A 72,089-nucleotide genomic window follows, 5' to 3' on the forward strand; every position below is an offset into this window, starting at 1 on the left:
TGGAAGCATCTCACTATCTGATGAAACCCCAAGGTCACTTATGATTTCCTGCTGCTCTCAGAAGATCTGTGGCAGACAGACCAACAGACGGTGACTGTGCCTGGAAATGTCCAGAGAGGGCTTATGCCTGCTTGCCTTGTGAGTACAGAGAAAGGGCACTTAACCCAGCCGGCTTCCTGGAGGAGGTGGCCCCTGAGCCAAATCTCTGGAAGGTTCCCGCTGGCCCTGTCCCTGCCCACTGTGATGTCCCTCCTGTTCCCCAGGAGAGCAGCGTCTGTGCTGTGGGGAACAGCCTGTGAGTGGGAACAGAAGGTGAGCGAGGCCCTCCTGCAGCCAGCGCCGCAGCGTCCACGCTCGGCTGTACTCGATGACCCAGGGCAGGCTGCCTCCTCGCACTTCTGCAAGTTCCTTGTCTCTAGCTCCAACACTTGCCTGTGCTTCAGGAGGATGACACCGCACGTGATTGGTGCGTGCCCACGTACCAGGCACTGCACACCAGGCGCTGACAGGCGTCATTGCATTTACCCTTCATCATCCTAAAAGGCTGGACCCCAAGGGTGAGCGAGCAGAGGGCCGAGTAACTGGCCCGGAACGGCCCCGCAGCATGCAGTCCCCTCCCTGGGGCCCCCGTCCCCCAGAGCCAACATGTGGGGAGTTACCCCTAGTCTCTGCCCCTACTGGCCTCTCCTCCAGTGCCTTCCGTCCTTTTCCCATCCAGCCAGTCCCTGGCTGAGGAGCCCAACTTGTTGGTCTCCTTTCCCTTCGTCCCAACCTCCCCGCTGGGTCAGTTGCCAAAAACAACAGTTACTACTTACTGGTCTCCTCCGGGGAGTAGATGTGGTGTTAGGACGTACTGCTGTGCTTTGTCATCCTGAAAACAGCTCTGCCAGACCCGAGCCCTGGCGTGGGCGAGTGGTGTGCCCATGGGCTTCTCGCTAATGGGTGCTGGGGGCGGGCTGTGCGCCTCACCTGTTCGACTCCCAAATGCCTGCCCCTCACCGCCACGTTGGCATGGCCCCCTCCTTGCTGAACCTTGCTCAAGCCGGTTCACCGCCCTTTCCCACACAGGCTTCTGTGGAGTCTGTGTCCGAATTCCCCGGACCTGTGAATATGGTGATCACACAGCCAGCAGGGATGAAGGCTGCAGATGGAATTAAGGTTGCTAAGCGGCTGAGATGGGCCTGGATTACCCAGGTGGGCCTCATGTCATCACAAGGTCTCTTTAAACATGAAAGACACAGGAAGAGAGGCAGAGCCAGAGAGAGATTGAAAGATGCCTTCTTCTGGCTCCGAAGACAGAGGGCCAGGAGCCAGGAACGCAGGTGGCTTCTTGAAGCTGGAAAAGGCAAGGCAAGGGACTCCTTCCGGGAGCCTCCGGAGGGAGCACCGCCCTGCAGCAAGGATTTCCGCCTGGGGAGACCGTCTCGGACCGAGCCCTCTGGAGCTGTGGGATAACAAATGTGTGCTGCTTTAAGCACTAAGTTGGGTAGTTTGTCACTGCAGCCACGGGAAACGCGCCACCCTGCAGCCCCCAGCTCAGGACCTCATTACCTCTCTCTTCAACTGTGGCCTCCACCTGACCTCCAGTCTTCATTCTAAAGGGTCCACCCTTCATCTTTTTAAAGCAAACATTATCCCCTGTTGGCCCAGGGCCGAGCACGGCCTCCCACCACCAAATCTGCTAGGCTGCCAGCCTCTGCAGCCCCTGCACCTCGCACTCGACCTTCCTGCTCTCTAGTGTGGGGAGGGCCTGCCCCCCACGCAGCCGGCTCCCCGACCGCTGCTCCGTGTGGCTTCTTCCCGATGCTCAGGCTCTCTCTCCAGGCCCACGGTGCCAGGTTTAACCACGGTCTTCCTGTCGGGGCCTTGGCATCTGTGGTTCTTTGCCCAAAATGTTCCAGGTATCCACGTGGCTCGTTCCCACTTATTGTTCACGCCCCTGTCCCTCCAGTGATCGCAGCCCCCCTTTTTCTTTTCCTCTGTTCTCTTCATGGCTCTGCAGCCTGACACTGCAGCCTGATGTTTGGCTTGCTCGGCTCATTGCTAGAACTCCAGGGCCTGGAGCAGGACCTGGTGAACAGCTGGTGCTCAGAGAACATTTGCTGGAGGGGCACGTCATCTTTTCTCACTTTAAATACAAAGTGGATGCTGGTAGGTCCTTGTGTCTTTAGCACCGTCCTCTCCCTGAGCCCCAGGGCTCTATGTTCAAATGTTTATTTGAGGCCTCGATTTAGCTGTTCCCCAAGCATCTCCAACATTGGATTCCTGTCTCCGGTCTGTCCTCCGGCTGGTTCCTCCCAGTCGGTTAAGCCAATCACCGGTAGCTCCCCATGATCCCGCTTTCCCCCACTCTCCACCCCCAGTCTGTCAGCGAGTCCTGGCGCCGCTGCCTCCGGAACACAGCCGGCCACCTGTCTCCATCCTCACTGTCACCCCTGGCCCTCAGAACTGTCGTCCTGCTCCCCCACAGCTTCATCTGCACTCAACAGCACAGGAGCAGTTTAAGTGTTTTAAAAATGTGCAATTGGGGTTGCGTGGGTGGCTCAGTCGGTTAAGCATCTGCCTTCTGCTCAGGTTATGATCTCAGGGTCCTGGGATCGAGCCCCGATCAGCCTCCCCACTCATTCAGGAGTCTGCTTCTCCCTCTGCCTCTGCCCCTCCCCCCTGCTTGTGCACGCTCTCTCTCTCTCTCTCTCTGTCAATAAATAAATAAATACATACATACATAAATAAAATCTTTTAAAAAAATTAAAAATGTACAGTTGTTTTATGGAGAAGTTGCAGAGACAGCCCAGAGTTCCCATCACTGCCACCCAGTTTCCCCTATTGTCACCATCTTCTGTTACGTGGCATGTTTGTCACAACTAAGGAACCCATGTGGCCACCTTGCTATTAACTGAACTGCCTCCTTCACTCAGATATCACTAGTTTTTCCCTGGTGTCCTTTGTCTGTGCCCGGGTCCCATCCAGGGTCCCACAGGACCTGTAGTCCTCATGTCTCGTCAGTTCCTCTTAGCTGGGACGACGTTTCCTCGGACTTCGCTTGCTTGTGATGACCTTGACAGTCTGAGGAGTACCGGTTGGGTATTTTGTCGAAGGCCCCTCAGTTTGGGTTTATCTGATGTTTCTCTCATGCTGAGGTGGGAGTTAGGGTTTGGGGAGGATGGCCGCGGTGGCAAAGGGCCCATCTCAGCACTCCGCACCCAGGGCGCATTCTACCGGTGGGACAGCTCACGAGTGACACGGACCCGTCACCTGTCGGGGCAGCACTTCATCCATGTGGGCTCCTTCCCTCTCCTCTGTTTGGAAGCAAGTCACTGAGAGCAGCAGGCAGGCAGGGCGGAGGAGGGGATTGAACCTGTCTCCTGGAGGAGAGAGCGTCAACATACATTACTGGGAGTTCCATGTGAGAGATTTGTCTCTTCTTCCTCAATTATTCATTCATTTGCTGATTGAGTCATCATTTATAGGCTACTGTGGAATCTCAGGCATTTATTTTAATTCAATGCTGTGTTATTTATTTGCTGCTCAAATTGTTCCAGCTTTGGCCTTTGGGGGCTCCTTCAGGTGGGCTCCTGTGTCTATATGACTTGCTTGCCCCATGTCTGTTTCTTTGAGCACCTCTTTACCTCCTGCCGCTACTTCCTGCTGTGGGCTCCTTCAGTGCTTTCCCTGACCCAGCCCTGGAACCAGCCGTATCTCCAGGGGCCCTGGAGTCCTTGGAGTCCTTGGAGTGGAGAGCTGTTTTAGAAACTGAGGTGTGGGTGCTGGGTGTGTCCACTGGCACTAGGCCAAGGAACTATTAGAAACACAGAACGAGTCACATCTTTTTTTCACTTAGAATACAATATGCACAGTTCACCATGGTGGTCAGGCTCCCAGCCACCTATTCAGTCTTGTTTGGAACCACTGTGGTGCAGGTGCTCTTCTGACAGACCGATGCACTTGCTGGATCTTCTCACATCTTGCCTGGCCGGCTCTGGGCCTCCACGAAATGCTGCTGGACTCCAGCTCCATGAGAGGCACGGTGGCGGGGCCCTTCTTGGCATTGCCTGTATAGTCTTCTGGTAGTCTTCTCAAAAGGCCTAGCTCAAAGGTGCATGAAGCCCTTAGGATTTCCTGTGACCCACAAAACTGTTGCCCCCTCTTCTGCTCCTGGAGCTTTTTGCACAAAAAGCACCCAGCTCATGGAGCTCTATGTAGCTCGCAAACACCCCTTTCTTGCTCACGGGGTGAACTTCCCAAGGGTGCCAACCATGACTTGCCCATCTCGGCTCTGCAGTTCAAGGTCTCCCGTAAGTGTCTGTCAAGGAATTCTGAAACTCTCCATTTGGGTTCCCTGGCCATCTTCAGCAAAATCAAGGTGCCAGGGGAGCTATTTCCAGCCCTCAGAAAGAGCTTGGAAGACCATGGCAAAGGTGGCCTCCCATTTGCTTTCTCCTTTCCTCTTCCTTGGTAGAAAGAACTGGATGGGGGGAAAGTTCACTTCTAGCGAAGCTTGCTGGTGATTCAGTGGCTATAAGGCAGGTCCCGTCATCCCCAGTCTTATCTTAAAATCTCCTTGATGTCTGACTGTTTTTTTTCCCCCACCTCTGAAGATCAATAATATTGGAGAAGTGAGAGACCAAAGTTTTTCAAGTGGTGGGTGAGGAGGGGTGGGGCAGGGTGTGGGGGTGGTGAGAGAGTTCCCTTTAAACTCACGCCTAGATGATGCTTTCAGATGCACAAAAGCTTTTTACCTGCTCTCATCTCTCTCTCCTCTCCCCTCCCTCCACCCCTTTCCTCCATCCTTCCCACCCTTGTTGCTCTCTCTTCCACAAACAAAGCCACAGCCTCAAACAACATCTTGTAAAGCACATTATAAAATGCTTCTAATAAATCCCTAACAGCCTTGGCCATAACCAGCTGAGAGAAAGGTGATTATGACACGAAAGTGTCAGGTTAGAACAACAAATTGGGCCACGAGAGCAGGGATTTATTTGTCTTTGTAAGTGTGCTATAAAGGTCCACATAATTTCACAAATAAATACGAACATTGCTTAGTAAATGGCTCCTGGATTTAGAGCCCCAGGACCACAGGAAGGAACACATTAGCACCAAGGGTGCCATTTCAGATATGGGGCAGATCAGCCCAGGGGCCGCCAACCAGATGGCACTCAGCCTACCCCTGGCCCTTTTCAAATGCACAGGGCTTTCCAGGCTAGGGCAGCAGGAGGGTAGGCAGTTTCTGGGCTCCAGGACCAGAACTGGAGGCCAAAAGGGGAGTGGTGGGCCCTGGGGTCCTCGGTCCATGAGACCTGGGATGAGCAGGAAAGATGGAGGAGGAAGGCAGTCTCCTAGCTCTGGGTCGGTGGGTGGAGAGTTGTCGCAATTAGGCGAGCAGACAACCCTGGAAGTAAGGTAACCAGCCTCCAAGTTTGCTGGCACTCAGGGGTCTGCCAGGATACTGGACTTTCGGTTTTAAAACTGGAACAGTTGGTCACCATACCAATCTGAGAGCAGTGATCCTGGGGCTGCTTTATTGCATACACCCTTGTAGGAATGTGTGCCCTTGGAAGCTAGGTATGGGGAAGAAGGCAAAAGGAGGTGAGGACTTCAGAGAGAGTGGAATTGGATTTATATCAGCGTTTTCTAACTCTGGCTTCACTCAAAGTGCCTTTAAAAACTATTAAATTAGAGCCTCTAAGGGCAAGGTCCAGACATCGGTACTGTGCCAGGGCTCCCCAGGTGATCCTGAGGTGCACAGGGGCATGATTTAAGGACATGGAAGGTTGCCTCCTCCAGCCCATCTACACTGCAGCTTGGCTGCCCCTTCCTTGTGCTTGTAGGAGCTATCCTTTAATCCATCTATTCTTCTCTATGTCGCCATCACCACCTCCCCCCAACCCCATTTAAATACCAAATCAGATGGGCTCGAACAAACCATATTGGCTAATTCAGTCATGAATCCATCAGGAACACTGGCTGACCCTTTCCCATCTGGTGCTTTTCTTTTACAGACACAGCCTGGATAAGAAATGATGACCTGCATTTTCAAACCAAAGATGTTATAAATAAAAGTCCACCCTAATGGGCATTCTTCTTCGTAACTAAGAAAAGATGTTGTGATGAACTTTGGTAGGATGCCTGTGTCTTTACCCCTCTCCACACTGGCTGTAGTAACCTGATAACCTTACTTGTCATTTCACTCTGTTGGCCAGCAGGGCTTGGCTGGCAGGACACACAGACTCTAAATTTAAACCCAACGTATCCTCCTGTGCTCTTGAAATTTTGTTTTAGGACAGTTTGACTGTGTGGGATAGAAATTTTGATTGTGAGCCCTAGACCTAGTGGTAGTGGGAGCTTTCTGTTATGGCTTGTGCAAGAGGGTGGATCAGGGCTCCCAAGAGAGGGAGTTTGGTCTCCATGGAAACCTGATTGGGTGCATATAGATCTCAGCTCCTGTCCTGCTTCTGCCACGAGACCTCCTCTCACATGTTCTTTTAGCTACCATTCTCTGAACTCCAGCACCTGTTATCCACAGCCCAAATTCTGCCCTAAAACTGTAACAATAATGCCTTAATTACCTAGTGCTCTGTCCTGTCAAAAAGCAATATGTGTCCGGGGTCTCATTTGATGCTGGGTTGCATTATCCTCTCGTTATTTTAGGAGTGCGGAAAGTATATAGAGATTTAGAATCATAAGCTGGGTCCCAGTCCCATTTCACTCTCTGACCTTGGACAAATCACTGAACCCTTTGCTCTTTGCTGTCCTTCTCTGTATGACGGGATCATGGGATGACAGACCCACGGAGCGTACAGTGTGATGTAGAGTGCCTGGCGCATCTCTGGTACTCGTTGTGCTTGTGCTTCTTCCCTCTCTCCCCAACTTCTTCTTTTTCCTCCAGGGGCTGTTGAGATAGTCACATGAGCTAATGCATGTAAAGTCGTCATGCAAGGTGCCATATTCTTACTCAGAACTATTCTTGTTTGTACTCCGATACCTTTTTTCCTCCGGGGCTGTATCTAGAGACTGGAACCGTTTGCCTTACTGTACTGTGAAGACCGTGAAGCACGTGTCCTGCTTTGCCATCTCTCAGAACTCACCGTGGGAGTATCTCTTTGCTCTCTGCCCTTCCAAGGCTTTGCCTTCTTTAAGGGAACTCATTGAAGTCCAACCTTTCCAGGAAGGAAGGCTGGGATTTTGTGGGATTAGAGCTGGTGAAGGAAGAAAGACTTTTAGGTCCCTGCAGAGATTTATCATGGCTGCCCTGTCCCTGAGGACCAACCCATCTCCCCCTGGTTGACATTGTTCAGGCCATCTGCCCTTGACTCTGCTGTCCAAGTTGAAGCATCATTCTTCCTTGTCTCCCCAAAGCCCCCTCATCCTCCAGGACCCAGGCTTAGTCCTGCCTCCTCCAGAAAGCCCCCTTTTCCAACTATTCTGACTTCCTGCGTAGTTACCACTCATGAGGCCTGCATACTGGTCCCTGGGTTGGACGTTTTCTCTTGGTTCCTCTGCCTCCCCCTCAACCTGCTCTGTGCTCTGGGAGGCTGACCTACATGGACTCCCTTCCCTTTGACTTCAGGTTGGGTTTAGCCAATGGAATGAACCAACAGAAGATCAGAGGATGGGAGGAGGGTGAGCTGGGAGTATGCATTCCCTTCCCTCCTTCCCTGCAGGACTGCTTCTGGTTGCTACAGCTCTTGTTAATGGATCTTTCCATACAGCTGTGCTCTCCGGCTTTTCCACTGTCTCCTTCCACTGACCTCTTCAGGCCTAGGGCAGTGGTGCACATTATCCCCATGTTTTTCTGTAAACCTTTCCCACATATTTTAAAACAGCACTCTCATTAAACTTTCTTCAATTATCCAGCTTGTGTGCACCATCTGTTTCCTGCTGAGACCCCGACTGATACGACTTTTGATGGTGCGGTATCCAATTTAACATTTTAGTATATACTGTTCTATGTCATCCTTTGGTTGTTTAGCTTATGCACATCAGGGCTAGGGTCTTAGGGGAAGACACGACTATCCTCTAGCTATTTTGGTATCCCCAAGCTTGGCATAGTGCTGGCTTCCTGCTGGGCATGATGCAAATCCTCACAGAACTGCCCTAGTGAAGGACTGCCATGCATGTGGACTTCTAACTTCCTTTCTCTACTGTCTCTGCTCCAGGTTTGTAGGTCCAGTGGCTGCCTCAGAGGAGAAGTTCTGAGTTGGGTGGGCAGTGGGAAAGGCCAGATTTGGAAATGAAGCTCATACTTGGGGCTAAGAGAGGCACCAGGGCAAGACCCTCTGTGACTTGGAAGGAAGTCCGGGCAGGCCAAACCTCATATCCAGAGAGTACCAGGGTCAGCGCTGGGTGGGAAAGGGCAGTCTGGGGAGCTTGGCGGCCGGGAAGTGGCATTGCATCTCCAGGCGGGCAGGTGGGCAGAGCCTGGTGATGGACAGTCTGGGGCCAGGCAAGGTGTAGAGGCACAATGATGAAATGAGAAGCCATCTAAGTGAGAAGGAATGTTAAGATCATCTAGTTCTTCTGCATTGCCCGGTATGACAACTGCTTGACACATGTGGCTATTGGGCTGAACTGACATGTGCTGCACTTGTAAAACACATACCGGCTTTCAAACTTAGTATGAAAAAGAAGAATATAGAATGATCCCATCAAAAAATTTTATATTCATTATATGTTGAAATGATAATATACACATTACATTCAATGATACAAATTATTAATATTAGTTTCACACATTTCTTTTTACTTTTTCAATGTGGCTACTAGAAAGTTTAAAATTAGGTACATGGTTCATATCCTATTTCTAGGGGGCAATGTTGGTTTAGTCCAACCTTCTATTTTACAGATGAAGAAACTGAGGCTCAGAGAGGGGAAGAGGGTTTCTAAGGCCATATACCCAGTGAGGCTTAGGCAGGGAAAGTAGGGGGGGGGCCACAGGAGGTGTCACTTCATCAAATACTTTTTTTTTTTGAGAGAGAGATAGAGGGAGAGAGAGAAGGTGAGTTGGGGGAGGAGCAGAGGGAGAGGGAGAGAGAGAATCTTAAGCAGCCTCCGTCCCAGCGGGCAGCCCAACACGGGGCTCAACCCCATAAACCTGAGATCACTACCTGAGCAGAAATCAACAGTCTACACTTAACTGAGGGAGCCACCCAGGGGCCCTGTATCAAGTACTTTTGTATAAACTATGGTTGGGCAGAGAGAGAGAGAACAAGGTCCCAGGGGCCTGTCCCTCAAAGTAGAAGCAGTCCCATCTTGGCCTGTGTTTGGGACTTGCATACATTTGGAATGGGGGCCTAGGACTTAACTCTGAGGCACTGACATGCACCTGCCCAGGAAACCCATCTCCCTGGAAGAAAGACTCCGTACTGCGCTCTTGGTCCTTTGGCTGGGCTCAGGAGAATCCTCTCTGCACATAACCTTGGCCCAGGCAGCCTGGATGGGACATGGAAAATGAGGTGAAATGTGGTTCAGAGAATGCTGTCCCTAGCCACTGTATCTCATTGGTGTTAAACAGGGCTTGCCAGTCATCTGGGGGAGCCGTCTAAAACTATAGGACTCAGCCACATCTGAGCTGATTCTGCAAGTATTTCTTGAACATGTCCTCTATACCTGGGCCAAGGGAAGGAGAAGCTCCTGGGCTCCGTGACTTTATGGTCTGGGAAAAGAAACCCTGTGACGCATGAAACAACTCAAGAACAATGGCACACAACAAAGGTTAGGTTTCAAGTGTGTAGCCCAGACTGCAGTTGGGATGAGTTGGGAGTGGTTGACATGCAGAGGGCTTGGTTTAAGGAGAAACCTGGCACAGAGCCCCTGAAGCTAAGGAAGTCAGTGATTTGGGCGAGTCATACTCTGTCCGGTTTCATTGTCCTCACTTGCGCAACGGGATAACACCTGCCATCTGGGTCCCATTCTCCAGGCATGGCGGAGTGTCATGGGAGTGCCACACATGACCAGGAGGGGGCGCCACCCACGCCTGAGGTTTCAAGACCATCTTAGAAGTGAATGGGAGCAGCTGAGGAGTGCCCATGAGGAAGGCTGGCTGGCCATACAATTTATCTTCCAAAAAGGAATGCTTCTGAGTATGAAAGGGGATGCTATTAATATTAAAATTGGGACAAGAGATGGAGGGAAAGATTGGTCTGTGTAAATAGGACACATGGCACTCTACTGGGAAGAGGCCAAAGGCATAGCTAAGACAAAATCCCGTGTGGCTTGGGAGGCTTAGCAGCAGGGAAATGGCTTTGTGCTAGGGGTTGGAGGGCAGGAAGCGGATGGTTGGGGTTAGGTAGGGGTCGTCGAGGCAGAAAGGGGTTTGGGGAGGACACTGACTCAGACAGAAGCAGGAGCACAAATTGTGGCAGAGGACCAGGTTTGGAGCCCGGTGTGGGACGGCCCTGCAGCCCTGGATGCCTACTTCCCAGGGCACGGGGAATCTAGAATGAGAGCATGGCAGGAGACATGAAGTGTGGGGACACAGCAAGGCATTTCTGTTCTCATTACTGACACCATAGGTGAGCATTTTTGCGGGTGTCCCCTGGTTGCTGATGGAGGAAAGCCGGCTGTTCAGAAACCCACGAGGCAGTTCCAGAACACTGTCCCAGTGAGGCCGAAGTCACTAGCTGCGGGGTGAGAGGGATCAAACTGCCGGCCCTTGAGTGCTCCCCAGGGCCCCCGGCCCTGCCCCCACCCCAAACAATGAGCTCTGTTGAGCCAGCTTGTTCCTGAGTAGCAGGAAGTCCTTGGGTCAAGCCCCACACGTAAAGAGGGCCTTGGAAGAGGTGCCCCTGTGACCTCTAGCAGGAGAGCTCAAAGAGGCCCATTCTTGCTGGCTGTGGGGTTGGGTTGGGAGGGAACGGCGCCGTGGCTTTGACCCTAGAGAAACATGACTGGCTCAGTGTTCTGGCCTTTGCCCTGCGGCTCTCTTGGTTCCATCTGCTGACCTCATGCGATTGTCCTTCAAGTCTGTTTTGGCTGCTGTGCGAGGCTGGGAAGACGGGGCCTTTTCTTTCCTCATTGTAGCCCCTGTGGGTCAGGCCTGGCACAGCTGGTGCTGAATCCTCCCTGCGGCCTCTCTCCACATACCTAGCGCCCCCTTCCTCTGTCAGTCTTCCCCACAGCCTGTCACTGAGGCCCACAGGGATTTCACACGAAACACACCAGGCCTCCTGCCAGGTAGAGTGGTGAAACCCTCTCTTCACAGGCCCCAGGGATCGAGTCTGTGCTTTCCTATTCTGTGCACGCCCCGCTCCCCATGTGCTGGGATTCCCCTTCCCACGCTCCGTTAACAGACAGAGGCGGCTCCTGATGCGAGACCTCGTCATAGGCACCCTGGGACTAGCGCTTGCCCCGAGGGAGTGATGGCACGTCCTGCTGGGAAGATTCCAAGTGGAGCCCTTCAGCCTTCTGGGCCTCGTCTTTAGAGCTCTCTTACAAAGGTCCATAACCTTGGTGAAGTCCCGCAGCTTGAAGAGGTCTGGTAGATCTTCAGGGCGCTATCTGGTTCCATACTGAAATGTAGGCCGGTCTACGCCTGTCTTTCTTACAGTGTCCTCTTTATTCGTGCAGTTGGTCCCAGGAGAAAATCTCTGCATCTTTCCATTTATTCTTCCATTTATGGGGATAGAGCCCAGCCAGTCCGCCCTCCCCTATGTTTTCAGGGTACTTGGGATTTGTGTGACTCAGGTATGGTGAGACACACAGACACAGAAGTGACTTCACGAAGGAAGAAGTTTATGCTCAGAGAGCCCTAGACGCAGGAGGCAAGGTGCACCACGGCGTGGGGCCGCACAGGGAGCACCAGGCTCGCTCAGGAGGCAGAGGGAGTGAGGCGAAATGTGTGAACACATGCGTGGGCAGGGTGAACAGGCTTAAGACTGGCTGCTTTGAACAATTTCAGCAGGCTCTGGGGCAGAGGGCCATTCTGTCTTCTGGCGGCTGGCCCAGTGAGGTGAGGAGGGCAGGAGACCCAGGCTGGAGTAGAGCGTGAAGGCACAGTAAAGGAGGAGCTTGGGGGTATGGACCCTGGGCTGGTTGTTTGCTAGGATTGGGAGGGACAGTCCCTCCATTGTCAGCAAGGCCCTAGGATTTCAAAGCATCTAATCCAGAAATTGGAAAACGTGGCTATGACCTCATGTCTTTGCAAAACCCTATAGAGATTCTGGCCACTCTGTTGCAATACCTTCAGCAGCACGTGTTCTCCATCCTCGGGACTCTGGTTCAAACTTCAAGGCCCCCTCCAAGAAGTCTTCCCTCAACCCCGCGCCTGATGCCACCCCATGGAATCATTCCCTTCTCCCATGGAACCTGATGCCTCCGGGCAGTACCCTCTGTTCTGCACCCTGGCTTGGGGTCAGCCGTCTTTCTGTTTGCCTTCTCCCCAGGAGTCGTGAGATCCTTGGGGGTCCACCTCACCTCGTGTGCCCCCTGGTGCCTACCACAGGCCTGGCTCCGTAAGTGCTGGTAGGGCACTGAATGAACGAGGACTGTGGGCCACTTCCCCAACCGCAAGGGGGTCGTTTGCATCTCAGTGGAACTCTGGACAGTGTCTGCTGTCTTGGTGTCCCCCTTGAGAAAACAGCAGGAGGCACGAGGTGCGGGGACCCAGGAGACATTTCTGTTCTCATTACTGACACCACAGGTGAGCGTTTTTGTGAGTGTTCCCTGGCTGCCAATGGGCTGTGCCTGGAGAGCTTCTTAGCCCAGTGTTCATGCACTCACGAGAGTCCTTCCACCCCTATGCTTTCATCCAAAGTATACATGCTACCTTTCCCAAGGAGAGAAGATCCAGGCATTAATCAGATCTTGGAATTGCTCCAAACTGGTAATCAGGTTATGAGCCGAAGAACGGACGGTCATTGCCAAACCTGTCGTCCAGAGCTGGTGCCTGGAAGCCTATCACTGCCTGTCTTTAGGTTAAACCTTTGGAGCACCTGTTTTTCCCATGGAGGCCCTGCTCTAGGCCCTTCCTTCTCCCAGAGTTGGGCCGCCTTGGCTCTCCTGCAGGGCATTGTCTCCAGGCTCCAAGACTAATCCTAAGCATAGGGTGGAAGTGATTCAAGGTGTTCCAGATTGTCCCCTCCTGGCCAATCAGGCTCTGATCCCTGGTGACTGGGCTCTCATCTTGTTTCTTGTGCCAATGGACCAGTCCAGGTAACTTCTCTAGTGCTGTAAGCTCTCTGGAGTGAGGTGTTTGCCTACTCCCCTATCTCCCTCCTACGATCCTGCCCAAGGCTGCCCAGACCTGGTAGCTGTGGGGCAACTTTGCGGATATCAGCGGTTCCAGCAATGACAAGAGCAATGCCTACCGTGACGTTGTTCTTATGATTGTCGGCAATAGTACCGTTAACAGGAACAATGGTAGAACATTAACTGAGAGCTTACTCTGTGCCAGGTGCTTTTTTTTTGTATATCAATTTTCTCACTTGATTCTTACAAAAACCCTACGAGACAGGCAGTTTTCTTTTCCTCATCCCCATTTACAGAGGGAAACTGAGGCATAGAGAAGTTCAGTCACTCACCCAGGGTGACACAGCTAATAAATGTAGAGCCAGAATTCAGAGCCAGGTGTGTCCTACGTACAAGCCCACACCTATAGCCCCCCGTACTGTGTTGCTGAGGGCCTTACTGCCCCCTGGTCTGGAAGTATTGTCCCCGGAGCCCGCATTCCTCTGCCATCTCCCCATGGCTCCCACAGCACTCTGTCCTTCAGCATGGAAGCATTCATGACACAGAGTTGCCTGTTTCTATCGTGTGAGTTCCATGAAGGCAGGGCCTGGGTCACTCATTCTTCTCTGTAATCTCGGAGCCTGGCACAGCGCCCGACACACAGCCGATGCCCCCAGTTGATGAGATTAGTGGACCACCACTTGGGTCTTGTCTGGTTCTGTTGTGAGTTTCGGCCTTGGACTTGGCCCATGCCTGATAGCTGGTGTGCAGCTGACAGGCTTCCCTGCCCTGCTGGCTTCACACACTCCCCCGACCTGATGCCCTAGACGAGTCTTAAAGGGAAGGAGGCCATGGTGACAGAATTCAGTGAGTCCCAGGCAGCCCCTCTGCCTGCTTGTGGTGCTAGACCTCGATGGGAAGTGACATCTCCTCTTGTGTCTTGACCTCTCCCTCTCTCCTTCCCTGGGGACTCATGCGCCAGAAGCTGATCGGGGAGGACAGGCCTAGTTTTACTGGAACAAACGTGTCAATGAAACGGTACAGGCAGCCCCTCCCTGCCAGGATGCAGGCCGGTCCACGCCATTTGGGCCTGTTTCTGACAAAGAGGGCTGAGGCCAGCGGGCCATGTTGTTACTCATGGGGGCTTGCAGGGGCCTCTCCATTTGGGCCTGGGCTGCCTCTTCAATTTACCAATTCTGCAGAACCTTTATCCTGGTGGTCTTCTCTCTTTCTCCCCCTGAAGCCATAGGAGCTGGGGGCTCTGGGGTTCGAGCTGGACTAGTCCTAGATTCCAAGACCAGGAGGCATTGATGCTCTTGCCCCAAGTATAAGCTTTTGGAGCCATGAGAGCAACCAGTGGGAGCAACCTCATCACCATGGATTCCCATGTTTGAGCAAGGCGCACCGTCTGGGGCCAGGTTCAGACAGAGTTTTGTGAGCAGAGAAGTGGGGTGAGGGAGCATACAGCCAGGCAGAGAAGTGTCAGAGATGGTAGATGTATGTGGAGAAAGTGAGCCGGGGGACCTCCTGAGCCGAAGCAGAAATGACTGTGAGGGCTTTAAAACCATGCTGCTGATCTGGATGGGCCCGTGGCTGTTCCAGGCATCAAAGCGGACGTCCACTGTGGAACCAGGGCTGGTGTTCCCTTGAGCCCCTGGGGTCTGGCTCCTGTCCTTCAGAAAACCCACCCAGTGTTTGCCAACGACCTTGGCTGCACACAGCTCCACCCCAGGCATACGCTTGCATCTTGCTGGAGGGACGATATGTACGGGTGCAGTGCACACCAACAAGCCGTGAACCTGCTGTCTGCAGTGAGGGGTCCGTGTGTGGGACAGAGGGCGGGAGGCGCTGGGGAAGGAGGGCTGCACGTGGCTGGGGCGCTGGCGGAGGCTCACACAGAGGGTTCTGTGACCGGGGCGGGGCTGGGGGAAGCAAAGAGCCCCCAGATTGGATGGAATTGCACCACATGGCTCTGATGCCACCAAGACTACCCTTCCGGCTCCAATCTGAGCACAACCTTGTTGCCATCACAGCGCCTGGCACAGCGCGGCCACATCCTAGCGCCCACCGCAGTGAAAACTTGAGGTGATTAGATGGGATGGTGGACAGGGAGACAGAATGCCTTTCCCTCCCTCCTGCCTTCCTTATGCGCGGAGCGCTGTTTACAACAGTAGGCTGAGACGAGATTGCTGCCCTCATGGAGTTTACCTTACTTAGTCTCTGCCACCCATTCCAGCCTTCAGTTTTTCATCTGTAAAACGTGACTTCTGCCTCCAAAGCTTTTCAGTTCGGGCGAACTTACCGTCGCAAGCTGGGCTGGTTGTAGCCTTGGAAGGAAAGCAGAGGACGTGTCCTTTCCTAGGGGCTCAGGAAAACAGGAGAGCAGCCCCCGTTGCCTGTGACCCGCACATCCCGGGCCCTGCTTTGCTGATCAGGTCAGGCGGGGCGTCCTTGGTGCTCCCATCGCACACATCCCTGCATCCTGCTGTCCTGCACCCTCTCTTGCCTTGGCCATGGACATGACAATAAGGCCTGCGCCTGCCTGCGTTGATGGGAGCTATTCATGGGTGATTTCCAACCCAGGGGCTCTAGTCCTTCGCTAGAGACTAAACACGGAAACAATTATTGTTTAATTTCAAGTGAAAGGGGCAGCGAAGGAGACATGGTGTGACCTTTTCTGTGTATGTATCTATAGATAGAGATATACAGACATTGGAATTTATTTCCCTGGGGAGAGAAGTGCCCCCGCGCTGCCAGCTGGGTTTGTGTACAGTGCTATGTGTAATTTATTTCCCCAGGGAAGATTGGCTAAGACGGTGCATCTGATTCCTAGTAGAGGTTTCTTTTTCTTTTTTCTTAAATAAACCAATCCACCCCCCACACTGAAAGACCAATGTTCTCCTCCCGCCAGCCGCCTGATTTGACCAGTGCCTCTTATTTTACTGCCTCTGCAGAGGGCTTCGGCTCTGGTCTGTGCATCCCCTGGGACTCCACGTCACCCAGGCTCTTTCCGTTGTACTCCTGGCTGGGGGTGGGTGGCAGGGCACCCCAGAATGACTGAGGCCAAGGACACACTGCTGGGCTGGCCCTGCCTTTTGTTGTCCTTCTGGAAGGCTCCGAGGGAGAGCCCCAGGCCTTTCCTGCGCTCTGCAGCAGCTGGTTTTGACCTGTTGGAAGGGAGGTCCTCATGCTGCCTCCACCCCGCTCCCCTGGACCCTCCCTGTCCTCAGCCAGAGCCACCTACTGAGGCAGTTCTTTGGACTGGCGGTAAATAAACAGGAGCTCCGGCTCTCTGCATTCCTTGTCCTCCTCTGTTCCTGATGGCTGGGAGATTAGAAACAGTTAGAAAGCATTATTTAATTAGTTAGCAAATGCAACGCTTACTTTAATTTTGTAAATTCAGTAGGCACAAGTGCCCACCCCCCTGTTCCAGTTGCCATAACAACTTTAAATTTCATTTGTGGTCTCTGCTGATGTTTCTCTTTGTTTGTGTGTATATGTGTGTTTTGTTTGTCTGGGAGTGAGTGTGTGGCTTCTCTCCCATTCTCTGCTTTCCCTGAGCCCCACTGGGGTGCTTCCTACTTCATCTCATTCTCTTTGATGCCTCTCTTCCGTCCTCCACTTCCTTCAGGGTCTCAGTTGATCCCCTTCCCTCGATGTCGGGTTTAGGGTAGAATTCTCTTCTTCCATTGCTGGAACCCATGGGCCACAGTTCTCAAAGATTCTCTCACGTACTGTAGGCATAGGGGAATCAATGGCTGTCTCCACGGTGTGATCTCAGGGACACTGAGAAGGTCCGCTGAGCTCAGAATACCACCCCAACTGTGTCATGGGGCCTAAAATTTCCCAATTGCATTTTGTGACCTTGGTCCTTCCCTTAAAGGAATGGTGAGTGCTTTTGAAGGGATAGGCTGTCAGGAGGCTCTCGTGAGGAAATAGGCTAGCCTGATGGGTGCAGCTGGTCTTTGAGGGTGAGCAGGAGACCGCTGGGATACCGGTGGGGGAGAGAGTTGCGGGAGGAGAGCATGGACAAGAGGGCATCTCTGAGGATATGCTCTCCCCTATGCACGCTTTTGTCCAGGGAATTCACAGACCTGGACTCAAGCACCATGTGGGCCTGGGTGCAGGATGTTGGCCACCCCCGGCTCCCTGGGCCTCCTGAGCAAGATTGGCCTGACACTTCAGTGATGCAGAAAGCTCCCCTGCTGAGGAGCAGGGAGACCTGATTGCAGTGGGGTCTGGAAAGCAACCTAAAGGACAGAAACCCAGAAGCTGCCACCACTAGAGGCAGAAGAGGTAGTCCATGAGGGAGCTTGGAACTTGAGTTAAGCATGTGGCGTCCCGAGAGGAAGAGTCTAGGAAGGAAACTGAAATTGGATTCACCTGGGAATGTTTCAGGTTGGGTTTCCCCAAAAACAAACTCTGAGCCAAAAATTTGAGTGCAAGTAATTTATTTAGGAGGTGATCCCAGCAGTGGGGAAATGAGGCAGGGCAGGGAAGAAAGTCAATAAAGGGTTTACTGTGGGCAGGGAACCCCTGTGGGAAGCTGGGACTCATTCCCACTGGGGAGCTCTGGGGAATAGTACAAAACATGCTGGAGACTTATCCCACCTGAAGGGCGAGAAAATTGAGTAGGAATCTCCCAACACCTCCAACACTCCAGCATTGGCTGGTGCTGCTTCTGGGTGCATCAATTCCCCCGCAGGCTGGCAAGTCTGGGAGCAGAACTGCAAGTTCAGTGAGATGCTGTCAGTTATGGACTGGAGGCTAGTGCTTAGGGGACAGCGGCAGGGAACAGACTGCATCTGCTGGGGTCCACCCCTTGTACCACTCATGCTTCAGTTTACTATGTCTTTACTGCTTCTTCCAAACGATGACTGATCACAGTTTCTTGGGGGGAAAAAAGACAATTAGAATGTTAGTGAGACAAACTGAAGTTTTTGTTCCTGCAGTTTGTACGGAGGCTGTCTTGATTTTCATCATATTGCCCTTCTACCACTAATTCTGACTTCTCCTCCTGCTCAGCTAGCATTTCTACTCTTCTTGGCTTGCTGGTGGGATGGACCAAGCTGTTATCCCTGAGAGGATGAGCCCCTTCAACCTCGATAAGCAGTCAGTTCGGTTGGGCTCATGGATAGCCTTCTACCCTAGCACCATGGCTCCACGCACTGGGATGGATGAGGGCAGAGGCTAGCTGATCTCAGAATCCTGTCCATTTGGTTGTTCGATGCATCCTCTGTGGTGGGGATTCAGAACAATCTGTATGTTTTGTCCACATATTCCAATCTGGAACCTCCAGACCCCGGACCGTAACTAGCTTTAAAACATTCAGCTGCTCAGGAATGTGCAAATACCATAACTGCAGGCCCCTTCTCCTACCACATCAGGTTGGTGATCAGTTGAAGTAGCTGAGTCTCCCTCCACTGGGGGCACTTCCCTTCACTGCTGCCTTTCAGGGCCACCTCTGTGCCAGGCTGTTGGGAGATGATAGTCCATTTTTGGCTCACACCAGTATATGGAGATAACTTTATTTAATATTCTTTATTTAAATTCAATTTAGTTAACATATAGTGTATTATTAGTTTCAGGGGTAGAATTTAGTGATTCATCATTTGCATATAATACCCAGTGCTCATTACATCAAATCCCCTCCTTAATGTCCATCACCCAGTTACCCTCTCCCCCCATCGTACCTCCAGCAATCCTTAGTTTGTCTCCCAGAGTTAAGCACCTCTTATTTTTTAAGATTTTGTACTTATGTCTTTGACAGAGAGAGAGAGCATGAGAACATGAGCAGGTGTGGGGGCAGAGGGAGAGGGAGAAGCAGACTCCCCACTGAGCAGGGAGCCTGACGCAGGGCTCGATCCCCGGACCCCGAGATCATGACCTGAGCCAAAGGCAGACACTTAACTGATTGAGAAATCCAGGTTCCCGAGTTAAGTATTTCTTATGGTTTTTCTCCCTCTCTATTTTCAGCATTTGTCTTTCTCTGATGGACTTATTTCGCTTAGCATAATACCCTCTAGTTCCATCCGCATCATTGCAAATGGCAAGGTTTCATTCTTTTTAATGGCTGAGTAGTATTCCATTGTAGATATGCACCACACTTCTTTATCCATTCATCTGTCGATGAACACTTGGGCTGCTTTGATGGACATATGGGGTCTTACCATATTTTGGTTACTTTGGACATTGCTGCTATAAACATTGGGGTGGAGGTGCCCTTTTGAATCACTATGTTTGTATCTTTTGGATAAATTGCTGGGTCATAGGGTAGTTCCATTTTTAACTTTTTGAGGAACCTCCATTACTGTTTTTCCAGAGTGGCTGCACCAGTTTGTACTCCCACCAGCAGTGTAAAAGGGTCTCCCTTTCTCTGCATCCTTGCCAACATCTGCTGCTTCCTGAGTTGCTAATTTTAGCCATTTTGACTAGTGTGCAGTGTTATCTCATTGTGGTTTTGATTTGTATTTCCCTGATGACAAGTGATTTGGAGCATTTTTTCATGTGTGTGCAGGCCATTTGTATGTCTTCTTTGGAGAAATGTCTGTTCATGTCTTCTGCCCATTTCTTGACTGGATTTTTTGTTTTTTGGATGTCGAGTTTGATAAGTTTTTTATAAATTTTGGATACTGACCCTTTATCTGATGAGACATTTGCAAATATCTTCTCCCATTTTATAGGTTGGTTTTTAGTTTTGTTGACTGTTTCCTTTGCTCTGCAAGAGCTTTTTGTCTTAATGAAATCCCAATAGTTCATTTTCCCTTGCCTTTCGAGATGGGTCTAGGAAGAAGTTGCTGTGGCCGAGGTCAAAGAGATTGTTGCCTATGTTCTCCTCTAGGATTTTGATGGATTCCTGTCTCACATTTAGGTCTTTCATCCATTTTGAGTCTATTTTTGTGTATGGTGTAAGAAAGTGATCCAGTTTCATTCTTCTGCATGTGGCTGTTCAATTTTCTCAACACCATTTGTTGGAGAGACTATCTTTTTTTCCCATTGAATATTCTTTACTGCTCTGTCGAAGATCAGTTGACCATAGCGTTGACGGCCCATTTCTGGGTTCTCTATTCTGTTCCATTGATCTATGTGTCTGCTTTTGTGCCAGTACCATACTATCTTTATAATTACAGTTTTGTAATAAAGCTTAAAGTCCAGAATTGTGATGCCACCAGCTTTGGTTTTCTTTTTCAACGTTCCTTTGGCTGTTTGGGTTCTTTTCTGGTTCCATACAAATTTTAGGATTATTGGTTCTAGCTCTGTGAAAAATGTCAGTGGTATTTTGACAGGGATTGAATTGAATGTGTAGATTGCTCTGGGCAGCATAAACATATAACAATGTTTATCCTTCCAATCTGTGAGCATGGAGTGTTTTTCCATCTCTTTGTGTCTTCCTCAATTTCTTTTGTAAGTGTTCTGTAGTTTCTAGAGTGCGGATCCTTTTCCTCTTTGGTCAGGTTTATTCCTAAGTATCTTTTGGTTTTTGGTTCAATTGTAAATGGTATCGATTATATGGATTTAACTTATCTATGCACCATGCTCAGGGTTTTCCTTCTCTGTCAACTGATGATGGGGAACTACCTACAACTGTGAGCTGAAGGAAGTGGTGCAAACAAAGTGGGTGACAGCTGTTTGTGCCCCTGCACCTGTTTGGCCTGCTCCCTAATGTGCCATTTCTATTAAGTGATAGAATGCTTCAGTGTCCACACAACTTACAACTTGGTGGGTCTGAAAACATCCAGATCATGATGGACAGCTCTGGTATCATGGTCCCTTGATGTCCCATGGACAGATGCTTAGTCCTGGCTAGAGCCTAATAACAACCTTGAAGCTGCTTTTTTAATGTTGAGAAGGGTTTTGCTGTAGATAGCATGGCCTTGCTCTAGAATCCTCAGGTTTTGTTCTGTGACTCTCCTGCTTAAGCTTGTCAAAGACTCCAAACTGGAGTTATCATTGTTATCAACCCTGGATATCATTAACATCATGGAATCTGCCAGGTTTTATGGTGCCAAGTAAGAGTCTCTCTCTTAAAGGTGGATGATCAAGGTCCAGTGATTTCTCTTTCACTTTCAAGGAAATATCTCAATATGCCCCAGTCCATGGAAACTTTAAAAAATTTATTAATGTGGCAGGCCTCTGGGTCTTCGTAGGACTTACCTCCCACCTCTGGTGAACATGTCTTAGCAGGGCTTCTGATTATTTCCACTTCCTGCTCACCAGACCTGTTATGATTATTTATCCATATAATGAATGGGCCAGTCTGTTGCTCTGTGGCACGCACAGAAAATCAAGGTCCCTTTAAACTATATAGGGACAGAGAACAGAAAAATTCGATTGATCTGGCGTAAGACTGTTAAAGTGTAAGATATGTATTTCGAGTGAATGCAAATTTGTCCTGAACCTCCTTGAAGGGGATTGGAAGAATGCCTTCACTAGCTTGAGAACCATATATGGTGTCAGAAGCTGTGTGGATCTATTTTACTAAAGATATCTGGCAAAAATGTTGCAACTAGGGCTGCCATTTGGTCCAGTTTATAGTAGTCCATTGTCATGATCCATGATCACTCTGATTTTGCTGAGGAATTAAATGGGAGATATGATGGGACCCCTGTCTTATATCCTTGAAGTCTTTGAAAGTGACACTAGTCTCTAACATTCTATCTAAAATGTGGTATCGCTTCTGTTTTACTCTCTTGGTCTAGAGGTACGTATGTGTGTGTCTCTGTGTATGTGTGAATGTGTGGTATGTTTGAATGCATGTGTGGGTATGTGTGTATGTGGCAGAAGAAGACTTTCACTTAGACTTTCCTGCGGTAATGACTCTACTACATAGGTTAGGGAGGCAGTGTAAGAATTCTGGCAACTGTGAGGTATAGCCATCTGGATTATGCACTCTGATCTATGTGATCAGAAATGATCACAGAGTGAAGCTGCAAACCTCTGGACCCTCTGTGATATGGACATCGTCCAAGAGTCCATTTACTACATGGCATCTCTATGCTCCCACTCTGTGTCCCTTGGTATCGGTATCAATATTCTCAGAACCCTGTATCCAAAGCCTTTGAATTTTCTGGGCATTCTCTCTTCCCCAGTATACAGTTATCTGGTAAATGCCCAATAGTTCTTTTAAGAAAGGAATGGAAGTATTGCTACTGTATATATTTTCTGTGGCATTTTTACAGTCTTTTGTCAAGGGGATCTGGCCTCTTTCCACTAATGGTCTCTGGGTCCAAGAATTAGCTCAGGTCTGGAAACTGGATAGGGGATAATAATTTTTTATTGTGGTGGCTGACATCAAACTTCTGTTCACCCCTTCTTGAGAACTTTTGATTATGTAAGTCAAGTAATACCTTCGTTGGCAGAGAGCATCTATCTCACCTCTGGAAGCATCATGGATTATTAGTCATTGCAACAGATCCCAACAGGTCAAGGCCTCCATCTGGTTATCATTTCAGCATTGCCGCCTATCACATAATTGTATTCACTTTGCTTTTGACTTAGTCTGGTTATTACAGAATCTTAGCTGCATTGACATTTGGGAGCCATGGCTGCATCTCCCCCTGTCTTCCCTGGCCTCAGACAATAGCTACCACTGCACTTCTGACCACAGTGTCCCAATATTTTATTTCTTTTAGTGAAGGGAATGTCCTCTGGGCTCTCCTGGGACACATCACCAGTTAGCGTGTTCTGTGGTCTGACATAGTGCATTCATTCCAACCAGAGTACCTCTCTGAGCCTTTTGTTCTCTTCCTCAATACTCTGCCAAGGCAGTGCTGGCATTTCCACCTCATATGCCATAGGCTATTATTGTTTCCAAGCTTCAAAGAGCTATGCCAACAGTGTGTTAGAACTGGCTTTAGATGTCCTTGCCAGGACACTAAATCCTGAGTCATGGGAAAGTGTTCTCCTATCAAAGAACTGTCCACACCCAGCCTTATATTCTACTGACCCACTCCTACACTCTTAAGTTCTATTCTGAGGCATAGACTTCAAGTTCCTCTTGGGCTTGTAACAACTTTTTTTGCTGAATAGTCTATTTTATTCTGTAAGAAGTGACATAATTCCCTAGTCAAGTCATGCTGAGATTTGGTTTTATTTATTTTTTTAAAGATTTTATTTATTTATTTGACAGAGAGAGAGAGACAGCTAGTAAGAGAGGGAGCACAGGCAGGGGAAGTGGGAGAGGAAGAAACAGACTCCCAGCAGAGGAGTCTGATGTGGGGCTCGATCCCAGGACTCTGGGATCATGCCCTAAGCCGAAGGCAGACACTTAACGACTGAGCCACCCAGGCACCCCTGAGATTTGGTTTTAGATATTGGTCTAGAAACAACGAGGGGAGGTGTAGGCTCCATTTGAAAAGCATAAGAATCATTTTGCAAGCCATTGGTGATGGTGAGGCTTTTGCATAGGTCTAGACAAATGAAAATCTGTCTCTTCTGCATGGTAAGGGGATATTTCTGCTGGCCCAGAGATTCAGGGAATCTGGGATTTAAAGATTCTCAAGTGTGCCAACCCAAACATTCCTCTGGTGGGTCTTAGAGTCCCATTCATTTCTTACTGGTTCTGCTGTTAGCATTGCAGGGTTGTTGGGGCTGTGAATCCAAACACCTTTGTAACTCTGCCACTCTTACAATCAGATTTTGATTTTCAGCTCAGTCTGTCTCTCAGTCACAGGATATGAGGACCCCTTGAGGCCTTCTGGCTTTGATTGTTGCTTGATCTGAGCCTATCATATTTTTCCTTTAGTGCTTTGGTGTCAGTTAACAACATTAACCAACTCCATCATAATTATCATCACCCCCATAGTTTTTAAGTCTAGCCCAGTACTTCTCAGACTATCTATTAGTAAGGAATAGTTAAAAAAATATTTTGTGGATTGATGAATTACTAGAAAAAATAAATTAAAAAGACATACATGGTGTAAGAATAATTTTAAAGATTATTAAGTCCGACAGATATAAAATATCTCTGCCAAATTGCTATGAAAGTTTCCATATGCTTCTTCTGAATTTCCGTACTTGCCAGAGGCTGGTGTCAAACGCTTCATGAGCTGGGATTGGCCCATGGACTGCCCTTTGAGTAGCACTGTGCTGGACCTATTCTATAAGTCAGCACCTTCCCTTCTGTCTGTATTTCACCTCAGTTCATCTCACCACAGGTAAGAGTTTCAGCAATTGTGATGCTAGGGAATGCTGGGTTTGTTACCTTTCCACTTATCACCAGCAATGGGGTCCTCATTATCATCTGGCTGGCATGTGATCTTATTTCAGAACCTCATGCTGAAGGTTGGCTTCCTACCTCCATTCCAGCATTCAATGTCTTCAGCTGGGTTCCCTCATGGGCATTACCTGAGCCAAAGGTATGAATGCATATAGTTTATTTGGGAATTGATCTTAGGAAGCACTGGTAGGGGAATGGGGAAGTAGTGCAGGGAAGGGAAGAAATCTGGAAAGGGTGTCTTATTGTGCAAGTACTAGTATGGGAGCCTGGTAACTTAGAAACAGATTAAGGCATTCTTGAGAGTTATCTTATCCAGGAATTGTTGGCTGATGGTTTTTCATGGGCACATTAACTTAGCATTTCTAGACTGTCTTGAGGATTTACAGACCAAAAGAAAGCTCTCAGACAGAGAGGTATATGTGCTTGCTGCAGGGTGCTACCAAAATAGGAATCTGGGCAGGACTTTGACAGCATTGGTGTACAGAGAAGTACCAGAAAGTCCATTTATGCAGAGGCATGAAGTCATCCCCCGGCATATGGGATGGGGTGAAGATTAGAGATGGAGACAGCCCACACTGGTCATTGGGAAGCTGCAAGCAGAGTGTAGAAAAGAGCAGGATGTGATTAAAAATGTGGTATAATTCAGGTCTGTCAGTGACCAAAAATTTTTGTAACAAGGGGCAGAGTCCTCATTACTCATGATGCGTGTATGGGAGGGTCATGTGGTTTGTTACAGACTCAGACTGGGCAGAGCTATTAACCTGGTGAAGAATGAGATGGGGCAAAGATGTAAGACTTTTTGCGAGTTAACCTAATCTAGTGATTTTTCAACTCTTTTTCTAAAAACCCTACAGAAGTGCTTCCAAGTTCTGGGAGCAGCCAAAGGGCAGGCTGTGACGCTTCACTCCTTCAAGCACAGTAGCTTTGTGTTTACTGTCTTCTGGATCAGACAACATTTCTGCTTCTAAAAGAGTGCTTGAAAACCACTGCTTTAATCAATCTGTGGAGTTTGATTTATCTACCTTTGTGTGAATCCATTTGCCAAGTCAGAAGTTCAGGACATGGGGCAACTGATGCCCTGTTCTAGAGTCCCTGGCACTCAGGGAATGTCACTGGGTCTCCTTGAGAGTAACAGTGTCATTTTAAACTTTGTTTCCTCCATCTTCTTTCTAAACCCAAAGCAGACAGGGATGTTCAGCACTAGTCATCACGTATCTCTGGAATAACATTCATTTACATCAGAAAACAACCCCACTGGGAATCCTGTGCCAAGGTATCAGTCCATTTCCAAGTCAGAGGGACTTCAAGGGACCCCTTTATTTGCCTCCACCCCAAACTCCAGACTCCCCCCCCGCACCCGTCGTCCTTTCACAAGGAGGATACATATGGACCTGGCAGACTCAGGCTGTTTTCTCACGGCCTCTGCTCCCTAGCACCTTGGACAGGGACACAGGAGGCCGTTTCCAAGACTATTTCTCTCAGGGGGGCAGTTTAGTCTTTGCTCTGTGCGTGTCAGCAGAGCTCTTAAATTTCGAGGACAGTTGGATGAAATTGGATGTAGCCAATTTGCATCTTCAAATCGATTTTGTTCACATGGGTGTGAGCACTCACATCTCTGGGGACAAGGGCGGAATGATGTTTGACAGCTCATGGGCAATGAGATGACAGTTTGCTCTGCTTGCCTTTGAGCATGGACCTATGTACTCTTGTGCCTCAGTTTTCTTTTATGGAACTGGGGGATGAACTGGGTGATCTCTGAGGTGTCTTTTAGCTTCAGTGCTCTATGTTTTTATATTTGTGAGGAAAGAAGGTGGTAAGTCCAAGTTGCACTGTGTAGCTGAAGTGCAGCACAAATGGGGAGAGTAAAACTGCTTTGCACAGTCTTGGCCTCAGACCAGGTTGAATGTTTGGCTGTCATAATGATGAGCAAGTTGGGAGGTGTAGAAGGTAGGGGGCAGCCTTCTTGTGCCCACGGTAACCTGCTGCAGACTTGTGTCCCTGGGGTTGCTGTGGGTGATAAGGCAGGTGATCGCATCCCTCTGAGCCTTAGTTGCTATAGAGCGAGGCTAAAAATAAGCCCTCCCAGGGTGGTTGAGGAAAGTAACCAAGGGGCTCCTGGGGTATAACAGGCACTCATCAATTTGAGGGTCCTTCCTGGCCCTGGCTCTGGAGTGGTAGATCTGGGTAAAAGCCCGCCACAGCTAGATTCTTCTCACCTCTTCATCTTTATCTCCTATAGTTCCCACAGCTCAAGGACTTTTTCTGCAATTGTCCCCCTCCCTGCCCCATCTCTTGCATCATTAATTTTTACCTCTGTATTCTCTGCTAGTGTTCCCATCAGAATACAAACATGCTATAATAATATCTTCAATCTTAAAAAAAAAAAACTCCCTTGACTGCCATGTACCTCTTCAGCTACTCAACTTCTCTGCCCGCTTTGACAGTGAAACTTGCTGATAACTTGCTGCTGCCACTTCCTCACCTCTGACTTTCCCTTGAGCCCATTCCAATCAAGCCTTCACTCTTACCGCCTCCCTTAAATAGCTCTGCCAAGGTGGCCTACTGCTAAATTCAGTGGTCAATGCAGAGTCCTTATGTTGGTCTGTTAGCAGAATTCCTCAAAGTTAATCACAGTGCTTCTTGATACAATTTCCTCCCTTGGTTCACACTGTTGGTCTTTGCTGGGTTTTCCTCTCCTTCCTGATCTCTCACTCCTACCTCCTACGTGCCCACTGCTCAGTTCTCCCACCCGTTCTCTAGTTCTTTCTCAGATTTATATCCCAGCTGTAGCTCTGACCTCTCTGCCCTGATCACAGACCTATCTAGCCAGCTTGCTCAACATTGCCTCTTGGTTGTGTAACAGGCACATTAAACTTAACATATCCTAAGCTGAACACATCTTAGAAACTGGCAATTTGGACTTCAGCATTTTAGTAATGGGCAAATTAATTTTTCCAGATGATTAGACCAAATACCTTAGAATCAATCATCTTTGAATTCTCTCTTCCTCTATGTCCAACCTGTTACCAGAATGAGGCAGCCCTGTCTTTGAAATAATCCTGCCTCCAATCCCTTCTCCTGACCATCACCACAACCTTACTGCAGCAAAGTTATCATGGTCTCTTACCTAACTAGTGTGGTAGTCCACCCACTTGTCTCCTTGCTTCCGCCCTTCCTCCTTACAGCTGAGAATGAGAGTCATGGTTCTGAATGATAATTTTAAAACATGTCCGATGATGTGCAACTCAGTGCAAAACAATGCAGTACATTCCCATCTCTCTCAGTATAAGCTCTCCATGATCTGGGCCTTCTCTACCTTTCTGACCTCATCTTTGCCCTTTGCTCACTGTTCCAGCCACATTGCACTCTGATGTGCTGAGCAGAGTCCTGCCCAGAGCCTTTGCACCTGCTTTCCCCCCTGCTTGGAATGCTCTTCTCCCCAGACAGTCATATTTCTCGTCCCCTTATTTCATTCAGGTCTCCACACAAGTGGCACCACCGCAGAGAGCCTTCCATGCACATCCTAGCTAAAATACACCTTTGTCATTCTCCCCCGATTCTTCTTTTTATTTAAAAAATGGAACAGCTTTATTGAGGTATAATTGGCACACAATAAATCATGCATATTTAAAGTGCACCATTTTGGTAAGTTTTGACATATGTATTCATCAGTGAAGCCATCAGCACAATCAAGATGACTTATCCTTCCATTACTCCCAAATGTCTCCTTGTGCAGCTTTGTAATCTCTTCCTGCTTCTCCTCTGCATAGAAGCAATTACTGAGCTGCTTTCCGTCACTATAGATTAGTTTGCATTTTCTAGAATTTAATATAAATGGAATAATATAGTACATACTCTTTTTTTTTGTCTGGCATCTCTCAGCATAATTATTTTAAGATTCATCCATGTTTTAGTGAGTATCCGTAGTTTATTCCTTTTTATTGTTGAGTAGTATTCCATTGTGTATCGATCCACTCACCAACTGCTGCATGGGGCATTTCTAGCTTTCGGCTATTACAGATAAAATTATTGTAAATATTCACGTACAAGGCTTTGGGTGAACATGTATGCTCTCCTTTCTCTTGGGCAAATACCTTGGAGAGTGATGACTGGGTTATAAATGATAGGTATATGTTTAATTTTCAAGCAATTGTTTAACTGCTTTCTGAAGAGGCTGTAACATTGTACAGATCAACCAGGCATGTATGTGAGTTTTAGTTTCCCCACATACTTGCCATCACTTTTAGCAATTCTGAAAGGTATGCATTATTATTTCATTATGGTTGTAATTTGGGTATTCCTAATTACTAACTATATGTAGCATTTTTTTTTGTCATGTGCTTATTTGCCACCCATAAATCTTATTTGGTAAAGTATCTGTTTAAAACTTTAATCCATTGTATTAGTATTCCGCTGCATAATAAACTGTCACAAACTTAGTGGCTTAAAACAGTACACACTTATTATCTCATGATTTCTGTGGGTAAGGAGTCTGGGCACAGTTTTGCTGAGTCCTCTGTTCAGGGACCCCCAGGCTGCAAACATGGTGTCCTTCTGGCTGATCTCTCATTTCTTGGGAAGAATACACATCCTGGCTTATCAAGTTGTTGGCAGGACTCATTTCCTTGCAGCTTTTGGATTATTACTGGCTATCTCATCTGGAATGTACTCTTAGCTCCAGAGGCTGCCTGCAGGTCCTTGCTGTGTAGTTTTCTCTGGTCTGCCAAAATAGTCTTATGTAACATAAAGTAATCATGGGAGTAACATCCCATCACCTTTGCCATACTCTATTGGTTAAAAGCAAGTCATGGGTTCTACTTGCACTCAGGTGAAGGCGATTATACAAGGATAGGACTTATTAGGGATCACCCTGGGTGTGCTAATAGATTTATTATTTTATTTGGTTGTCTATCTTTTATTATTGAATTTGAGAGTTCTTTACGCTTCCTGGATGCAATTTTTTTAAGGTCTCACGTATTTATTACTGACCTAACCTACTGGTGCAGAAGCATAGTAACAGAAAAATCATGTTCCTGATAAAACATGTCTATTGTTGAGGTAGTAGTGATGTTTACAGGGTGATAGGATGTGAGCACATGACCTTCATGCAGCATAAATATGTGTGCCATCTCATGCGCGATCCCTTATAGACCCAGGTTGGTTTTTCTCCTATGCCTTCTCTCAGAGTTGTACCTGATCTTATTACCAGTTTTCATCTGAATCCACTAGGGAATGGGATGATTCTGTTTTTGTTTCTTGGCCAGGAATCTCTTGATTCTGAAAGTCTTGTGAGAAAACATGGCAAGAAATAGTCAACTGCACACACGATGATGGCAGAGAAAAAGAGAAAGCTGGATGCATGTTTTTAAATTAAATATATAATTTTCTCCTAGTCTGTGACATGTCATTTCATTCTCTTACTAATGTCTTTCAAAGATCAGAAATGTTGAATGTTGATGATGTCCAATTTTTCAATTTTTTCCTTTATGGCTCATGGTTTTGGTGTTGGAGCTAAGAAATCTTTCCTTAACCTGAGGTCACAAAGGTTTTCTTCTAGAATTTTTGTAGTTTTAGGTTTTACATTTAGGTGCATGATCCATTTTGAGTTAATTTTTGTGTATTATGTCAAAATGAGGATTGGAATTTATTTTTTTTTTGCATCTGGACACCCAATTGTTGGGATACTGGTCTGTTGTTTTATTGTAATATTTTTATCCGGTTTTGGTATCAGGGTGATGCTGATCTCAGAGAATGAGTTGGGAAGTATTCCTCATCTTCAATTTTCTGGGAGAGTTGGCATAGAATTAATATTATTTCTTCCTTAAAATTGTGAAACCATCTGGACCTGGAAATTTCTTTGTGTGAAAAAATGTCTATAATAGATATAATATATTAAGGTTATTCAAGTCATCAAATTCTTGAGTGAAAATTGGTAGTTTGTGTTTTTCAAGAAGTATGTCCATCTTGTTTAAGTTGTTGTCAGTTTATGGTCATAAAGTTTTTAATAATATTCTGTTATTATCCTTTCAGTATGTACAGACTCTGCAATGATGTTTCCTCTGTCATTCTTAATATTGGTGATTTTTGTCTTCTCTCCTTTTTTCCTGAAAAAACTAGAAACTCATCAATTTTATTGGTCTTCTCAAGAAACATTTTTTGGTTTCATTGATTTTTCTATATGGTTTTCCTCTTTTCTATTTCATTGACTTTTTTGCTCTTATCATTTCCTTTTTCTACTTATTTTGAGTTTAATCTCTTCTTTTTCTAGTTTCTTAAGGTGTAAACTGAAGTTTTGAGAACTTTCTTCTTTTCAAAAAAGGGGCTTAATCCTATAAATTTCCCCAAAGTAGTGCTTTAGTACCATCCTGCAAATTTATTGTGTTTTTGTCATTTTCCTTCAGTTCAAAATTCTTCCTATTTTTCATTTTGATTTATACTTTGATTTGTGGGTTGTTCAAAAGTATGTTAGTAAATGTTGAGAGACTTTCTAAAGAACTTTCTGTTATTTATTTCTGGTTTAATTTCATTGTGGTCAGAGAATTTACATTGTATGACAGATTCTTTTCAATTTTTAAAACTTTAAATTTATGGGCCAGAATATGGTCTATTTTAGAAAATGTTTTATGTGCACCTGAAAGGAATGCATATTCTATTTTTGTGGGTGGAGTTTTCTGTAAGTATCAATTAGGTCAAGTTAATGGATACCATTGCTTAAATATTCTATGTCCTTAGGATTTCCTGTCTGTTTTTTCCATCAGTTGTAGAGAGTATTGAAGTTTTGACTCAAATTGTCTCATTATAGTTTTATTAGTTTTTTGCCTCATGTACTTTGAAACTTTATTATTAAATGCATCACCTTTTTGGGAATTGTTTTGTCATATGGATGAATTGACCATTTTATCATTATGAAATGACTTTCTTTACTTCTGATTACATACTTTACTCTGTAATCTACTTTGTGTGGTATTACTATAAATACCATAGCTTTCTTTGGGTTAGTGTTGTTATAGTATATCCTTTTCCATTTATATATCCTTTTGCTTTTAACATATTTGTGCTTTTTTTAAAAAATAATTTTTTATTATATTATGTTAGTCACCATACAGTACATCCCTGGTTTTTGATGTAAAGTTCGATGATTCATTACTTGCATATAACACCCAGTGCACCATGCAATACGTGCCCTCCTTAAGGTGTATTTCTTATAGGCAGCATACACTGGGTCTTGCTTTGTTTTTTTTTTCTCCCCCAATTTAACAATCACTTCTTTTTATTTGGAGTATTTAGACCATTTACACTTAATGTGATTATTAATATAGTTATGTTTGAATCTGTTACCTTGCTAGTTGTTTTCTAATTGTTCCACTATTCTTTGTTCTCATCTTCCTTGATTATTTTTATTTTTATTTATTTATTTATTTTTAAAGATTTTATTTATTTATTTGACATGACAGAGACAGCCAGCAAGAGAGGGAACAGAAGCAGGGGGAGTGGGAGAGGAAGAAGCAGGTTCCCAGTGGAGGAGCCTGATGTGGGGCTCGATCCCAGAATGCTGGGATCACGCCCTGAGCCGAAGGCAGACTCTTAATGACTGCGCCATCCAGGCGCCCCTGGATTGATTATTTTTATTATTTCACTTGTAAGAGGATTATAACTCTTTGTTTTATTTTAGTGGTTGCTTTATGGTTTATGATATACATATTTAACTTATCAGTCTACTATTAAGTGTACAATATGAGAAACTTACAACAGTACACTCCCTTGTCTCTCAACATCTTTTGTATTGTTTTGCCATATATTTTACTTTTACATATGTTATAAACCCTATATTACATTGTGATTGTTTTTGTCTAATTATTTTTAAAAGATATTTAAATAATAGGAAACAAATCTTATATATCTTTACTTGATTAGAAATCTTAATTCTCCTTTATTTTTTTTCATAATTTTATTCATATCTGACATTATATATTTATTTGTTTTTTCTTACTTACTGGAATGGAATCTCCATGACAGCAGGGCTTTTTTTTTTTTTTTGCTCACTACTGAGTCCTCTTTAGCAAAAATAGTGCCTGTTACATAATAGGTGCTCAATAAATATTTATTAATGAATGAAAGGATGAGCCAATGAATGAATGCCTCCTTCTTTAGCTCACCCCCAATTGAGGGACAGTCTCACTACTATCCCTCAGCAATTCCATCAAGATACCAGCAATTCCATCAAGATACCAGATTCCTCTCTTCCTGGTAATAGCCATGAGCATTGTCCTTTGTCCACCTCCCCAGTTAATGCTTCCTGTTAATGATTTCAACCCATGAGAACCCCCTTCTTTTTTCTTTTAAAGATTTTATTTATTTATTTGACAGAGAGAGAGAGTGCAAACAGGCGTAGTGGCAGGCAGAGGGAGAGGGAGAAGCAGGCTCCCCACTGAACAGAGAGCTTGATGAGGGGCTCAATGGGATCATGATCTGAATCGAAGGCAGACAATTAACTGACTGAGCCACCAAGACTCCTCCCCTCTCCCTTTTTGACTGGAATGATCTTGTCTTCCAAACAGGAGGTCTGTTGGCCCATAGAAAGAAGATACCTTGGAAAGTACCCAGCCAACCTGAAAAACCAATGTCATCATTTTTTATCCCTGGTACACATCCTGGGGTGACCTCCACAATGACTACAATTTCCTTCTGGGGATTTGGCCATTTGGAACCCCAAAGATAATAGCTTGGAGGTTTTTTACTATTTTGATTTTTTTTAATAAACATTCTCTGAAAAGAACCTGGATTTTACAAATTCACCTACTCATGTTTATGGTTTTAGGTCTTTTATCTCTCTAGCCATCAAGGAAAAAATTACTTTGGCAGAAGTTAAAGTGGACTGGCCACTCTTATCTCTGTCAGACCCAGGGAAACTGATGTCAGATCCCCCAGCTCACATGACAAGGCTATTTTTCTTCTAGAGTTGATCTTGTTCCCTGGCAAGCTGGATGTGATTTGTCTTAACACTCAGATTCCCCTGCCAGGGAGTTCATGGACACATGGTCTTGTAAAAATGATACTTTGAACTTTCTTTATATATAATTCTCTTGTACTGGTTGTTCTGGGGGGTCTTGAACACCCAAATTGGCAGCAACTCTTCTTGGGCTCCACTGGGGGCAACTAGGGTATGCGCAGATTACTTCTTTGTGTGACAAATCTTTAGAGAGAGTTGTACTGATTGAAAGTGAAAGTTCTCAACAAACTCATTTACGAATAGAACCTGTGTTATCAAATGGTAGCTTGTGGAGTACATTTGGGGGAAATTTTAGCAGCACCCCTTCTTTATTGTGCCTCCTCTAGCATTATCGACTCTGTTGAAGTCAGCCCACCTTGACTTAAAAACATCCAAAGGGTAGATAATCTGGATCAGGTGGAAAGGGAATAAGCTCCTCTTGTTCAAACCATGGACACGAGTGTTCCAGAACCCACCATGTCTATAGTTTTGTCCTGGGCAAGTTAGGGAGATAAAAAGCATTGAATAGTAAGAAGAACTTTCAAACTCTTCAAGTTCTACATATATTATCTCTAGGTCCTTGAGGTAGAGGTCTCACTAGTAGAGTGTAAAAACCCTAAAATTTTGTTTAGTTGTCAAGCATTCCAGCAAAAATTGGCTTTACCCTCCTGGTTCCTAGTTGGACAAAAACTAGTTAATGGTCAAAAACAAAACAAAGCAAAATTTCAAAAATACACACACACACATGCACACACACCAATTAGCTGGATGGGTGAAGACCTGTGCAAACAAAATGTCAGAAGCATCTAACTGGGACCTTATCAAATTTAAAGTCTGTTATAAATTTTACTTTGCTTGGAAAACACTTGGTTGTAATAAAACTCAGTGAGATGACCTGAATGTGACTGATAGATCTGATAATAAAAACGTTATTTCAGGACAATTACCTGAGGCAAAAGCCTGGGGATTAAAAATATGGGTTTTTAGATTCTACTTGGGCTTGTGGCAGCTTATCTTCCCAGCTCTAATAGCCCCAGTGTTTGCAGACTCCTCACATTGTGTAAAACTATAGCAGAACCGCACGCCAGAGGAAGATCATTTGTGCCTAGAACAATTAATGAACTCACTGACTGGTGGGTCTCCAGTCCTAGTAACTTGATTACCTTTGTCAACTCTATGAACATCGATTGACTAGCCGGACAAAAATGATAGTTTATCCCATCTTTAAAAGGAGACATCTCTCTGTGTCTCCCAAATACAGACTCATGAGTTTGGAGACATTCTATGGAAAATGTTTGTTTGCTGAAATAAGCTGAAGTCTAGGTTTTTCAGAACAATGTTTTATGTGAGAAGCAGGCAGGCTTTTAGATAAGGCTTTCAATCACAGACCATATTTTTAACCAATTACTATTCGCTGTTGAAGTCCACCAGGAACAATATTAGATCATGTGTGGTGTTTGTTGACTCTTTCCTAGCTTTCATATTGATGATGAGCCAACACATGAGCTCATCAAGGAGCCACAGTTATTGATACTCATACATGCTTGGTACTACAATTTTATAATGGTAGTCAGGATCAGTAGATGGAGCAGTAAAATCAGGGGAAGTGTTCTGAACCCCATCATTTCAGTTTGTTTGTTAGTGGTTTGATATCGCATTCTGGCTAAATGGGACATAAAAACCCCCACTATGATGAAAGCAAAGGCATACATTGTTTTATATTCAGACTGTAATTTTCACTGCCTTGAGCTAGGAGTGTCCTGAAGAAACAAGGGGGTTGATGCCTACTGTCAGAAGGAAACCTCCCGAGCAATGATCATAGAAACAATGCTACCAAATTTGGTAGATGTTTCTGACTACCTGTTTTGATTGCTTTACAAACAAAAATTGTGCATGGTTAGGAGCGGGACTTTGGCTCCGACTGCCCAAGTCCAAATCTAGGCTTTGACACTTATTAGTTGTGTGGCCCTGGGTCTCATCTTCATCTGCGAACAGGGACTACCTGTTTGGTGAGCTTACATGGCTTAATACATGTAGAATTCCAAGAGTAGCTGGGCATATGTAAGGGTTTGTTATGAAAGCTCGTGAATTTTGCTCTTGTGCATACCCACTTAAAAAGTCCAGGCTAAAATTCTTATGGCCATTCTCCATGGGGTGGCCTTACTCACCCATCCATCTGTGCATTAAGATTGAGCCAGAACTCTTTACTAAAAAGAATATTGGCATTGCGTGCTTATTGGTCTCTCCAGTTGGAGGAGGGATGGCTTCTCCTCAGGCATTCTCCTTAAGGGGATTCTCGGCTCAACTCTCACAAGGAGATACCACACTTACCCTTGACTCTGCTCCTGGTGAAAGTGCATGGGTCCAAAATGGCAGTCCAGACTAGCTGCATCACAGGCACTTTTCAAAAGGAACAGCCCTGAGCTCACTGTGTCTCAATGCTGACTTTTAAAAAACTATGCTAAGAAGAACAATGTAAATGAGGAGATTGTTCAAGTGACAACCTAGAGTTTGAGGTCTCAATAGTCTAAAGTCTATCCCTGGTCAAGTCATAGCACTAGAGTTGAGCACCAAGACCTCATCATTCTGTCCTTCCTGTGTCCTCTCCCTCAAATCATCCTTCATCCACTGAATGGGACTTTGGTGGGATGCTCCCAGTCCATATGGGGAGTGATTGAAAACAAATCTTGGTGGCATTTACTACAAGAGTGTTGCTTGTTGCATCATGTATGGGTTCTCCTTAAGAAGTGTCCATGGAGACATTTTTCTCTGGTCTAATTGCCAAGTATCATTCTACCTCTGGTCATCTGGTATCTCTGTTAGGAACCCTGTGAATTATATAAATGGCCAAACCTCCTTTTCCACATTTGCTTTTGTAACGTTTGGGGCCATTAGTGTGGCCAACCCCTAAATCTTTGTCATCTTCATGTTTCCAGCCTCCTTTCCGGATTCTGCTTTATCCTTACCTTAATTATTTTTCCTGTCAGCTTCAACCTTTACTTTGTTACCCTATGGTTCCCTACACTCCTTAAACATAAGCTTCCTTAAAACTTATGTACAGTAAAGTTAGGATATACATGAGAAAATAAGCAACTCTAGGGAGCAGGTATATTCATCCCACTTCAGAGATGAGGAAACCGAGTTTCTGAAGGGTAAATCAACTTTCCCAGGGTCATAAAGCTAGTAAGTAGAAGGCCAAGGTCAAACTTCACTGCCAAGGTCACTTTTCACTGCCCTCCTCATACTCAGAAATATATTCAGAAAGAGGTATACTGGGGATTGGAGGAGCCGCTGGCACAAGCAGCTACAGGGCGGGGGAGAGGGGTGAAACTGATGAGAACTGAAAGCTACACCTCTGTTTCACATCCAGGAAGGACACATTTATGGAATGTTTTGGTCATCAGAGTATAAGTAATCTGTAGAGTCAATCCCAATTGCATTGTAACCTTGATTAACTGATACTGGTTAGCTTGGGTAATTGAATTGTCAAGTTAACTGAGAGTCAACTCAATAGACTGCACTTTTCCACCCTGACTATTGAAAGTTTTCTTGTAGTCTCTGACTATTTTTCTGCTTCAGTTGCTATAATGTAGTGCACATGTTTAGACCATTATTGTAATTCCAGACTCCATTCAATGCCTAATGCAAAGCCCAGAACATAGTAAGCCCTCATCATGCTTCTTGACTCTGTTGAATGTTAGAAGTTTTCTTGGGCCTTGCGGTCAGACTTGTGTTTATCACTTCTCCCTGAGGGCAGGACACTGACCCCACTACTAGTACGCATGTGCTCCTCAACCCAGCCCACTGGCTGTCTAGCCCACCGAACTGAACTGAGGGGGAATCCTCAAGATAGTAGTCAGACACAAGTCTGTTTTGCTGTGATTTGCTTATGTCACTTAAAATAGAAGCTCACTGATTTTGTTTTAGGTACTTGAGAATTCACATTGGCAGAAGTCTGGCTAATCAAGACCTGTTTGTCTGTATGACTTTCTCATTATCCATAACCATTTATTGAGTCCCTTCTATGCCCAGAAAAATGTTCTGGGCTTTGAGAATACAAAGATGCATGAAGACTGAAAAAGTTTGATTTCATGATGATGAATAGACCAAGCTGGCTATGGCTATGTTGTCTGTTGAAGGCCATGTGAATTCTTTTCTGTGACATATCAGAAGGAGCACAGGCTTTGGCTTTAGACCCACCACCAACACTCTGTTGGACTTGGGGATAGTTCCTTAATCTAATTGAACCTCATTTTCCTCATTTGCAAAGTAGGGACATAAATGTCTATTTAGTTTGTTAGAAAGACCAGACATAAGGTACATATGTGAAGCCCAGTCACATAATAGGTGTTCGATGAATGGTAGCTGGCAATATTGTGCCTCTGAGCATTCTCTGCTCAGAAAAACGGGGAAAACTCCCTATCAGAACTGTTTTGAGAATGTGTGCTATAATTTCTGTGAGGTTCCCCTGGATGGTGAGTCAAAGGGCCAAGGCCACTGTAACCACAGCCTATGGATAGGTATGTCTGTAAATAGCCCCAACCCATACAAACCCCATTGAGTGTAACCGCCTGCATCACAGTGAAGATATGCATGCGCTGTTGCCAAGGATTGTCTGGCAGCCCGTGCTCACCTCATACATTCATCAAGCCACACAGCCACCCAACAGAAAGAACATTGTGCGCCGGGCTTGTTCCACACACTTTATGCTGAGAGAGAGCAAATCAATAGGAGAAAATGTGGATTTATTCTGCAGAGAGGATGGGTGGGGGCCGTAGGGAGTGGTGAGGAAGGGGGATGTGAAAGAGGGAGGTGGAGACACCGTGCTTAGGGATGGGAAGGGACACTAAGAGGAAGGAAGGTAAGGACAGACATAGAATGCATCCCCACTCTGGTGGTTTACAACTTCTAAGTCCAGGAGGCACTTTGCATTTCACAGATTGCAACAACACCCCCAGAGTTGGGGTGAGGAGTGGGAGACTGCTTGCACTGGCTGTGGCCTGGTCCCACCAGCAACAGCCTCATCTCTTCATTCTCTGTCACGCCTCTCTCCCTCTTGTTTCCCATCTCCTCTTTTCTTCCCTCTTCTTCCCCTTTTGGTTCAATTTTCCCTGCTTCTTTTCTACTTCTAGCACCTCCTTCCTGCTCTCCTTTTCCAAACCCCAGAGATGGTGCATGGGTATCTCTTTCACTAACGGAACATTTCCACCGCCCCCATCCCCTAACCAAGCCATTAACCCCCGCTGCTCAGTGGGATGCACCTCAGCCTGTTATTAACTTCATTTCAGCTGCCAACACAGCTCTGTGCAACCTCATTCAGCAGGCAGGGATGGACGTGGGTGTCCGTGGGAACAATGGCACCGGGACTGAGTGCCTGAGTCCAGGTGGCCCCAAGCTGCCTGGGTGACATGAGGGGCAGGAGGCCTAGGAGATGGTGCAGGGAGGGGGACATGGGATGTGACTGGTGTGAGATGGTCCCCCAGCCTCCCCCCAAGGCCTGGCAAGTGCAGGGGAGGCAGCTGAGTCCTTATGGTGCAGAAAAAAGTCTATGCCAGGGAGGAAACATGGTTACAAGAGGAGGAAATATGGTGAGGAGGAAGGAGCCCTGGCCGGGATTCTGGGGGACCAAGTGTCTTCTCGGGTTACTTCTCTACTTTGAGCTTCAACTTCCTCAACTTTAGGATGGCAGCAATGACCCCTGCCCTACTACTCACAGAGCTCTAGTGAGGCTCAAATGAGGTAAAGTGAGGTAAAGGACAGGAAGCCTTCTCTATCCTTGAGGCATGGTGTGTGAGTCAGTTCGGACTAAGTAGCTCAAATGACAGAAGTTATTTTCTCACAGTTCTGGAGGCTGGAAGTCCAAGAACAAAGTGGGGGCAGGGTTGGTTTCTTCTGAAGCCTCTTTCCTTAGCTTGCAGATGGCTGTCTTCTCTCTGTGTCCTCACATGGTCTTCCCTCTGTGTGTATCCCCTAATCAGTCCTTCTTATAAAGTCAACAGATTGGATTAAGGCCCACCCTACTGACCTTGTTTTAACTTAATTACTTCTTTAAAACCCTGTCTCCAAATATGGTCACATCCTGAAGTACAGGAGGTTATGACTCCAATATATTCAGTCCCTAACACACAGCTATTTCTTTTGTGATCAGTCACCCTGGGGTTAGGATCTGTCTAACATATGGGAACTTGTTCACCCATGGCAGTGGGAGGATGGAAAGTGGGTTCCAGAGGCCCTGTGGTGTTGGGCCAGGCTTCAGGGGATGGCAGGCCCAGTGGTCCATCTTCCTGCCACAGCTCCATGTAACAGCATGTCCAGTGGGACTCTTACTGTTGCTCAGAATTGGTGGCTTGAGCCCAAATCTGTCCAGACACTCATTCCAGGGACTGCAAAGTGGTAACAGGACTGCCCCACTATCCCCCTCATGGCTTCAGTCTCTATCCACTCCCACTCCTGAGATGAGTGGAGGGATTTGAAGAGTCATGACTCATTCATCTGTGAGAAGTTCTGGGCTTCTCCCTTCCTTTTGTCTGGCTGGAAGGACATTCCTTTCCAAAGGTAATCATGAGGGGTAACATATTCACTCACATAAATTAAGGTATACCAGCTCCCTCTCCAGCTGGGTTCTCACTGGACCGGGGAGCTGGAAGACATCGTGGTGTTATCACTAGAATGGTGTGTGAAGCAGTGGGGAGCTCAAGGGACAGCTGGTTTGTGTTCCGTGTGTTGCCAGGAGTTGAGGGAGAACAACCCTGGTGCCTGCTTCTTACCTGAGGTCTCTTGCAGTGGGAGATTGGCTGGAGCACTCTGTGGGTGGGAGTGGGGAGAGTAGAAATAGGGTGAGCTGCTGGACATTAGGGATGGTAGTTGACCTGCCCAGGGTCAGTGTGAAGGATGCTGGAGGGTAGGGTGGGAGGCTGGACCTCAGTGAGGATATACCTACCAGGACATCTGAGGAGAGGCACCCTTGCCTGTCTCTGTTATCAGCAGTGGAGGGCCAAGTGAATCTGGCACATGAAGCAGGATTGCTGGGGAAGAGATTCCAGGAACTTCCCAGGTATTGAAGTCTTGCTCCCCTGTCAATTCTGTAAATAGTAGGCACCCCAGCTTCAGCCTACCTGACACCAGAGTAATCTAACTCTTCCACCGCGGGCCATGCTACTTCACATCAACCCTATGCAGAGGGAGGACAGATGGGATGGTAGTTCCCATGGCAGTGGTGACCACACTTACATGTCTAGCAGAGGGGCCAGACCCTGTCTGTGGGGTGATGAGGGCATGGGGCCTGTGCCTTCTCCTCTGTGGCTGACTTAGGCTTGTAAATTTCTCTTTCTCCACTGAAGCCCATTCCTGAATTATGCCATGTGATGTTGTACAGTTTTCTCTAACCATGGTACCTCAGGTGGTGACCTATAGGGAGTCCCTAGGATGAAATGTCTTAAAATAACCGTGTGCTCAGGCAGAGGCTACCTGAAGCCAGTGGAACCAAGTGGAGTTGGGAGAGACCACGGAATTCCTCTGCTTTAGTCTGCTCAGGCTGCTACATCAAGATAACACAGATGCGGTGTATTCTTTTAATTTTTAAAAAAGATTTTAGTTATGTATTTATGTATGTATGTATTTATTTATAGAGCTTGAGTCGGGGGGATGGGTAGAGGCAGAGCGAGAGAGAATCTCAAGCACACCCCCTTTTGAACGCAGAAGCCCAACATGGGGCATGATCATGAGATCATGACTTGAGCGGAAACTAAGTATTGGACACTTAACCCACTGAGCCACCCAGGTGCCCCACAGATGGGGTGTCTTAAACAATAGACATTTATTTTTCTCACAGTTTGGGAGACTGGAAGTCCAAGAGCAAGGTGTTGGCAGAGTGGTTTCTAGTTAGGGTGCTCTTCCTGGTTCGCAGACAGCTACCTTCTCTCTGTGTCCTTACATGGCTTTTCCTCTGTGCACATGGAGAGAGAGCGAGCTCTGGTGTCTCTCTCTCTCTTCTTTTTTTTTTTTTTTTAGATTTTATTTATTTATTCAACAGAGATAGCCAGAGCCAGCGAGAGAGGGAACACAAGCAGGGGGAGTGGGAGAGGAAGAAGCAGGCTCATAGCGGTGGAGCCTGATGCGGGGCTCAATCCCATAACGCCAGGATCACGCCCTGAACCGAAGGCAGACGCTTAACCGCTGTGCCACCCAGGCGCCCCATCTCTCTCTCTGTCTTCTTAGTAGGACACCTGTGCTGTAGGATTGGGGCCCTACCCATGTGACCTCATTTAACATTAACAACCTCTTTAAAGGTTTTGTCTCTAAATATAGTCACATTGGGGGTTAAGGTTTCAACATACACATTTTGGGGGACACACTTAGTCCATAAGACTTCTATGCCATGAGAAAGCAGCCAGTTAAAAAGATGCAGCAGATCTCATTTTGCTTCCCTGCCCCAACACTCAGGGAGAGGGAGGAGGGGGTGTTCTTGGGTGGTCTTCACATCTCTCTCCAGGATTCCAGGGAGAGGAACAGGAAGACACAAAAGACCAGACCTCATCCTCTCACTCCTTCCAGTCCTCGAGCTGAAGCCTGAGGAGAAGAAAAGCTTTAAATGGATGCAGAGCTTTTTAATAATCAAAATCAACCAGAATATTAGAGAATCTGCTCAAGGTGCAATTAAGGGATCTGCTATGCACGGAGGAAGGGAGACTGGATTTAGCAGCTTACTGAGGTCAGACTGCTAGGAGACCAACTCCATCATTGTGAAAGATGAAGTCCTTTGTAATCAGAAGAACTTTTTTTTTTTTTAATCCATGACTGGACTGATGTGCAAACACTTCAGGAAATTTACCCTTTAAGTAGTCGTGCTTCAAGTGGGGTACTCCCAGGGCACAAAGCCTGGGGAGAACAGGGCACAATACTGCACTTGGGCTCTCGATGCTTCCCAGGGGAGGGAAATGGGGATTCCAGTTGGAAGGCATCAGGGAAACAAGGAAGGTACTTCCAGGTTAGAAGGCTAGAGACAGGAGGGGCTTGACATGTTCCAGGACCTATGTGTTTCAGCCTAAGGCAGCCATTTCCTGGCTTTGGAGTTCACAGGCCAGAATAAATAAATAATAGCTGGAAATCGATATAGGATCACCAGCTTTGTGTTTTGCTAAGAAAGGATATGAAGAAAAAATGCTACCATCTATTATCACCATCCTTTCCTAAAAGAAAGGATATTTTAACATTCCTTTGCCCCAAACCAAAGAGGAGAGAAGGGATATAATCTCAGAATGATGTGGAGTCTTTAAATTGAATAAATATAACATTGGAAAAAATTCACAGCATTGCCCTTGCTTTTTTAATTTTGCTGAGGCTGTTGAAAACATTAGTAATCTGGCTGAAGCTTAAGGGATTTTGCCCGTGTGTGAGTGTGTCTGTGAGTATGAGTCTTCCTGTGGGAAGGCAAGTGTGTGAATGTCACACACAGACGTGAGAGTCTGTGAGCATATGGATGAATGCGTTGCTTATATGCATGTGTATGTTGGGGATGGAGGAAAAGGGAAGAGGTATGTGGGCGTGGGAGGAGGGGAGCCACAATGGCATAACCGGTAGGACCCTGACTTGCTTAAAGCCCACCCATAGTTACAGAGGACATTTTTCCCTTCGGTCCCCATTCCACTGTCACTCCCTTGCGCCTTTTCCACTCCTTCCCTCCCTCACTCTAATGCCATGGTGGAGGTGACCCCCCAGGCCCACCCCTGGTCAGCACCCCTGCCAGACTTCTCACATCCTGCCAGGAAGAATCGCTGTTCTGTAAAGGAGCCTTTACATCCTCCTGACACACAATCACTCCAGGAAGCAAAACTGGGCTAAGTCCTTATTCAGCGAAGGACTCAGCTCCCTCAGGCCCTGGCCCTGCTTGAGCCTCTCAGGTGCTTAATGACCTTGAGTCAGTGATGCTGCCCTTCAGCCCTCCCCCTGGCAAGGAAAGAGCCACAGGTGACCTTGAAGCTACTTGGAGGTACCCTTTGACCTCCTTCCTTGTTCCATGGGGAAGAACCACCTGACGTTGGTCCCCACTCCTGGAGTGGGCTTAGGGATCCCCCTTGTTGGTCTCAAACCAATTCTGGGTCCTTCTGCATCACTTCTCCCCCAGGGTAACAACTTGCTCCCATCAGGCTGACAGCTGTCCAACCCTTCCAAAATTCTACATTGTCTCTTGCCTGCATGACTTTGTTTTTTCAGGTCTCTTCTGGGAAGACTGCCTTTCCAAATGGTAGCCTAACTTCAAAGTTCAGCTAAAATGCTACCTCTTCCAGGAAGACTTCCTGCACCCCCTGTGCTGATTTTGCCAACCAGGGTAAGGGGAGCATGAGGCCTGGAGTCCAACCTCAAAATCCTCCCCCATCTTTTAAAATGTCTGCTTCCTAAAACTAAAAGGCAACCTATGGAATGGGAGAAGATATTTGCAAATGACTTATCAGAAAAATGGTTAGTATCCAAAATCTATGAAGAACTTACCAAACTCAACATCCAAAAAACAAAAAATCGGGTCAAGAAATGGGCAGAAGACATGAACAGATATTTCTCCAAAGAAGACCAACAGACAAATGAAAAAATGCACAGCATCACTTGGCATCAGGGAAATGCAAATTAAAATCACAATGAGATACCACCTCACACCAGTCAGAACAGCTAAAATTAGCAACCCAGGAAACAACAGATGTTGACAAGGATGTGGGAAAAGGGAACCCTCTTACACTGCTGGTGGGAGTGCAAGCTGGGGCAGCCACTCTGGAAAAACAGTATGGAGGTTCCTCAAAAGGTTAAAAATAGAGCTCCCCAGTGACCCAGCAACTTATCTGAAGGATACAAACGTAGTAATTCAAAAGGACACCTGTACCCCAATGTTTATAGCAGCAAAGTCCACAATAGCCAAACTATGGAAAGAGCTGAGATGTCCATCGACGGATGAATGGATAAAGAAGATGTGGTATAGGGGTGCCTGGGTGGCTCAGGTTGTGATCCCAGGCTCCTGGGATCGAGCCCCACATTGGGCTCCCTGCTTCTTCCTCTGCCCCTCACCCTACTTGTGTTCCCTCTCTTGCCGTCTCTCTCTCTCTGTCAAATAAATAAATAAAATCTTAAAAAAAAAAGAAGATGTGAGATACACACACACGTGCACACACACACACAATGGAATATTACTCAGCCATCAAAAAGGATGAAATCTTACCATTTACATTGATAGGGATGGAACTGGGTATTATGCTGAGCGAACTAAGTCAATCAGAGAAAGACAATTATCATATGGTTTCACTCATACGAGGAATATAAGAAACAGCACAGAGGATCATATGGGAAGGGAGGGGAAAACAGAATGTGAAGAAGGGAGATAAACCATGAGAAACTCTTAACTATGGGAAAGAGTTGAGGGTTGCTGGAGGGAGGTGAAAGGAAGGGATAACTGGGTGATGGACATTAAGGAGGCCACGTGATGTGTTGAGCCCTGGGTGTTATATGCAATTGATGAATTACTGAATTCTACATCTGAAACTAATTATGTTCTATATGTTGGCTAACTGATTTTGAATTAAAAAAAAAATAAAACGTGTTCTTCCTGAACTGCGCCTCTGACTTGCCTCTCCACATGGTTTTATTGTTTGAGATTTAAAAATTAAGATTAATCTTCTTGGCTGGTCCCCCTGTGCTGATTTTGCCCAATTGTTTTTTTAAAGCCATGCTTTTGTTTTTACTGCTTTTAAGGTTGTCTTTTTATGGGGTCGTTTTTAAATGCTTATTAATTCTCATTGATTTTATGTTCTCGTTTAGTGTGAAAGAGGGAATAGGAAATGGCAGCTAGAGGGGAGGTGGGAGCCTGCACCCCGGGGACTCTGGTCCAGCAGGGGGTGGCTGAAGGCAGCAGGGCTGTGAGCAGGATAGAGCCAGGCTCAATCCCAGCTGCACGCCTCAGCCACTCACAACTTCTCCAAGCCTGCAAATAGAGATACAACCCAGCACTCTGGGTTGCTATGAGAATGAACTTGGGTTGTACCTTTACAGTGCACAGCACAGTGCACGGTCCACATCAGGCACTCACAACATGAGTGAAAATGCCTCTTCACCTTCATTCTCCAAGCAGAATCCTGAACTGGCCTTTAAGGAGGCCTGGCTTCACTAACCTACAGGGTACCTTTCTGTGAATTAGAGAGGGGTGCCCCTCTGGGCAGGCCAGGGCACAGTGCTGGTAACAACCTCACAGTGATGCCGCAGAAGGCAGCTGACCTCAGGGTTAACATTCCCCATCCCTGCAGCAGAGCTGATGAACACAGGAGCCTTGAAGCCAGCCTCAAAGGCAGCTCAGGGGAGCTGGCAGGCAAAGGTATTGTGTGCAGAATCCTTGGGGTAGGAGGTGGGGCATGCACTACTCTATTTTTCTGGTCTTTCCTCATTGTGAATGCAAGCTCCTTGAGGCTTCCACTTACTTCTCTTTATTTCTCTCTGTCCTCTACAAGCTTAATAATTGCTTGTCTAATGGGCATGAGCATGAGGGAACCCAGGGAAGAGGCCAAGAAGGGAAGGAAAAATGGCCCACGGAGCCTCCACCTCTCTGACGGCAGCCTCTGAGGGGTGGGGACACACAGCTCATGGTTCTCCTCTTTCAGTCTCAAGTTCGCAGAACTTGTTACCTGGCCAAGTGCGTTGCAACGGAACTTCTGTCCCAATCTCCTTCACTCTGACAGACTTGCAGGACTTGCATCGTCCGTCTTGATATGCACCTTGAAACCCTAGGGTCCTATGAAAAGTCAGAAGCTCCTGCCCAAACAGAACACTGAATTAATCTCATTAGTATTTTTCACTGCAGCAAACCCTCACTGAGCACTTACAGAGTGCCCGGGACTCCTCTGTGACTGGAGATTGGTGGTCACAAGCCTGATCTCAGGGAGTTGGCATCTAACATATTATCAGTTGTGGTCTTGCTCGCCTGTGTCATCACAGTACAGAGGGACTCCCGGGTCACAGGTTTGGGGAACAGAAGAAGGCATGGTGTGGATAAGTGTGGTGTGGTGTGGGGGGTACAAGGGCTGGAGGAGTGATGAGAGGGTGGTAAGCCAGTCCTTCTCAGTAATGCCCATAGGGTTGGCCATGTCCAGCTTCCATTCTGCCACCTGAATGGTTTTCTAAAATCGAAGGACCACCTCAGGCTCCTCCTTCAGCAGCCATTCTAGTGGCTCCCCCTCTCATCTGCATACATTCCAAGCATATATTAGGGTGGTCTGACCCATCCTATTCACCAAACCCCTCTCAAACCCCAGGCCTCACACCGTACACACCAGCAATTTAACCTGCTTGGAACTCTTCGATTATCACCTGTGATTGAATTCCTTACACATTGGCTTACATAATCCCTCCCCACCCCTTGTCCCTTGGCTGATTCCTTCTCATTGTTTAGGGCTAATTTCATGTGTCACTTCTTTCAGGTAGCCTTCCTTGCTCCCTCAGGCAGGATTAGAGACATGACAATCTCCTGGGGGATCTCGCTAAGACACTGCTTCTGATTTGGTGTGTCTGGAATGAGGCCAAAGATTTGCAATTTCTCACAAGCTCCCAGGTGATGCTGATGCTGGACTGCACTTCAAATAGCAAAGCAGTCTTAGGTTACTTACTGGGTCTGGTTCAATTTCAAACATCTAGCACAGGGCCCCTTAGCCTTTTGGGTGTCAAGGACTCCTTTGAGAATCAAATAAATATTTTGGACACTCCTCCACAAAATGCACATATGCAAATAGTTTTGCTTATATTTGTAGACCTTATATTGCTTCCATGCACATCAGGTTGGCGGTACCTCCCCCAGGGCCCTCCCATAATGCAATGGTTATATACCCAGCCCTTGTGTTCAGAAACCAACTTTGTTACTGAGCTGGCTGCCCTTTCCAAGCCTTGGTTTTCTCATTAGAAAAGTTGTTAAAGCTTTTAGAAAAAGATGATACTAATAGCAACCTTCTCCTAGGGTTATTGTGAGGATTAAAAATGAGAACGCAAAAAATGTGCTTAGCATGGGGTCTGATGGGCTCTTGATAAATATTCTTCTTATTATCATTAATAATTGATGTACATGGAGAAGAACCAAGCACTCCCCTATCCCTGGCATCCCTCAGAGGGAGCTAGGGACAGTGCTGGGTTGTCCCTATTCTTCAGTGGGGACCTCGAGGCTCTGGGAGCTTGCGTCCTGTGCCAAGTCACTCAGCTTCTAAGGAGCAGAGTTCCGCAGCTGCTCCAAAGCTGGTGTTTTTTTCCCTGTATTTCCCTGGACGAAAATAAGCAAACAAATGGGGGCATGAGGAGGGTTTTTTTTTCCCCCTTATAAAAATATTTAAATTTTTTCACCACATTTAAGAAAGTGATATTAACTTTAATTTTCATCATTTTTGGCAATGTAACAAAGCTGCCTGAGAACTTTTCTCAACACATTAGTCGCTTGGGTGGTTAATTATTAGCCATTAATTTTGGTGAAGCTTTCTGCCAAGTGACGGCTCCAAAGAGCCATTTACCTGTTTATTCACACTTTCCACGAAAGACCCATTTTTTCTTTACAACAAACCCAATATTAAATATGCAGCCCGCTTTATTTATTTATTTTTACACGGAAACTCTGACCTGTGTAAGCCCCTTTCTTTTCATCCCAGTTTCAAAACACTTCATTCATGCATTTTAGAAGTTATGCAAATGAGTTTCCTTGATTTTAGAGGATTTCTCTGGGATTGATTTTGGGATTCTGTATTAATTACCACTACCCAGGCATAGGGGCTGTCACATAATGGATATATTTAGCAAGAATGACAAGGCTGATAATTATGCACAAGGAGTGTTAGAAAAGGGACTGTTTACTTTGATGTTTAATTTCAGCAGACTTCTTTAGTTTGTTAAACTTAATCAAAAGCAATCAAAATACACTAGTGTGAATTACAGCAAATTAATTTCAAACCAGCGGAAAACATTATGTCTTTCAAATGTGAACGTTGAACTGGAACTCCTGAATGAGCCACTCAAAGCAAGGAAGGGGTAAGTTTTTGAGTGTGGAACTTTGGTCAAGACCTTGAGTTAGGGTCTGAGAGGGGACTGGGTAGGATTCTGTAAGAAACTGTGCTTTCTGGAAAGACTGAGGCCTAAGAATGACTTTCATTGTGGGGTTTAAGGCAAACTCACTTGATGACTTGGGAAAGTCACTCAAACCTAACACAACCTAATTCTTGCCTTGCTATGATTATTTATAACATTTTACCTTTATCATCTTTATTGAATATTTACTCTGTGCCAAGTTCAGCATGGCCCCGTGAAGTCCCCCGTGAACAGATGAAGACCCTGTTCCATGACTCTGAGCCAGGCCTCTCCAGATTACTCCTCTAGGGACATTTTATTTTCAACAGACTTCTTTGGTTTGACAACTTAACAAGGAGTAATCAAAACATGCTTATGGACGTATAGAAAATTAATTTCAAGCCAATGCCAAAGATTATGTTTCCCTACCATGGAGAATCAAATGAGAAGATGGATGTGAAAATATTTTGTAAACTGTTGACTACTGTGCAAATGAACAGTATTAACAGTGAGAGAGCAAGTCTAGCAGAGCATGTGGCCGGCCAACTCCCCTAGCTCATGACTCATCATGGGAGTTTGCCTTAAACCTCAAAATGAAGGTCATTCTTAGGCTTCAGTCTTTCCAGAAAGCACAGCTTTTATTTTATAAGATTTATAATTAAATGGGACCCACTGAGTCATTCAAACATTGATTCACTGCACGTTTTCTGAGTTTATCTACTAAGATCAAGGTACAAGGAGAGGACACAGAGCTTGATAAGATGTCGCCTTGACCCTGGGAGCCCACTATGTTGTGACCGAGATAAACACTTAAATTGTTTATGATAATCCAAGGATCCATGAATAGGACCCAATGATGGCACTTGTTTGGCACTATTTTAAGGATGGACACTTTGTGTCATTTACCAATGTATCCCCAGCACCTGGCATACAGATTGGCTACAGAAAGTATTTGATAAATTTGGTCAAATGAATGAATTTTTTAAAAAGATTTTATTTATTTGAGAAAGAAAGATTGAGGGAGAGAGAGAGCACAAGTAGGGCAGAGGGGCAGAGGGAGAGGGAGAAGCAGACTCCCCGCTGAGCACGGAGCCCTGCAGGGCTGGATCCCATGAGATGACCTGAGCCAAAGGCAGACACTTAACCAAGTCACCCAGGAGCCCCTGAATGAATGAATTTTAAACAGGTCCTGGTTATCAGGGCAGGTATCCAGAGCGGATGATAGTGATGGAACTTTGTAAGGATTGACCTAGTATTCATGGGTAGAGAGGTTCTGAAGGACACACCAGGATGAAGGAGCAGTGTAAGGTGCTGGGCGCCGTGTCTCGTTGGGTACAGCATTAAATGGGGGTGGAAGGTTGAATGTGACCATGTGGGGCTGGGTTTTGGTTCCCAGGCTACAGAGGGGATGTCTACTCTGCAGGTTTTAGAGGAGGGGAATGCCCTACATGGTCATGCTCTTGATCAAACTGGGTTTGAATCTTGGTTCCACTCTTTGCTAGCTGGGTTAATTTGGGCAAGTTATCTAAGCTCTCTCCACCTCAATGGCCTCAAATGTAAACTGGGGATGATAACTGTCTTGTTTTGTGGGGTTGTTGTGAGGATTACGTGAACTCTCAGGTATAAAAGACTTAGAACCATGTTGTACACGGAGCTAGCCCTGAGTTGGTGCTAGCCGTTATTATTAATTGGTGTTCGATGGCTCTGGTGAGAATCTTAGCTTTGCCACTTGTCAGCTATGTGACCTTGACATAGTGGCTGACACCCTCCAATCCTCATGTTCTTCTTTGTAAATGGGGTGGAGGAAGTGCACCTGCCGAGGGCACAGGTGAAGTAAGGTGTGCATTCTGCATAGTGCCTACCTGAGAGCAAGGCAGAGCCTACCGTGGCCTGTGTCAGGAGACTCCCACGACGAAAGGATGCTTGGATGAGACGTCAGCAGTGCGACCCGCTCGGAGGCTCTTGCCGCTGCCAGTAGGAGACACAGAGCTCAACTTCCATGAAACCAGAACTGAAGCAGTGCCTGGGGACATGGCAAGGAGAGGGGAGGATGGATTTGAGAGACTTGTCTGTGGACCTGCAGGCTCACAGGAGGGAAAAGGAGGAGAGGACAATGAGGTTCTCACCTGGCTCCTGGAAGTATGTGTGCATGTGGACGGAGACGAAGAGCCAGGAGGAGAAGGTTTGGGGATGAACAGAGATGATGAGCTTACCTGAAGCAGACATATGGTTGAGAGGGCTTCAGAACAGAGAATGTGTAGGCTAATCACATTTTGGCAGCGTCTGCATTTTTAGAAAGATGAACTTACCCATGCTACTCTTTTAAAAAATTATGGTCAACATCACTAATGATTAGGGAAATGCAAATCAAAACCACAATGAGCTATCACATCACATCTGTTAGAATGGCTCATATCAAAAACACAAGAAACAAGTGCAGTGCTGGCGAGGATGTGGGGATGCAAACGGGGAAAGCCACTGTGGGAAACAGTATGGAGGTTCCTCACAAAATTAAAAATAGAACTACCATATGCTCCAGTAATTCTACTATTGGGTACTTAACCAAAGAAAATGAAGACACTAATTTGAAAAGATATATGCTTATAGAAGCATTATTTACAATAGCCAAGATATGGAAGCAGCCCAAGTGTCCATGGATACATGAATATATATTATATATATATACATATATATATACACACACACATATATATATATACACATACATAATGGAATATTACTCAGCCATAAAAAGAATGAAATCTTGCCACTTGCAACAACATGGATAGATCTAGAGAGTATAATGTTAAGTGAAATAACTCAGTCAGAGAAAGACAAATACTACATGATTTCACTCATATGTGGCATTTAAGAAATAAAACGAGATGATCCTGGGTGACTCGGTCAGTTAAGCATCTGACTCTGGATTTCAACTCAGGTCATGATCTCAGGGTTATCAGATCAAGCCCTTAGTCAGGCTCCGCACTAAGTGTGGAGCCTGCTTACGATTCTCTCTCTGCTACCCCCCCATGCTCTCTCTCTCTCAAAAAAGAAACAAACAAACAAATGAACAAAGGAAAAAGGAGACAAACAAACAACCAGACTCATAAATATAGAGAATAACTGGTGTTTGCCAGAGGGGAGGTGGGTGAGGGGATGAGTGAGATAGGTGAAGGGGATGAAGAGCACAGAAAGAGCACTGAGTAACGGACAGAATTGTTGAATCACTATGCTGTACACCTGGAACTAATATAATGCTGTATGCTATACTGGAATTTAAAAAAATTATGGCTAAATATGCAGAACATAAAATGTACTAACCATTTTTAAGCAGACAGTTCAGTGCATGAAGTATACTCACATTGTTATACAGCTATCACCACCATCCCTCTCCAGAACTTTCCATCTTCCCAAACTGAAACTCTGTAACCATTAAACACTAACTCCCCATCCCCCCACTTCCCAGTCCCTGGCAACCACCACTCTACTTTCTGTCTCTATGAATTTGACCATTCAAGGAGCCTCATGTAAATGAAATCATAGAATATTTGTCCTTTTGTGACTGGCTTATTTCACTTAGCATCTGTCCTCAAGGATCATCCATATAGTAGCAAATTTCCTCCCTTCTAAAGGTTGAATAATATTCTATTGTATACACAAACCACATTTGGTTTAGCTACTCATTTGTCAATGGACATTTGGGTTCCTTCCACATTTTGGTGATTGTAAATACGGTTGCTATGAACATGGGTGTATAAATATCTATTCATGTCCTTGCCTTCAGTTCTTTTGTGTATATACCCAAAAGTGGAACTGCTGGATCACATTATAAATTTATGTTTAATTTTTTTAGAAACCAACATATGGTTTTTCACAGTAGTGACATCATTCTGCATTCCCACCAGCAATGTACAAGTGTTCTGATTTCTCCACATCCTCACCAACACGTTACTTGCTATATTTTGTTTCATTTTTCTCATTAAACTTTTGTCTTAGTGGGCCTCAAAATTCTGTGACAGATTTTTGGTCAAGTTGTTTCCATTAAAAAGTACTGATTTAAAAAACTAATAACTTAAAGTTGACACACACACACACGCTACACGCACACAAATGGTTCACAAAACATTCTCCTTTTCTTCTGAAGGTTTTATGATTCACGTTATCATTCACCAATCTTTCACTATTAAACCTAAATGGCCAATGACACAAACAGCTCTGAGACCGCTCTTCCACCACTGATTAAGACTGGGGTGGCAGGTATTGGGGATAATATTCATTTAGCTTTCTGGGAAGACTTGGTGACCTTGCCAGCTCCAGCTGCCTTCTTATCCACTGCTCTGATGATAGCCACAGCAACCATCTGTCTCATGTCACAAACAGCAAAATGGCTCAGAGGAGGATAGCTAGAGAAGCTCTGAACATACGTGGGCTTACCAGGAACCATATCAACAATGGCAGCATCACCAGATTTCATGGATTTATGTCCATCTTCCAGCTTCTTCTCAGAACAATGATCAATCTCCTTCCATTCAGCGAACTTGCCAGGAGTGTGAACTGGGTAACCATCCAGCACAGGTGCATATCCAGCACTGATTTGGCCTGGATGGTTCAGGATAATCACCTGAGCTGTGAAGCTAACTGGTTCTATTGGTGGGTCATTTTAGCTGTCACAAGCCACACTGCCATGACAAACATTTTTAACAGACACTTTGTTGACCTTGAAGCCCACATTGTTCCCAGGAAGAGCTTCACTGAAAGCTTCATGGTGCATTCAATCATCTTTACTTCAGTTGTAACACTGAATGAAGCAAAGGTGACCACATGCCAGGTTTGAGAATACCATGCTCCACTTGGTCCCAGGGACAGTAAATACCACCAATTTTGTGGATGTCCTGGAGGGGCAGACAAAGGCTTGTCAGTTGGATGTGTTGGTGGCAAGATGCAATCCACAGCTTCAGGCAGTGTGGTTCCACTGGCATTGCCACCTTTATGAGTGACTTTCCATTCCTTGAACCAAGGTGTGTGAGCATTTGGCTCCAGAGTGTTGTCACCATTCCAACCAGAAATCTGCCCAGGTGCTACTGTGTTGGGGTTGTAGTCAATTTTCTTAATGTAGGTGCTGACTTCCTTAGCAATTTCCTTGTATCTCTTCTGGCTATAGGGTGTTTCAATGGAATCTATTTTGTGAACACCAACAATTAGTTGTTTCACATCCAAGTGTGTGAATCAGAAGGGCATGCTCATGGGTCTCTCCTACCAAGAGATACCTGCTTCAAATTCACCAATACCAGCAACAACAACCAGGACAGAATAGTCAGTGTGAGATGTGCCTGTAATCATGGTTTTGATAAAGTCTCCATGTCCTGGGGCATCAGTGAAGGTCGGATGGTCACATAATACTTGTTGATCTTTTTTTTTTTTTAAAGATTTTATTTATTTATTCGACAGAGATAGAGACAGCCAGTGAGAGAGGGAACACAAGCAGGGGGAGTGGGAGAGGAAGAAGCAGTCTCACAGCGGAGGAGCCTGATGTGGGGCTCGATCCCACAACGCCGAGATCATGCCCTGACCCGAAGGCAGACGCTTAACTGCTGTGCCACCCAGGCACCCCTGATCTTGAATCTCTATAGGGCAACATCAGTAGTGACATCATGTTCACGTTCAGCTTTCAAGACCCAGGCATACTTGAAGGAGCCTTTCTCATGTCAGCAGCCTCCTTCTCAAAATTTTCAGTGGTTCTTTTGTGAATCCCACCCCATTCATAGATCAGATGGCCAGCAGTGGTAGACTTGCCTGAATGTACATGTCCAATGATGGCGATATTGATAGGAATCTTTTCCTTTCCCATTTTGGTTTAGGTTTAGTGGTGGTTTTCATGATACCTGTTGGCCAACTCATGAAAAAAGCTGTTTTGTTTTGTTTTTAATAATAACCATCCTAATGGGTGTGAAGTGATGTCTCATTGTGGTTTTGATTTACATTTCTCTAATGACTAGTAATGTTGAAAATCCTTCCATGTACTTACTGGCTACTTGTTTATCTTCTTTGAAGAAATGTTTATCCAAGTCCCTTGCCCATTTTTTGAGTTGGGTTGTTTGTTTTTTGTTGTTGAGTTGTAGGAGTTCTTTATATATTCTGTACATTAATCCCTTATCTGGTAAATAATTTGCAAAATTATCTTCCATTCTGTGGGTTGCTCTTTTACTCTCTTGATAGTGTCCTTGGATGCATGAAAGCTTTAGTTTTGATGAAGGCTAAGTTATCTATTGTTGCCATTTTTTGTGTTTGTCATATCTAACTACATTGCTTCTTATATCATGTAAGAAAGAGTCACATTGTTATGCTAAACTATCGTGATAATGTTGCAAGTATACGTCTGAGCAAATCTACTTTATTATTCTCTTGGGTTAATTAGACATATGGATATACAATGCCAAGCTTCAGATCCTTGTAGATTCCCTTCTGAATTTTTTTATATGTATCAATTGTCCCATCAATCTTCTAGTTCCCAGGCCTAAAAATAGTCATTCTTGACTTCCTGTCTTCATAGGCAGCTATAGAAATGGGGAAATTGTTTCCTTTATCTTTCTGGGCAGTTAGACAATATTTCCCAGCCTCTAAGCAGTTACATTAATGAGCTCTGGCCAAGAACACATGGGCAGAAGGGATGTTTACTACTTTCTGGGCTGGCAGTAAAAGTTTCTATAAAACCCTCCATGCTGTCTCTCTTCCCTCATCTTCCTACTATATGTGGAGTGGAGACACATCTGGTGAGGACAATGTGGACCACAAGGAGAAAGTGTCCTGGGTCCCTGAATGACTACATGGATCAAGTCCCTACATTCACCCACATCGTACCGTGATGTGAGTGAGAAGTGTTAAGCCACTTAGATTTTGAGGGTTACAGCTGATGGTCTGTGCAAGCTGATCCCCCAACAGTTCCAGAGTCCTGTCAGGGCTATCTTCATAATGTGTCTCCCTGTCTTCTCCTTCCTACACCTCTTTAGACTATCTTAGTCTTGTTGCTTCTCCCCTCATCCCTGAACTACTAACTTACTAATATGGTTTATTAACTGGATTATCTGGTTCTACTTGTTCCTCCTGTAGTTCACCATTCATGCGCACAGAAAATAAATATTTCTAAGAGGATAAATGTTTTATATGCTTATGTTTACAAACCTGTGTTATCCAGGGCTTTCCCCATAGGATGCCTTCTTTTCTCTCCTACCCTCATCCACAGAACACTCATCCTTCATGCATTCATGTTTGTTTTTTGTTTGTTTGTTTATTTTTGTTTTTAAATCTTGGCTCCATCTATTCCTCCTGTCTCCTTATCTAAGACTTAGCCATCCTTCAAGTTCAAGTGTTTTCCCGCCTCCAGGGAGCCTTCTGTGAATTCTTGTCTTACTCTCTGTCTCATACCCTTGGCACTAGACATACATTACTCTTTATACATATAGTTCCATACTTAATGAATGTCTTCAGCCAGACCAGAGATTCTTTACTTTGGGCTCATCAATAGGATATGTGAATCCCCTGAAATTATGTTCCAAATTCTGTGCATGTGCACATGTGCATTTTGTTGTTTTGAAGCAGGGCTGAACTTACCGACTTCACATGTCTCTTGCAGTGTTGCAAATCCATGAGACTGGGATACCCATTGTCCCTAGAAAACAATTCATGAAACAGATATGATACCTCAGAGGTGGGAAAAGCTTGGGTGGAAGAAGCAAAGTCAGCTCACATAGGAAACCCTTTGTACTGTTCCTGCTTTAACAGTGACCACTGCCTGCCGAGCTTCCAGGGAGAGGGGTCAGGAACTCCTGCCATAGAATGACTCACTGTCCCTCACACAGCCTCATATCCACCTCATTCCCTTTGGTTCACACAAGGCAGGTGGTTTGTGGAGTTGACCAGAATGGACCAGAGACTTTACTCCTTACCTACCTCAGAGCTGCCTGGGGTAGGGGAGTTAGTTCTTGCCAAATGTTGGGGCAGGAGAAGAGCTCCCCGTTCTCATCATTCCGTTGAGATAATTCCATGCTAGTCAGCAGCTTGTCTTTCTATTGTTCATCTCCATACTCATATGGAGTCTCTTTAAGATCCTATGATCTAGGCCTGGTGGCCTTTGATGCTTGCCCTTCCCAAGGGAGCCCTGGCACAGCCCCACTGGACCATCTCCTCTGCAGCTCTTACTGTTTGCTCAGCACCCAATCTTGGCAGCTAGCAGAGTGCCTTGCTAGGTTTTTTCCTCTATAGCTCTTTGAATGTTTAATAAATTCTTAATTAAAAGCTGGGTACCTCATCTATTTCTGTCAATTGCATCTCTGTTGTGAAGAAGAGAGGCCTACAGGAGGTAAATGTCAACCCTGCACCCTGCCCTCCTGTCACATACACAACTACACACCTGTGTGCATATGTGCACAGGCACACACACACACACACACAGAGCAGTAGGACTTGGTGCTCTATTTACATAATTCTATTGACATTTTGAGGCTAAAATTATGTATGCTACTTTAATTTGCTGTTAAATTAAATTATGAATGTTTGGAACGTAGTAATTTCTTTTGTTCTATGAACAGATTGTTTTATATATCTGCCTATATTACCAAGTTATTAATTTAATGATTTCATAATAGCAGCTCATTCCTCTGGGTAATATAAAGGCTGAAGTGCATGCTCCATACAGCACAGGCAGAGGCTGCTTACCCTACGTGAATTGAAGGTTTTAGGAATAAAGATATTAGTTTTGGCAGAATGTTTAAGTGTGCATAGGAAAACTGGAGGGATATGTCAGGTCAGCTCCAGCTTCCCAATCTCTTTTTAAAAAGGCAAGAGGTGGTCCATTGCCCATGAGACCAAATGAAAAATAATTTTCTTAAATAAAGTCAAGCACCTGGCTGATGATTGGCAAGTTTGAGAGCTGCTGCCTGCCTGTTCATTCTCTCAACTCTGGACACAGTGCAGCTTTAGCTGGGACCTTTCCTCCCGCAGATCTGTTGGGCTGTTACCCTGTCAGCATCCTGGTGATATGCTGCCATGGTAACATGGCATTGGCTTCATCATCCTAGTCCTTGCTGGGATCTTACTCTCTTGCGGGGAAAGGGCAAAGAACCAACCTCAGTGTGGCAAGGAGAACGAGCAAGGAGTATGGATCCAGAAGACACTTCCTCTGGGGCTTTTGGCTTGGGCTCTCTGAGCTTCAATACCCTAATCAGTAAAATGGGGGCACTGAGATCACTTACCCAACCAATTCTGTAGGAGTTGTGGGGTTCAAACAGCAAATGAGATGAGGATGAGAAAATGCTTTGTAATCAGTAACAGACAGGGCTCTTTGGGGGTTGCAGTTGTGTGGGATGTGGGCAGTTCCCAGTAATTACCACACATAAAGACAGAACAATAATCTTCATAATTCCCCCTACAGCCTCAGGGGACTCACTGCTTTCTGGTCCTCAGTTCCTTCTGTTCATACCTAAAACTAAGTGATTTCCAAAGTCTTCCCAGTCCTGGTAGCTTTGGACTCTATGATTTTTTAGAAGAAACCACCGAAATGCTTCATTTTAGTTGGGAAGCCAATGACGAAGGAAGAGCCTTACAAGGAGTTACAGAACATATGGTGGTTCAATAAACATTGAGCACGTCTGACTTAACAAGTACTGATTAAAGCTGCAGATACAATGGTCCCCAACACAGGCACCAAGGTGATGGTCTAATGGGATTCAGATGCCTGAACAGGTGTTCATGTTATCCTGTGGTGATGGGGGCACGCAACCTTCCCAGACTGGGGCCAGGAAAGGGACCAGGAAGCCTGGGCTAAGACTTCAAGGTTGACCAGGGGTCAGCATGCAAGGAAGGGATGAGGGGTGGGAATGGCAAAGGCATTCGGGAAGGAGTAAGAACACACAAGTAATGGAGGTAGGAGAGAATAATGCAGCATGGCTGGGCCATCAAGCCTGGGGTTGTGGGAAGAAGAGTGAGATACCAGGCTGGAGAGATCAGCAGGGGCCGTACCTGCAGATATTGAGAGCCTCATTAAGCAAAGGGCACCTGGGGAGCCACTGAAGAAGGAAAGCATATTGATAGTGCTTTAGACAGCATGGCTGCTGTGGGGAGAACAGTTCGGAAGGAGGTTGGACTGGAGGTGGGGAGGCCAGTTAGGAGACAGTTGCAGTAATCAAGGTGGCAGGCCATGAGGGTCTGACTTAGGTAGTGCAGTGCAGTGGGGGCAAGTACACAGATGTAGGAGGTGCTCAGAAGGCAGAATGGGTAAGGTCTCCACTAGGCTGTCAGTTAGATGAGGACAAAGTATAGGAGAGCCGCAAAGGTGTAGCTAACAGAGATCTTGGCAGTGGCCCTTTGCCCTACAGTTTCATCCCTCTCCACCTCTTCCATCATTTCTCAAAAGGAAACTCTGACATCAGCCCCTTGTCCCATGGCCAGCACACACTGGCACACACGTAAACCCGTTTACTGGGTTGTACACAGACACACACACACACACGTAAACCCGTTTACTGGGTTGTACACAGACACACACACACACACACACACACACACATCTCTTGCTGCTCTGTGTGCTCAGTAGGGCAAGTAAAAAGAACTTCTCTGCAGAGCTGACAGATTGCCAAGTCAAAAACAGGGTCACTGCTTACACTTTCTTCACTTGCTTTTTTTGTCTCTATGTGTCACCTCTATGAAATATTCCTGATTTCCTCAAGAAAAAAAATGAATTCTTTTGTTCTGTGCTGTGTCTACAGCCTTTGTTAATGTCTCTGTTTCAATGTTAGTTTTATGCACAGTAGTGAGTCTTCATCATTTCTGGATTCCCAGGGCCTAATACCATGTCACTTTTGAGTGACTGATGAGCCAATGGACCCCTAGGGCACTGGATCTGATCCCCCATAAAGGGAATTTTGGGGTATAGCTCCCAAATTCTCTCAGCAAAAGCCTGGATCTCCTATCTTGAGATGTGAGACACTAAGGCAGCAGAATCTGGTGCCAAACATCCCACCCGATTGCAGAAGTACCAAAGCCAGACCCCTTAGGAGCCACAAAGAATTACAAAGTGGTTGCTTTTTAAATGTAAATCGTTCATTAGTTGGAGGCAGGAAAGGTGGAGACAGAAAGGGAAAGAGAAGGAGGGTTGGCTGGGCTTAGGTGGGAGATGATAGGAGCTATAAAAGAGTGAAAGAATGCCTGCTTAGGCACAAGATAAAGAAATGGTGAAAAACAAAAAGGGCAGGGAAGGGACAAGGACGGCGTAGACGAGTTTAGGGCGAGCCAGGAGCCAGAGCTGGAATGGAGGATCAGCAGTTGAGGGTGATTTTCCCAAGCACACAGGGGAAGAAATCACTGTAGGATTTGTCAACTAGCATTGAGTAGGACAACCATGTTGGGACATCAGAGGAGAGCTTGGACTGAAGTACCCATAAGGACAAGACATGCTTGTTGCATTAATGGCTGTGTACCTATGCCTGAGGCTGGTACTTCATAGGTGATCAATAAAAGTTGAATGAATGCTGGGTGCTGTCTGAGAACCATACAGAGGTGGAGGGAAGAAGGAAGCCAGCAGGTAGGGGAAGTGTGCAGTCTCCTGGGTTTGGATCTCAGAGCTGGCCTATAAGCCAAGGAGGGTAGAGGCAGATTCTTGGTCCTGGGTTGCATTTCAAGCCATTTCCAGCCAGATTCCAAGAGTCCTGTCAGTGGCAAATTACTGCTTCTACGCTACACATCATGGACTGAGAGAATGACTTTTCAGAGGCCCTTAGAAAAAGGCCACTAGGCAGGAATTGGGGTCAAGGCTGTGGGTTGGGGTCTCCTAAAGAAGGGGGTAGAAGTGGAATGGTCTTCAGGGAAGTGCAGGGAGCTTGATTTTTATTGCAAAACATAGGGTGTCTTTTGTGCCTTACCAAAAGACCAGCTTTGTGGGTGACAGTGGAGGTGAGGGGGAAAGTTATGGTAGAATCCAGGGTGAAGAGTATTTGCCTTTCCACTGTCTCCAAAGAAAAAACCTGGAGGCTTGTGGAGGCCATTTGGAGCACCTCGAAGTCTGGAGCCCTGGGCTATTTAATGTTTCCAGCAATGAACTAGATGATGAGACAGAGCACGCTCATTAATTTCATAGATGACACCCAGCCGAGGCTGGAGGGGCACCTTGGAGGACTGGATTAGAATTCAAATGGACTCCAGTAGGTTGTAGAGGTTGGTCAGAAACAAAAAGATGAGATGCTGGAAGGACAAGGGCAAAGTGAGGGAAAAGCAGCCACGTGAATGACAAGGAGGAATGGTTTGCTGGGTCTCAGCCCTGCCTGAAACCCAAAAACTTTCTTGGCCACCCTGCTTGAGTCATCATGGCTGACATTTGCACACAGCTTACGATGAACTCACACAGATCTCTTCTTTAAGGCTTGTGACAACCCTCTGAGAGAGGAATTGCTACGAGTAAGTTCATGGGGGTCCAGAGATGTTAAAAAATCTGTCCAAGGCCACATAGCTGCTAGGTGTCAAAGCCAAATGCAAGTTGCGTTAGCATTTTACAGCACTCATCTGACACTTACCTCAGCGTGCTTTACTGTGTCATCTGATCCTTGACCTCATTCAGAACTGAGATCCTTTGATCCTCCCGCTTGCCCTCAGGCCAGCCCCCATTCCTCTCTGGCATCTTATTCTTTGGGTAGCCAACATCCTGGGGTGCATCAGTTCAACCCAAGTTTTATCAGTGTCCTTGCTTATTGAGAACCTGGATTCATTCCCATTGGACTAGACTCGCCCTGATGACTTTCGCACTTTGCGTCAATCCAGCTATGCTCACCTGGCTTGCTGAGAGCACTTGGAGGGAACTTTATCATTGGGTGGGTGGAGCTACTACAGATCCACCAGCCAGGCCCCCAGTTCTGCTTGGCAACAGCTTTCTGTGTCTCTGGTCAGCTCACTCTCCTCAAGGTCCTCACCTCATTACTGGTCCACTTATTATTGTGATGATTCTATTCAAGACAAGATGGGGGTCATTTGGCATAAACTCCCCCAGCGCCCTCTTCTCATTATCTTTCAACCCATCCAAGTCTGCGTCAACCCTCGCCTCCTGTCTTCTTGGCTCAGGGCAAGGAATGGTTTTCCTATTCCCTCATCTCTGCTGTGCCCACAGCTCTCCCTGTCCCACCTCCTCTAGCACACACTCCCCCAGGCCTCTGTTTAGAGGTTCTTTCCTCCTGGTACTTACAGTTGCTCCAGCTGGGGCCAGCTTATAACACTCTCTGTAGAGGGGCAGGCGGGTGGGAGAAGCACAGGGCCCTGCTACTGTGGTGCTAGTGAGGCTCTGGTTCTCAGGTTACATGTGTGTTCATGGGCACTTGACATGCATCCTATCACAAGGAGCCACTATTATATAACTTAAACTATCAAATTTGATGGAAATAGCTCTCCTTCCACCACGATACAGCACCTTGCTCTTCCCTTCTTAGTGAAGTTCCTGGAAGATCACCTAGCTTCTCATTGCTAACTTTATTTCTTGTTTCCTCTTTAAACTGCCATTCCTCATGACCCCTGATATGTCTCTGTGCAGCCCATGCCTCATCTGCCTTCCCCGTTGCATTAATTACTCAGCTACTCATCTTCTGAAACCCCTGAGACCTAAGCCATTACTCTGTCCTGCTTCTCTCTCCCCCGAGTTCGCTGTCCAGTATCTCCTAGGAACTCTGCCAGCTCCTCTTCTTCTGCTGGGTGTGTTCATGTCTGCAATCTCAGTCCTGTTGCAGTGTCTTCCCTCCCTTTCTTCCCACCCCTTCACAGACCAAGGTTCTCTTCCATGGCTTCACCTCCACCCACTCCCATGCTTATCTGGCGGCCACGCATCTCCCCTGCACCACAAGCGCTACCCGAACCACCACTAGGTAGCTCCCCCGAGTGCTACCCCTCCCACCCAACCTGCCCCTGACTGGGCCCATTTCGTTGCACTTCCAATTTGCTCTCCTTCTGGGTGCCAGCCCCTAGGAGCTATCTTAGACATCTCCATCTTACTCTCCTCACATCAAATTGGGGGCCGACTTCCTCCCCAGAGTCATGGTCTCTGTTTGTGATCACAGTCTCCTAGCCAATCCCCCTGTCCTGTCCTTTCAGAGCTGATCTTGCCAACATGCAAAATTGTTACTCCTCTCTGAAACTAATGATGTACTATGTGTTGGCTAATTAAATTTAAATAAAAAATTTTTTACTCTCCTGCTTACATCCTGAAATACCTCCCTGTTACCTACAGGTCTGAGTCCAGATTCCATAGCTCACGCACACCTAACCTGATGTCCTCTGCCTCTTTGGTGGCAATTCCTGCGCTTGCTGTACTTGGCTGCTTGCAGGTCCCAAGGACCCCATGCCCCTCAAGCTCTGTGCCCTTGCACATGCTGTGCATACGGCTCAGATCCCCTTCCCCTCACTTGCCACCTGGGAACTGTTGTTGAAACCTGAACCCCCCGCCCCCCCACTTCCCACTGTGGGCAGCGACACCATGCAGTAATTAAGAATGCTGGTCCTGGGGCACCTCGGTGGCTCAGTCGGTTAAGCATCTGCCTTCAGCTCAGCTCATGATCCCGGGGTCCTGGATCAAGTCCCACATTGGGCTCCCTGCTCAGCAGGGAATCTGCTTATCCCTCTCCTTCTGCCATTCCCTCTCTTTCTCCCTCTCTCTCAAATAAATAAATAAAATCTTAAAAAAAAAAAAAAAAGAAGAGTGTGATCCTGCAGTCGCGCCACTGAGGCCCAGATCCTGGTTCCCCCTCCAGCTCCATGACCTTGGTCACACACCTTGACCCTCACTCTCCTCTTCTGTAAAGTAGAAATGAGGAAAGCGTCTACTCTGTAGGATGGCTGTGAGGGTTGACCAATCCCTCTGTTAAGTACCTGTCCTAGAGCTCAGTGCACAGAAAGTTTTTGCTGGCCCTTAATAATGCTGGAGGGGTCCTGTTCATCCACTAAAACACAGGTCAGATGCCCCCTGCTCTGGGAAGGTGTCCCTGACCTTTCAGACAGATTTAATTTTCCTACTTGTTGATCCTGAGACCATAAGTGTGAGTGTTTGTCTCTCCAAATACACCGCACATCATTTGTATCACAGTCCCCAGGGTCTGAGATGGTGTTTAAAGTTAGATGAACCCCTCACTCACTCCTCAAGAGGCTTAGTTACTTAAGGGCTACTGTGATTTTGGAGAAATTTTCTGATCCAATTACTCACGTACAAACTGAAGCCACTGTGAAAGGGTTGTTGCATTCTGAAAGGGGACTCTTCATTTGGAGACAAAGTTCTGATATGAACCTAAATCCCTGAGTGCTCAGGATGGAATAGGCAGAAATTAGGACACGTCAGAAGAATATACATCGCTCGTTGGGAGTGTGGCTGTGGACTAGAGCAGGAAACTCTTACACCGTGTGCGTGCGAGCATGTGCATGCCTGTGCGCTCTAGCTAAGCCCTGTGTGATGTGTGGCTGAGAGCTGTCTCACTGCTCCCTGCCCAAGCAGCTGGTCGTGGGTAGCTGCAGCTGGCCTGGCCTGCCTCCCTAACAATGATCCCAAGGGGCAAAAGTCATGCTGCTGCAACAAAGACCAAATTGCCGGGCTCTACTAAGAGGCATGGGAGAGGCTCCCCGGATAGACAGGCAGCCTTTGTGGGCCTCCCAAACATACAGGGCTTGTGTACTGCCTGAAGGGCTGCCAGAACATTCTTGTGCCTGGGTTGGGCTGGGAAGCAGCTGACGCCAGCCCTGGGTGGGTGCCGATCTGGCCTCTGCCTCTGCAGGCTGGGCTAAGCAGTACTGCCGGCTGATGCTCTCTGCCCCAGCTTCCCCGGGGGGTGGGGTGGGTAGGAGACAGAGGGGAGAAACTCTTGTGGGGAGTGCCGACTCCTGTCCACAGCCAGGATCCGCTCTGCCAGGCTGTGGAGTGTTCTGCTTTGCTAGTGTCTGGTCTGCCCACTGTAGGTCCTCAGTGTCTCCTCTCTAGCGTCCTTTAAGGGTTCAGAGTGTGTCCTCAACCAGGACTATAGAACCAGCTAGGAAAGCAGTTCGGCTGTCTGCTTTCTGGCACTCCTCCTGTCTCATGCCATGGCTGCTTTCAGTCCCACTGGGGCTGGCACTGGCCCTGCTTTTACGGCTCTATTGCAATTTTGTCACCCGTCTGTGGATGGTGCCTTTGGGACCACTGACCCTCAGGACATTCCTGCATCTCTATCCGCCACCTGCAGGTTGGAGGTGCCAACCCCGCTCCCAGAGAAGGCCTCGGCCTGGTGCTCATCACCGCTTTGGGGCAGGGGCCGTTTGGACATTCAACTCAGTCCTTGCATGCAACTCATCTGACATTGTCTGTGGCTTCTCCAGCACAGAACTGGCTTCCCTGCTCCCTGGTCTATAACGGACCCAGTGGGCTTGTGCAGTGGAGTGGAGGAGATGGCCCTGAACCAGGCAGGAGAGCACTGTGCCAAGAGGGAATTTGGGGCTTCTGGGTAAAGGGACCTGTCCTGGGAGGGAAGCGGCAATCTCAGCTGCATTCCCATACCTGCCAATTAACCGTGCAAGCCAGTACGGATGGCAGGGAGAGGCGGAGTGGGCCCCGAGGCTACCCCAGATGCCCACCACAGCATCTGAAGCTGCGCCATGCTGGGGCCTGGCTGACTTGTCATCTTCCATGTGGCCCTCATGATGAAGACATTGAAGCTTGCCTGCTCTTAATGACCTTCAGCAGAGAACCCGAGTCAGCTTCTGAGGTAGACATGTCCCCGCGTCAGCCCTGCCACCACCCAGGCAATTAACTGCTGCTGTAATTCTGGGTTTCTGTCCCCATGGGCCCCCCTTCCCAACAACCATGTTGAACAAGAGTCTGCCTAGGAGAAGGGAAAGTGACCATCTGGTTTGGCAGCCGAGGCGGCCGGGCTGCGAGATGACAGGAGTCTGAATGGAGGGGCTGTGTGGTTTTAATCACTACAGATGCTGTTCTGGGAGCAGATGTAAGACAGCTCCCGGAGAGCATCCAGGGGCCACAGCACCCTGAGGATAAGTGAGAATGACATCCGGAAGACAGGATCTTCTCCAGGATCACTATCCCCCTGGGGCTGGCCCCAGGCTCTGCCAATTACCTCTCTGGCTGGCTGGGCTCTGCTGTCGGGGAGGGGGCCTGAACTAGCCCTGTCCAGGGTGCCCTGCCAGTGAGTTGGAGGGTGGGGAGTAGGCAGTGCTGTGAAGGAAGAGAAAATGGTACTGGAATGAAAATTAAAAACGGGAGCCTACCCTGGGTTCTCAGGAGACACGGCATTTAAGCTGAGACATGAAGAATGATTCGGGATGGACAGAGCCAAGAGTGGGAGAAGACGGATGGGCGGGGGCGTGAATGGATCCCCTGAGGCCAGCAGGAGGGGAACTGAAGGAGGGGCCATGTAGCTGTACAGAGGCCAGGCTGGTGGGGGATGGACAGCCTGGGCCTTATAGGCCGTGCTAGGGAATGTGGATTTTGTCCTTTGAACCACAGGTAGGTATGCCCATCCTGAGCCTGCTTCTCTCTGACTCACTGCTCGCCCAGGCCCTGCTCTACTGTGTTTGGCAGGGGCTGCTCCTGCAAACAGGTTTTCCAGGCTCTAGGTCAGCAGGCTTGCAACTGGTCTTGGGCAGTGGGAGATGCTGGTGGGAGAGGACGCCAGGAGGATGAAGCTAGGGTACTCCTTCTTCGCCTTAGCCAGGGTTTCTGACACGGGCTGCATCTCTTCTAGATTTCCAGTCCCCACTGAGTAGGTCTGCAGGAAGTCTAGGCCTGCCGGGTCTTCCTTTGCCCCACCAGCCCAGGGATGTTACTGGCTTCCTGTGTTTGCTGATCTCTGGGTGATCCCATTTTCCTGTTTGGCTTCCTAGCCTTCTTAAACTCCCTCTGTTTCAAGTGCTTTACTTATTGAATACTTACATGTGCTAGGCCCTCAAATGGCTTCACATACACTAAGTCATGTAAGACTCCATTAAAGCTCTGTGAAGTAGATTATACCCATTTTATAAATAGGAAAACTGAGCCACAGAGAGGTTAAAGTACGTAGCTAGTGAATAGCAAAACTGAGTGTTGAACCTGGTAGTCCAACCCCAGAACTTGAGTTTTTAACCTCTGTACTGTAGGTCTACACTCCATGGGCCATGCCTGAATAATGGACTAAACATGCAAAACCCAGTTATAAGCAGGACTGTAGAATGAGACCCCCCCGTGATGGGTTCTGTGATCTTGCCTAAGTCACTTTATCACGGTGAATTTCATGTGTCCATGTTAACATGATAATAACAAAACCTAGCTCATAGAGTTTTTGTAGGATCAAATGAAGTGATACATATAAAGCATTTACCACAGCCTGGCATGTAGTACGTACTGGATAAAGGCTAGTTTTTATTCTTGTTATGTTGGCCCTCCTGCCCTGACCCAGGAGTCCAGCGGATGGGACTGGGCAACTGGAGTCCATGTTGCATGGGGCCGAGGTACCCTCAGGACGGGGGTAGGTATACTGAGCTCTATGACTCCTGGGTCTGAAGTCTCATCTCTAACAATGTCCTTGGGTGTCCAAGTTGCCCTATTGGCTGTTGGCTGTCACAGTTTTTGTGTTCTGGGGTGGGGGTGTTTTCCAGAAGTCTCATACTGGGCCTTCTCTTTCCATGGCTGCCTATCTTGGGGGGACCTCCTTGTGGCCTGGGAGGATTTTACTAGACTGAATTAGGCCAAGAGCCCCCAGGCCCAGATCACTGGGACAATCCCAGCTTGCTGAGAACTTGAAGTGGTTTCTGTTTTTCCTTTTTCCTTTGAACCTCAACAAAATATGGAGCACAGACACACACACACACTCATTTGTACACATTTATACACACACACACACACACACACACATTGTACTAAAATCAATGACCCAGCAGCAAACCTCGGTGAATTGCTGAGCCTTGAACAATTTCAGCCGACTGATGAAGATCCCGAATAATTTCCATTCTAATCTATGCTGCTTGACTTCTAAGGAGATAATGGCCCCTTTGGTGACACACCGTCCTTTCTGTACACAATTTATGGCTATGACTTGCCTTTCTGAACTGCTACAAAGTGTAGAGGAAAAACCGCCTTTGAATTACTAGTAGCCATTCTCTGTGGAGATGCTGGGCTGCTGGCTCCCATCCTGGGCAGCCATGGTGGTGGCTGGGCTGGGAGGAGGGTGGTGGGAGATGCAAGGATGAAATGGAAGGAGCTCTGAATTTGAAACCCTGAAGATGATAATGGTGCTAACAGGAATGCTAGCTAACATTTCTATGCTTTACAACTGCAAAGTACCTGACAGGCGTTATTTCTGTACAGCCTTGTTACAACCTGTTATTCTACAGGAGATGAGATTTTTGTTCGATGACTTGTCTAGGGACACCCATTTACTTAGCAGAGGTAGAGTCATAACTAACACCAGGTCTTCTGACTCCCATACGGTATTTCTGATGAGCGTGTGGGATGAGGAGGTAAGCAGCATTTGCTAAGGTGATTGGAGTCTTCCTGGCTGCATAGAACATGACTCAAGGTCATATGTTTAGTCCTTGAGTTGGTTTAGTCCTTGAGTCAAGTTGATCTTTGGCCTTGAGCTGAGACCCAAATAGTCCTAGCCAGTAAGCCTCTAGGTGGTGTCTGGGAAGTTGGGACAGGCTAGGAGTGAATTAATTTGTGTAAGTCTGTCATGTCCAGAAAATGACCCAGAGTCGGTGCTTTGCTAAGCCTGGGTAGTCTCTTGATCTCTCTAAATCTTACCTCCCTCCTAATCTGTAAATGGAGTTGCAACAATCAAGTCATGGTGGGAATTCAGTGAAACAATTATGAAAGAGCTTTGTAAATGGGAAAGCACCAAAGAAATCTAAAGGAATCTTCTTGTATCTTCCATCATCATCATTATCATAAACTTGTAAGAAGGAGAGCATAAATCAGAAAGCATCAAAAGCATGGAGGAACATGCTTAAAATTACCTTGGCAGCTTGCTTAAAATGTGGCTTCCTGGCCACACCCCCAGAGATCCTGGATCAGAAGTTCTCAGTGGAACCCAGAAATCTTTCTTTTCAATAAGCACGCTGGGATGATTTTGTTGAAGGCGGTCATACTTTGAGAAACATTGCCATAGAGCTGTAGGACAAATAAAAGGGATTACACCTCACACAGGGTTTAGTTATGGCTCTGAAGCCTGTAAGGCCATGACAACACATGTACATAGTCTAGAACCATAGAGCGGGTTTATCGATGACACATTCACTAATGGATCAATCAATGTCCGAGGCAGGTTCACCAACAGCACAGTCCACCCAGCACCATTCAAGGGCAGGAGCAGCATTCTCGAGTTTTCTAGTCTTGTTCTATCTAGTTTTAGCCACCTGAGGTGAGCTGTTAGAACTTACATGTCTAATACACCCTTGTGAACTTGGGTCTTGGAATTGAAACAGCAGTGTTTTAAGACAAAGGAAAGAAGTATTCATTTGTACTAACACAGTACAAAGCAGTTCATCTACTTTATTAGCCGTAATTAAATCACTCAAAATGAAGTTGAAGACGTTAGACTTGTGAGCTGGGTTAATTCCAACCTCTCCTGCCCCGCACAAGGCTTCCCGGAAAGGGCACCTTCCGCAGCTCTTCTCCACCCTGCTGCTCTGAGCTGGTGCTACTCTCTTCCCGATGATTCCAAATTGCTCCTCAAGCCGAGACTGGTGAATTGACTCTGCAGGTCGGCTCTTTAAAGGGCTAGACTAATTTTACTACAGAAAATAAGTGAGCTGTATATAAAGAAACCCACCTAAGCAAAATGTATAGCAGAATCCAGCATGGCCTGCAGGTGAGATATGGATTTATTTTGCTATGTGGAATCAAGGACTATCTTGCAAATCAAATTTGTGTCTGCTGATTTGCATGGCGTCTGGAAACCTCTTGGGGAAAAACACTGCAGCCACGTCTGAATCTGGTGTTCAGACATGTCTGGTTAACTGCAAATGGGAGTTGGACAGCAGAGGACAAATTCCTGGAGGGACTTAAAGCCACGTACCTGGTGGTAGGACTGCGGGAAGGGACTCAGAGGCGGCCACAGCTCAGGGGCCAGTAGAAGGTTTGGTTAGTGTAGGGGCTGCGACTGTGGGGGCATATGCTTGTGCTGGGGAGGACAGGGCTTTTGGGTGTTCCCTTAAATTCTGTGGCTAGGGAACTTTTCAAGACACTGTAAGTCGGAAGAAAAAGAACATTGATATTCTGGGATGGAACAAGGGTGGGAGGAAGTTGCAGGGCCGGCGTGTCCAAGCTCAGAGTGGTAGCTGGAGCAGGTGGGGGGGGGGTGAGGAGGTGTGTTAGGGCAGATCAGTCAAAAATAGCCTGAGAGAAGTGTGGCATGAGGTGTGGGACCCCCAGAGGAAACATCATGGAGTGCGGATCTGGAAGGGTATCAGCCCCAGCATTTCTGTGGGATAAGAGGGTGGGTGGTGCAGAACAAGAGAACAGCCACCAAGCTTGTCTCATGAGATTGGGGTGTGTTGGCCTGCTTGGGCCAGGATGGTGAAGGAGCTGTGGGCGGATTTGGCCACAGAATATGATTTCCCTGCCAAGTCCCCACTGGGCCTCTCCCTTCCCAATGCCTTCACCAGAAAGAACAAGCTTTCTTGTTGTCTTTCTTTTGAAATTATCTGTCTGTACCTGGTGGTTCTGGGCTGCTGGGCTCTCTGGCACCCAGCTGGGTGTTGGAAAACCCAGACAACTTGCTGCAGTGTCATCCTTCAAGTCTCAAGGTCCCTATCCAGCCCACTTTCTACCTCTAAGAGTAATTTTATGATTTTCTGTTGAATTATTTCCAGAGCATTTAGTTTTATCTTGAGGAAGGGAGCAAGAGAAAGTGAGCCTCTGGCACCCTATCTGGGGACTACCTCTCTGTCCTGGTATGACCAGAGGAAGAGTTGGCAGTGGAGCTGGTCCTCTGTCTGAAGTTGGAGAACAGCAGTTGAAGCTGTTGGCATCACAGGCAGAAGCCTGGTCATCTGGAAGAGTGCTTAGAATTGTTCCAGGTGTCTCTGTATTTGACAGCAGACCCTGAAGCCATTGCTGGAGATGTTAGTGAGCTGGTGGTCTGGGTATGAACCAACGTGTGCCGATGTGGTCATTCTCTGGGTCTCATCACTGAATGTAGGTGGGATTATGAGATACTTCAGTAAAGTAATCCATCTGTCATGTGCGCTTATAGTCTCTGGGAATCATTTCCTCTAACAGAGCCACACTCCAAGTGCCTACAGGGATCTACAGGCATGGGGGCAACTGGGGAGCTGGCCTTATAGTCCAGCAACCTTTCCACCAGCTAGAAAGGAGCATGGCCCTTTGACTTTTGTTATTTATTTGTCTAACATTTTACAACCAAGTTTTTACCATTTGCCTGGCATGGTGTTTGATGTTGTGGGGAGAGAGAGATGGATGAGACGGTCTCTGACTTTGGCAAGGTGTTAACTCTCTCAGTGTCTTTATACTTTGAACCTTCCCTCTCATGTCATAATGGAGACTTTTGTTATTGTTAATGGATTTTCAGGCATCTCCAAGGAGGTACTGGTGTGAGTGGGACACTTGGGGGAGGGGTGGTTGTGGCTTTCCGCTGTCCTCAGCAGGGAGCTGCCAGTCATCTTGAAGTGAAGGCTGAGGGGGCAACTGTCCTGTGTGGTGTGAGTGTGTGTGAGGGTGGGATATGGAAGTATGTGTAAAAGTCTAAGTTGCTCTGAGATATGCTTCTTTTCCTCCCCACCGTCTGGCTTCATGCCTGTACCTTGCAGGTCTCCAATGAGTGGGTATTTGATGTTGATTGCCATCAGGACCTACATGACAAAGGTGTATTTGCTCTACACTAACATGATGAAGGAATCCATGTAAGTCTCCAGTACTAATAGCAGCAGTTCCATTTGTACATTCAATGCTCTTGGAGGTTTGTCCCATGTCCCCATTAGTCCTTGTTTTGGTGCTGGGCTCAGGAAAGGCTCTGAAAAGAATTGGTTGCTTGAGCTCCTGCATTACCTGCCTCCTAGGCTCATCTTCTGCCACTTACCTCAGATCCAGTCATCCACAGATCTCTCATTCCTCATTGCCTCTGTTCATGTAGTTTGTTCTGACTGGAAGGAGGTCCTCTCCACTACTGGACAACTCCTACTCATCCTTTCAAGCTCATGCAAATGTTACCTCCTCCAGGAAGCCTTTCTTGATGCTCCTCATCTGGGTTACATGATCTCCCTTTGTATTCTCCAACTCAGCTGTGCCTCCATCAGAGTATTGAAGGCATCTGTTGCTTATAAGTGTATTTATTGCTATACTTTTCTGTCTTTTCCCACTAGATTGAGAGTTTCTTGAGAGCAGATACTGTGTTTTGTTCATCTCTGAATTTCCAGCGCCTAGTAGGTGGCTAAGCTTTGAGTCATCACTCAACAAATACGTGTGGAGTGCTTTCTCAGTGATAGACAGCTTCTCTCCTGTTAAATGGGGAGCATGTGCAGGAGCTCTGAGGTTCAAAGAAACTTGGTGCACTGGAAAGAAACCAGGGTACCTGGAGCATTGTGATCAAGCAACAGAGTGGTACGAGAAGAGGTTGGTGAGGAAGGTGGGAGCTGGACTGTGCAGGGCCTGCTGCCCTG

At 46.6% G+C, this 72,089-nt stretch overlaps 2 pseudogenes; both read right to left on the reverse strand.

Annotated features, from left to right (window-relative positions):
• Positions 1-29,526: 29,526 nt before the first annotated feature.
• On the reverse strand, positions 29,527-29,682 carry LOC105235622 (annotated as a pseudogene).
• A 23,028-nt stretch (positions 29,683-52,710) lies between these two features.
• On the reverse strand, positions 52,711-54,285 carry LOC117802225 (annotated as a pseudogene).
• Positions 54,286-72,089: the final 17,804 nt, after the last annotated feature.

The sequence above is a fragment of the Ailuropoda melanoleuca genome, chromosome 5 (genome assembly GCF_002007445.2).
Source record: "Ailuropoda melanoleuca isolate Jingjing chromosome 5, ASM200744v2, whole genome shotgun sequence".
Taxonomy (NCBI): Eukaryota; Metazoa; Chordata; class Mammalia; order Carnivora; family Ursidae; genus Ailuropoda; species Ailuropoda melanoleuca.